At 38.5% G+C, this 72,089-nt stretch overlaps 2 protein-coding genes across 3 annotated transcripts; both read right to left on the reverse strand.

Moving 5' to 3' along the window:
• Positions 1–14,074: 14,074 nt before the first annotated feature.
• Positions 14,075–34,776, reverse strand: IFRD1 (interferon related developmental regulator 1). 2 transcript variants are annotated; one of them, XM_020984646.2, is made up of 13 exons: positions 34,686–34,776; positions 30,821–30,938; positions 28,329–28,433; positions 28,083–28,167; positions 27,205–27,329; positions 25,437–25,594; positions 23,465–23,515; positions 22,986–23,164; positions 22,749–22,857; positions 18,940–19,074; positions 16,487–16,615; positions 15,768–15,863; positions 14,075–14,930 (listed from the first exon to the last, which is right to left on the reverse strand). In XM_020984646.2, exons 2-13 carry the CDS (start codon positions 30,867–30,869, stop codon positions 14,841–14,843), a joined length of 1,311 nt encoding a protein of 436 aa, XP_020840305.1. In that variant the 5' UTR covers positions 30,870–30,938; positions 34,686–34,776; the 3' UTR covers positions 14,075–14,840. The 2 variants fall into 2 exon arrangements, with proteins under 2 accessions (XP_020840305.1, XP_020840304.1); XM_020984645.2 differs by lacking the exon at positions 30,821–30,938 and having other exon boundaries at positions 34,686–34,767.
• A 26-nt stretch (positions 34,777–34,802) lies between these two features.
• Positions 34,803–35,520, reverse strand: LOC144457111 (uncharacterized). Its single transcript, XM_078154249.1, has one exon. The coding sequence runs from the start codon at positions 34,959–34,961 to the stop codon at positions 34,803–34,805; it is 159 nt and encodes a 52-aa protein (XP_078010375.1). The 5' UTR covers positions 34,962–35,520.
• Between the last annotated feature and the right edge of the window lie 36,569 nt (positions 35,521–72,089).

Here is a 72,089-nt window from a genome sequence, read left to right on the forward strand (position 1 = left end):
CCAGTTAGCTTTACTATGCTACTATACTTTAGGAGACTGAAAAATGGAAAAACACAGCATGGTTCTTAAAACTTTTTGAAATCTTTGTGGCCTTCACAATTTTTTAAAAACAGTGGCGGTTGTTTTGAGCAATGATGGTCATTGAACTGCAAGTCAAGATTTGTTGAGGGTAAAGGGGGGGGATGGTGATCATTGCATGGAGGCATAATGACCTCCCAGACCTTGGTGCCCTGGGGCAAAGCTCCACTCACTCCATATTAGTTACAATGCAGCTGGTTTCTGGCCGCAGATTATATAGAGTGTGGAGCTGAAATAATAAAATAATGTGAGGTTTTTTTAAATTTAGGATTTTTACCCTTTCTTCTTCACAAAAGATGGAAAGTGGGAGGTGCAAATAAGTCATAAATAGGCAGAGCTGTATGGGAACCATCAAACAGCTTCTGAGCAGATTGAATTTTCAGTGTGAACATCTATGCTTCAGAAATCAGCAAATTCTACAAATCAGGGTTGGATTTATTGTTTTGTTGAATAATATATTTATTTGTTGTTTCAGATAGTGATAAAGGAGATGTTAATAAAGCAGATTGAACTTAAAAGTGTGTCAGCATTGCTCTCCCCTTGTTAAACATTTACCAACACAACCTGAATACAAGGGTGACAACATGGATTAGGGGAGGGGGGAGGTTGTTCTCTACATTATTGTTTTGTTATATGAGACACAGGAAAAACAAAAGTAATAAATTTTCTACTTGTATACTGTTCATTTTGGGGTGTGACCCTTGTGACAAATGCATCACTCTAAAGTAGCATTTCAGGAAAGCAGCATCTCCTTCCACAAACTGAAAACAGAAAAAAGTTCATTTCACCTCCCCAAAATTTAAGCTTACTACCAATTGCAAAACACAGATCACCAACAATCTGAGAAGATGTGGGAGGAAAAGAAATCTTGGACTGATAATAGTGTAAAGATTTTTTAGCAACAAAACTGAGTTACTTCCTTCCCCCCCCCCCACATACACACAAAGACATAACACTCCTCCATCCCACCCCCTTCAACTACCTCTGCCCCAAGATCTTTGCCTAATAGAGATATTACTGGGCCATTTCTATGTAAATGTTATTGAAGTCCAAGAAATTTTTCTGGTCTTTTTCCACATTCTCCCATGGAGAATGAAATACTTTTAAGTAAGAATCATATTCGAAATTTGGGGAGAAACTTTATAGATCATCTAATTCACCTTCTTACAGATAAGGAAACTGAGGCCTCATAAGGGTAAGTAGTGTGCCTGTCCAAAGTCACACAGATAGTAAGAGTTTCACATATTTTTAGGGTGGCCTCTTAGAAATAATATATGGGAGTTTGAATTCACTAGTATCGAATCTTCAGATTATCCATAATACTGAGAATCAATATGGGAATGCTTTTCTAAGTTATACTTGTTTAAATTCCAGAAGGTGCTTGTTAAATTCCAAACTCATGGCTCTTACTTATTAACCCTCACTGGCTTTTGTTACATTCTGGGATCAGTGATTTGATCTGCTTGTCCCTTAGCTTCCTCCACTGGAAAATGATGCAATTATTACTTAATTCTCACATCGATGCTTAATTAATGTTTGCAAAGTACTACATCAGTACCTGGAAGAGTCATAGCTATAGAAACAGAAAAGCAACAATTCAGTTGACAGAAGTAAACATGCTGGGATTTCCACCCGCTCAACATTATGTGTCCCTGGGGAGTTACTTATTGGACCCAAGAGAATTCAGAAGGCAGCCCAGAGCAGACAAATAAACTCTGAGCATTGTTCTCTTGGGAGGAAATGGCATGCTGATATTGGAAGCCATGGAAATGAAAGATTGTGATACAATTTTTTAAAGAAATTGTAAAATACAAATCTGGAAGTCAAGAAATAACTGGGAGAGAGCCAAGCTGGGTGGGTTTTTCAGGAGTGTGGTCCAGGCCATTGGTACATTATTGGATAACTGAAAAGATTCTGGATTTGAAGTCAGAGGACATAAGTTCAAATCCTGACTCTGTTATTTAAAACGTATATAATCTTGAGCAATACTCTTCATTTCTCTTGGCTTCTGTTTCTGGGCCACCATTTCTACATCATGCTGCTTGCTTTTCAGCCATCTTTCTCATCTCTCTTTCTGCCCCTAACCCTCACCTTAGACACCAGCCTCTAACAGGTAAACGGTTGCCTTATCTTGCTTGGAATAATAACAACGATTATGATATCAGCTACCATATACATCGCACTTTATATACGCTATTTCATTATTCCTTTGAGGTAAATGCTATTATTATCTCCATTTTGAAGATGAGGAAACTGAGGCTGAGAGGTTAAATGACTTGCCAAGTAGGTAGTAGATATCTGAGGCTGGATTGAACTCAGGTCTTATTGATTCCAAATCTAGCATTCTAGCTATCCGCCACCAAGTTGTGGAAGCAGGTCTTTATGCCCTTTATCCACAATCATTCATAAACCAGCCCTACCCATCTCCCATTTCAGTTCTCCTTTATATATTGTCCTCCCCAATTAGACTATGAGCTCCTTCAGGGCAGGAACTATCTTGCTTACTTGTCTTCCAAGCATTTAGTAGACCAGTGCCTAGAACATAGAAATTCCTTGATAAATGTTCTATTTATTTTCGCATCTAAAATGAAGGCATTGGAATAGATGACTTCCGAAGTCCCTTCCAGTTTTAAATCTATGTTTCTGCCCATCCACAGCTTTGAGCAGCCTACAAAATCACAACTTGCAGCTGCTGGTCACATAGCTGTGGCTATTTCTAGCCTTTCCTTATGAAACTATCTGGGACCAGCTGGGTTTATTGGGAGACTCAGTTTTAAAAGCCTTTCTTCATCACCATAACGACCCTCCCGTCATGCCACATTTGCTAAGCCAGATGTTAGTGACACCCTTCAAAAGCAACTTTTTACCAAGATCCCTTCAAATCCCCTGAGCTCAAGTACCTGTAAGTAATTCCATTTTTCTCTCCAGTTATCTCAATGCTATCCATTAATTTTTCTCCTTGTCACTATTTGAAAGCACTCTGATTACCATTATAAGAATGTGACAAATAAAAATGACTTTCTATAAACATTGTTTTACTGTCTATTTTTCTCACAGATCCTTAGCCACAGAAACAACAAGTACACATTTGTATTTCTGTCCACCAAATAGAATTTGTTTCCCAAAAGAGTTTAATTCAAGGGTGATAAAAATCTTTATTGAATGAATCATTGTAATTTTTTTTAATCCCATTTAGGGGTTATTGTCTCTTCTTAATCAGAATCTGATCTAAAAAAATCTGAGCTGAAAGAGTTAAATAATATCTATCAAAAGTTATGTCCATCTAGAATGAACAGTTGAAACTCCTTCCCTTCCCCCACCCCAGAAAGCCAACTCAGCCCTCAGAAGTGTGATGGCATGCAAATGACTTACACTGATTCCAAAGTTGCTGCTCAAAGGGGCCAGTTCCAAATGGAAATCACTCAGGAAGCCACTACAGGAAAAACAACTGAAAAATAAAAAACTTTCTACAAGTTCTACACTTTTCTTTTTCCCCCTTCTTCAGAGCATGTGAGTTCCTATAGGTCCTGTAAAACGCAGCACGAAACCGTCATCTATATTTAGTGTTCAATTAGACCCAGTAGTGTGGGTTCCAAATATTGATAATTTTTTTTCATTACTATTTTTTTTAAACAAGTGATACTCTCTTTCCATTTCTAGAGAAGAAAAGGCCAGGGATTTTTGTGAATCTATCCTAGCCTCAAAATAATGCCCTGATGAAATTGCTAAGAACTATTTATTCAGATCCACTTTTAAGTTTGGAGTTTATTATACCTCTGTGTAAAGTGATACTGGGATTTTTCAGGCCTCTTTCTCATGTTGAACTGCATATAAATATCCTGGAGAAGGCTGGAAATATTCCACTGTGCAAGGAGGAGTCCAGCTCAAGTAGCAGGGACAAAAGAAATGAAGCTGTAGATTATACTGTAGCTGCTACAGTAGCCAAAGTAGGGGTTCCTTTTTTTCAGGGCCTGTATTTCAATAAATCTTTCTGTTTCTCCTATTCAATATGAAATAGGGAAGGAAATAAATTCTAGAGTTTACCATACATATGTAAATAAGAAACAAAATGGATTAATTTTTCAAAAGAAAATGTCTTATTCAGCATAATATGTTCAGCCTCCAGTTCAATCAATCAGTAAACACTTATTAAGCACCTAGTATGTACCAGGCACTGTGTATAAGTCCTGGAGATACAAAAAGAGGTAGAAGGCAGTCCCTGCTCTCAAGGAGCTTATAATCTAATAAGAGAGTTTGTGTCTTTGAATTTGATTGAAAACAGGACTGAGACTTCTAATTCACATAGATAAATTGTTATAAATAGAACTAAAGCCTTGTGGACACATTTAGTGAGAATTATTTTCATATCTAGTAAGGATTATTTGCTTCTCTAACGATACACCAAAAATTTTGTCACCATTGATTGGAAATCAATTCAAGAACTTGTAGAGTTTGATTAGCTCATCGTTCACTGGGTCACTGACACTGAATTTTCTTCTGGCTCAATGTGAAAAGAGTACCATGTACAAACTTCCTTCATTTGGGTTTGGTCATTAAGAAATTTTCTTTCAATTGTCTTTTAAATTTTCCAGACACACAATAACATTTCCCTTTCCCACCTCTCTCCTGCCTTCCTCACCTTCCTCTCTCCAATCCACAATTCTACCTCCCCCACCTAACAGTACTCCTTTTGGAATATTTCAATAGGATAATATAGTTATTAACCAAATATTTCCTGCACTCTTGACAAAATTGTCATATCCCCAGAGTATGAAAACATTTATTCCAGGTATGGAATCCTTGGCTTATGGTTTCCTGGGACCACATTTATAGTTGACATTGGGAAAGCCAGTGGCAAGGGAGAAAGCCTAGAGAAGAGGTGTAGATACCCTATTGCAACTACTCAGAAGAAATTAATTAGTTGTTTTAATTATTGGAAACATATCCTAATAAAATTATTAACAAAAAAATAGTTTTGTTTTATAAAGTTTTACTTTTCAGAACATTGGTACAGGGACTTTTAAGGATATTTTGCCTGGGCCTTTCCTCAAAATGTAGTTTCTGAGAGTAGCTCACCAATGGGAGAAGGGGGTCACAGGGCAGAGGGAACTTCCAAGGTGGGAAGACCGATGAGGCAACATATTGGCAAAGTCAACTACTTTTGCAGAGTCAGTCTGAAGGACCCCAATTTAAAACTCTGCTTAGATTTTGAGGCTCCCAAAGTCTCTCATGGCTAAAGTTAATGTTTATGAGTTTTCTCATGTGTGTCCTCATAAGGATTGGGTGTTGCTTGTGTTTATTATGCCTCCCGTGGTGCAAAGAACTGATTCCCAAGCTGACTCCCAAATTACTAGCAGTAGAGATTAGGATGATGCATTTGAGGAGAGAGAAGCAATATGGGTCCAGTTGGGTGGTACAGCATCATGAATGGCATCAAAGGGGGGATTGTGTAAAGTCAGCTACTCGTGCCGTCAGTCCGAGGGACGCCATTTTAAAACCCTGTTTAGACTTTTGAGTATCTACACAGCCAGCCTGTAGTAAATGGTGGCCCACTGAGCATGACCGCTAATGCCTTCTCCCTACAATTCTATAATGAGGGAAGAGCTGAGACAGCGCTAATTCCATCTCATAATTACATGTACCAATCAAAACACTTTTGTCCTGATATGGAAGCTGTTTACTTCTGTCAGCCCACAGTTTGAATCTGGGCCTGTTGCACTCCAAAAGCTTACTGCCTTGGTATGCTAATAAACTCCTTTGTCTTATTTCCTGAGCTTGCCTTATTGACCAGGGCGAAGCCTGAAAAAAAGATTTCCTTTAACAACATGATATATATATGTATATACCATATTTCACTGCATGATTATCACACCCTGTTTTGTCAGTCCATAAATTGGTTTATAACCTTTCATCACATAATCATCACATGGTATAATTCTGTTGGTCACATTGTTTAAAAGGTAAACAGAGCAGCAAATGTTCACCAGTGGCATATGAATAAGCATTTGTTTCTTGAGCATTGAAAGCCTGGAACCTAGAATTCTCAGTGCATGGGCGTTGTCAGTATAGTTCCAAAAGTCAACTTGTGTGATTTATTTAGAGCGCTGCAGTACAAATGGTATTGTCACTCAATCCAATGAAGAACCGTAGGCGCAAGGGAAGCAGGCAGGCAGACAAGCAAGCTGCTATGAGTAAGCCGTGTGATATGGTAAGACTTGCATCTTCTCAATTTTAACATACATTCGTGAATATTCCATGCATCCTAATCTTGCATCAAAGACAGTTTAGTAAGAAATGATTTTTAAGTAATACCAGCACAATTTTTTAAAGCTTCACATAATTGTCTCACCCACTTTTTGCAAAAAATTTGGCATAAAATCTGCAACAATTATATAGTGAAATATAGTATTATATATACACATATGTATGTTATGTATTGGCAATAACATTTTTTAATGACGTCCTATATTTTGATTTTGTTCCAATGTGGCTTGCAGAAAGAACACAAAGTATTTTATTATTTTATTTTATAGATTTATTGAAAAGAAAGTAAACAAAAGAATAATCCTGATTTGGTTTTTAATTTTTAAAAATAGGTTATTTTTCTTACTTGCAAATAAGGGGAGAAAAAAGTGTCTTCTTTCATCGATGGACATAAGTGAATTAGTCAGAGCCTGGGTGGACCTTAATTACAATTTACTGAACATTAATTCAATGTTATATGTTAAAAAAAATTACTTTCCTCAAGTAGGTTCCATGAATTATTTATGATTTCTCATAGATTAAGGCTCCCTATCATTATTGGCATTATCGTTTACATTTCCATTAGAAAATAAAGATAACATTTGAAGACAGTGGATTTTGTGTGTCATAAAGTACAAAATGTGACTCTGAATACACTAACCTTTAGGAAGGTAGTATTAAACTGTATGCAAATCTAAGAGTTACAGCTGTTAATTTCCTTTAAGCTTAACTATGTAACAGACATCAATTTAAAGGAATATAGGGAAAAGTAAGTTTCCTTAAATGACTATTTTGGAAAAAGTTATACTTTTCAGGTAGCAAGCAATTTCATTTTTTAACAATTACTTAACTGATCCATTATTTTGGCATAGTATAGAGAGTAATTGATGGCAACAAAGAATTGATGATGGCCTTTCTCCTTTATTACAGTCATCCCTTCACTGGGTCTGTCTGCCCTAATGCCAAATAACAACAAGCAATCCCTGGAATGCTGTCCTGTTCTCTACCTAGCAAGCAGGATCTGAGAAGCTACCATTAGACCACCAGGTGCTTTAGTAGTCTTTATACACTTGTACCTGAGCTAGCTCTCCCCCAGACCTCCTTTATCCTTCAGCCTGTAAGAGGACTTTGTTGTACTGTTTGAATCTACCCTGCATGGCTGGGAAGCTGCACCAACTCTACCTGTTGCCAAGAGACCCTTAAGCAAGGACTTTAGTTGTGATGACCAGAAACCCTGTCAGATCCAAAGATTGATGCATGGAGTTTTCACACAGTTGTACATCTCAAGTAACCTATAAGTCTTATCTGAAAACTGTCCCCAAACTGATCAACCAGTTATTGTGTTCATATTCCTTTGATTGAATAGACCCTTGGGAAGAGGAGGACATCTCTTTTTCTGATTTCAGGGAATTGTACCTGTTTGCTCTCACCCTCCCAACTTGGAAAGTCCCTAACCTTTCCTCCAGTTGGAAATCAGATTACCTTTAATTTCGTAACCTGGTTAATTGTTTTCCTTTAATTAATTGCTCTTATTTGACTAATTGTTTTTAAATCTATAAAAATCTATCTCTCTTCGTATTTGGAGTCCAGTGTTTAAGCTGACAGGCCTGGAACTGATTGGCATGCATCACTTAATAAATCAATATACTCAGAAGCTCAAACTTTTGTTTCCTCAGTCATTTCATCTTTTACCCACCACAAACCCACTGGTCTTCTCATGGCCACTCTAACAGAGCTTTTAAATCAGAAATCTGATACAACATATGACAACTGTCCACCTAAATACCCTATAGAAATTTATCTAAACTAAATCAATCAAACAACAAACAGTAAGTTTGTTGTACCAGGCCCCATGCTGAGCACCGGGGATACAAAGAAATGCTTTTTGAGGTTCCTGCCCTCAGGGAGCTCACATTTTAGTAGAGGAGACAACATGCAAACAACTAGGCACATAGAATACACACACACACACACACACACACACACACACACACACAGAGATGGATGCAGTGTCAATGGAAGGTAATCTCAGAAGAAAGGTACTAGAGGTGTGGGGAGAGCAGGGAGAGAGACATTAGCAGAAAATAGCAATTGAGCTGAGTCTTGAAGAAATCTAGGGAAGTCAAGAGGCAGAGGTGAGAAGAGAGAGCATTATAGGTATGAGAAATAACCAGTGAAAAGGCATGAAATTGGAAGGAGAAATGTTGTGTGCAAGAAACAGCAAAATTACTGTTATTGGGTCACAGAGTACATGGAGGTGACTAAAGTGTAAGAAGCCTAGAAAGGGAGGAAGGGTTCAGATTGTGGAGGGCTTTATTTTTTTTTTTTTACATTTTACTTTACATTTAATTAAATTTATTATAAAATTTACATTCTGATTTATTTATTTTAAATTTAAATTTATTATTTATTTTAACATTCTTTTCTTTTTAAATTTTGAATTTCAAATTTTCTCCTTCCCTCCCACCCCTTTCCCCACCCAGAAGGCAAGCAATATGACATCAATTATACATGTGAAATCATGCAAAATATATTTCCGTATTAGCCATGTTTCAAAAAAAAGCAAGAAAAATAAAACGAGAAGTGTATACATCAGTTTGCACTCAGAGTTCATCAGTTCTGTCTCTGGAGGTGGATAGCATTTTTTCCTCATAAGTCCTTTGTAGTTGTCTTAGATCATTGCATCGATAAGAGCAGCCAAATCATTACAACATTGTTCTTACTGTGCAGAATGATCTCCCAATTCTCACTTCATATAAGTCTTTCTATGTATTTTTTTTTCATGAAACCACTTTCCTTGTTATTTCTCATAGCACAACAGTACTCTATCACAATTACATGCCATGGGGCAGCTAGGTGGCACAGTGGATAAAGCTCTGGTCTTGGAGTCACGAGGACCTGAGTTCAAATCTGGCCTCAGACACATGACACTTACTAGCTGTGTGACTCTGGACAAGTCACTTAACCCCAATTGCCTCACCAAAAAACAAAAAAAACACAATTACATGCCATGACTTGTTCAGCCATTACCTAATTGATGAGCACGCCCTAGATTTCTAATTTTTTGCCACCACAAAAAGAAGCTGCTATAAATATTTTTGTACCTATAGATCCCTTTTCTTTTTCTTTGATCTCTTTGGGATACAGACCTAGGAGTGGTATTGCTGAGTCAAAGCTGTCCACAGTTTTATAGCCCTTTAGCATGGTTCAAAATTGTTTTCCAGAATGGTGGGATCAGTTCACTACTCCACTAGCAATTCAGTAGTGTACCTATTTTTCCCTCATCCCCTCCAGCATTCGTCATTTCCGATATGTGTGAGATGGTACCTCAGAGTTGTTTTAATTTGTATTTCTTTAATCAATAGTCATATAGAGCATTTTTTTCATATGACCATAGACATCTTTGATTTTTTCTTCTGAAAACTGTTTATATCTTTTGACCATTTATCAATTGGGGAATAGCTTTTATTTTCATAAATTTTATTTAGTTCTATATTTGGTACATATTTGAGAAATGAGAGCTTTGTCAGAGAAACTTGCTATAAAATTTTTTGCTATTACTTCCTTGGCTATGGTACCTTTTAGCAAAATATAGTTTCCTTGATTATCTCTTTTAATTAGGTCTATTTTTGCATTTGCTTCGAGATCATGTTTGCTACCTCCTGGCTTTTTTACTCCAGTTGAAGCATATTAGATTCTGCTCCAGCCCTTTAATTCTTTGGGTGTCTTTCTGTTTCAAGTGCGTCCCTTCCAAACAACATTTTGTTAGATTCTGGTTTCTAATCCATTCTGCTATCAGCTTCCATTTTATGGGTCAGCTGATCCCATTCACATTCACAGTTATGATTACTGTGTATTTCCCTCCTTTCTGTTTTTCTTCTTCCTCTTTTTTTATCCTGTCTCTCCTCAAAAGTCTATTTTGCTCCTAACCACTGCCTCTCTTAGTCCACCCTCTCTTACATTATACTCTGTCTTTCTCTTATCCCCTTCCCCTCCTGTTACATGGAAGTCACTTAATAATTGCTTCTTGACCTGATTTTTCTAATATCTGTTATTTCATCAGCCTGGCTCCTTCCACCGATTCGGACTACATAGCTCACAATAATCTTCATATAAGTTGTTGTGACCCAAAGAGGTCATTACCTGGTGACTAGGACTCTAGTGAACAACTCCTCCAAAGGGTCAGGGGTGGGGAACCTGTGCCCTTGAAACCACATGTAGCATTCTAGGTCCTTGGGTTCGGTCTTTTGACCAAGTCCAAGTTTTACAGAACAGATCCTTTTATTAAGGGGATTTGTTCTGTGAAGCTTGGATCCAGTCAAATGGCAGCACTTGAGGACGTAGAGGGCCACATGTGGCCTTGAAGCCAAAGGTTCCCCACCCCTGGACCGGGAAGGCCCTTTTAGGGGCTTGTGTTTTACACAGCTTTCCAAAACATAGGGTCACCTTCAACACCAAGAGTTATTGGAAAAGGATGTGTTAGGAGAATGAGCACTATGCTACAAGTTAAATGATTAAGCAGAAAAATTCTCGGCAAATGCAATGAAGAATTATACTTATTTAAATGAAAGGCTACTTCATAGGATGTTGGTCAGGAGGAACCCAAGGCAAAATAATCCAAAGCCCCTTTACCACTTTTCTTGAAGATATCTGGTGATGGGAAACCTGCTTCCTAAATCATTCCAACTCTCATATGAAGTTTTTCTTATATCAAATCCAAATTTGTCTCTGCAAATTACACCTCTAGTTCTTGGATCTGGGGCCAAATAGAACAGATCTAATTCTTCCACATGGCAGCCCATCAGGTATTATGTTCCCCTAAGGATTCTCTTCTCTAAGCTAGACATTCCCAGTTCCTTTAACCAGTGTTCTTGACATGATCTTGAGATCTTTCACCAGTCTTGCTACCTTCCTCTGTATTTTCAAGTCAATAAGTATTTATTAAGCACCTACTTTGTGCCAGCCACTTTGCTAAGTGCATGTGTTAAAACTGTATCTTGTTGTAGTCCCCCTGACCACCTCTACCCACTTCTAGTCAACGTAGTAAGTGTATAATTAGCCTGAATAAAGGAGCAATAGCATTAAGAATACAAAGTGAATCTGGAAATCATATACAAACCATCCCAAAGATCAAAGGAGCATAATTTAAAAATAGTATCATATATTAACCAAAATTCACATCCTGGTAATGTGATGAATCAGTGGAAGCCAATTAGGTTTGCTGTTATGGCCTTCTGATCCTGAGATATGCAAATTCCAGACCTCCACAGTTCCAAAGCAAAAGAACATGGAAAAGGTGCTCATAATTTTGAGATGTAACTGAAGTTTTACTGATAACATTTGAAACAATTTGGATATTTGGAATGAACTTTACCCCAAGGTGACACAGATAGGAGTTGGTCCATTTGCCCCTCCCCCCAAAAGAAACAACCGTATTAAAAATGAGACCTTGAATTCCTGCCCCGATCACCCTTTCCTCTCCACCAGGTCCATGCTGCCTAGTGCTCCCCACTCCAATCCATGGTCCCATGAGTGATACTCTATCCCTCTGCCTCCCCTACTTTTCCTCAGTGCCTGCTTTCCTTCACCATCACATTTCCTGTCCTTATGCTGCAGTCCGCCCCTGTACCATCTGTCTCTGCCTATATAGGCTTTTTGCTTCCATACCCTCTGTTTAGTGTGATTGCCTCCCTGGTTCCGCTGCTCATCATGGTCTTCCCAGGGAGTACCCAAAGAACCCTGGGCATGCCTGCCTCTATTTCATAATTTATCATTTCAATGGAATACAAAAAAAGACAAAAGTAGTTTCTGCCCTCAAGGAATTCACAATGTAATGGTTTTCCCAGGCATTTTCTTAACTAAACAGGGTTTCCTGAGAATGAACACAATATTGAGGATGTAGTCTGGAGGCACTTACAGCAGGCCTGGATGCTATGCAGGGCAAGATGGCTTTTTTTTTAAGTAGTCTAACAGAGTAAATAGAACATCAGCCTTGGGAGTCATAAGCACCTGAGTTTAAATTCCATTTGATAGTAATATAACCACAAGCAAGTCACTTACTTCACTTCTAAAAGCTTGTTTCATTTGCAAAATGGGGCAAAACATGCTTGTAGTACTTGCCTCAGTTTGGAGAATCAAATGAGATATTTTGCAAATAAATCATTGGCTCTCTCTCCCAAAACACACTCATACTCATATTTAGGGAGTATTCAGCCAGTATTCCAGGAAGGTCCATGAAGCTTAGGATGGTCATTTCAACATATGCATGATGGAGAGCATCTTTTTCAACTCCCACCCCTTTCAGAGCATACAGATATCCTCTGACTGATTTCTTTGTTGGCCATCACACAAGGGTATTTGTATTGTGTGGTTGGTGATAAAGCCTTAATTGCCTGCTAGTATGGCTATATTAAAGGAGTGTTACCACTCCCTTATCTGGGTAGCAAGTACTTCTAGTGGAGGAAGGGAAACTGCCCTATCTCCCACCTGGCCAGCACAAGTTTACAAGTGCAGTTTCTTTTTTATTTATCCTTCAAAGATTTTAGGTAAGCAAGTATTAGGAAGTGCCTAGATAATCTGTCACTTTGGAAGGGTCTATAAAAAAGGTCTTATCAGCAAGTAGAGCTAGTAGCAACATCAGCTAAACATGATTGAACTAGTTTGACTGAACCCAGTAGATTAACCTGTCAGCCTTCAAGAAGCATAGCTAGCAGAGCAAAGGAGTAATTTGTACACTGACAATCCCTTGCCCCAAAGTGAGCTTGGCAGGTCTAGGAAAGGACTCCTAGGACCAGCCTACTCTCCAAGGGCCATGTGTATGCAAAGAGTAGAGGGAACCTTCTTGTTTGGAGGGGGGATTCCCATGTAACTACTGCTATTGCTCTAATCTTCTTAGTAAATAACCCAAAGTAAAAGTTAATCAGTTGGTTGACTGATGGGGCACACAAAATGGGAGCTTATCAACAAACTAGAAACTTCAACCCCTCAGATTTACACTTAGGTTCCAAGGGAAGGAACCTCTCTCTGGGGATTCAGCTTGCCAATATGAATGTTGGTTAGGCAACTGGTCCAAGGGAATGTTACACAACATCGCACATATGAAGCTTGCACAAATCCTTTTTCTTTTTTTTGGATTAACTGATGTGTACCAGATCTTCCCTCATTTTTAATTTGTAAATTGAACTTCATCCCTATTAATACTGAAATCTAAATTATTAGATGGGCCTCAATGCTCTTTCATCGACTTGTCATCTCTGCCTTTATCCAAACCATTAATAAAAATATTAATATAGCAGTGAACCTTGCCAAATTCATTTCCATAATTACTAATCTAACATCTTACCCCCGTAAAAGGAAATAAAGTTAATCTGGCAAAACCTACTGTTTAAGGAAGCCATTCTGACTATCTGATCATCACAATCTCTACATAGTCAGTATTCTGCCAACAATACATTCTAGATTTTTAATGAGTTTCAAACTTTCAAACAATGTTTTCTGGAAAATTTCAAAGGGACTAAGACATTAGAAAGTTGCTTTTAATTTTTTTTGTCTACTTGTAAAGGAAAAAATATTTCAAGGAGGTATTTAATCCATGTTATTAGTCAGTCATTAGCTTTTTGTACCAATCACATGGCACATGCATTTGCAGATTTTGGCATCAGTACAAGGATTAAACTGTTTGTTCTTCCAAAGTCAATTACAGGTATTTACCTCAATTAATAAAAAACTTCTCATTGTTGAAAAAAGAAAACACTTAATGAGAAAAGATCTTTATTTTAAAGCAATGAACACATGGTCTTACACAGGAGATAAAATCAGTGTTATTGCTTTTAAAGATGTTTAATAAGTGATATGGCATATAACATTTCATTAATACCAAGAGCAACGTCTAATGCCTTTGTGTAGCTGAAAGTCTGCACATATTGTGCAACAGAATTCCTTGTTAAGTCCAGTCTGCCAACTGAACAATTACAATTATCAAGTTCCATTTAAAGGGCAAATATAGCAGCTTTTTAAGTAACTAAGAAACTTTCAGAATTAGGTCACTATTTTTCTACCTTACAGCAGAAATTTATAAACCTGAAGGGGTAGAGATTTGGATTGGTAATAGTCAATTAACATTTCTGGAAACCAAAGAGTCTAAGATATGTGTGTGTGTAACTTTGTACAATTTATAACATGCCATTTTCATTCAAGGAATTATCTGAGATGAACCATAAGAATTTTTGCCCTGCTTCATAAATGGATTCTGATCAAATATTACAAAAACTTTATTAAAAGTTTACTAATTCTATATACAAAGAAGCTTCAATAATTACCCTCATTTGCAATACTGCATTAATAAATGTTATACAGTATTAATAAATGTTTTAAGGAATTCAGGCCCCATTACAAAATTTATCCAAGTTATACGTTCACTCTGTCCCCCCACCCCCATGATAAAAATTGTTAAATACTTTGGAAATTATAGAAAAGATCTTGAATTAAGAAATGAGTAGTTGTCTTCAAATAACAGAAATCTAGAAGAATTCTCCAACATCTGCTCTCTTGTCACGGCATTTACTTCTAGCTTTTGTTCGAGCTTTAAATGCTGCAGAGTTATATAAATGCTAAAAAAAAACCAAACAAAAGAATAACAATGAGTCAAGTAAAACTTGTACATCCTTACATGGTTAAACTTTTAAATTTTTTGGCCTGACACTGAAAAGAACAGTGTGTTACAAGAGCTGAGTTTACAAACTTGTTGCCTGAAACTGTATGAATTTTCTCATGAAAACGTTACATATGGTTAGATTCAAAAGCTAGAACACAAAGGCTTAATGAGCCTATAATGCACAATTTCTAATTTGTAATTCTACAAACACGTCTCTGGCCTCTGCTCCAACCTTTCTCACTTTCCCCTTCATGCCTGACAACCCATGTACTGAATGAGAATCTAGACATGAAGTAGTGGTATAAGGTAAGAACCTAAGAGATTAGGATGAATCCCAGACAGTAGAAGCATATACAGTTGTCAAGGGGAAGACAAAAGAGAGGAGAGAAATTTCCAACACAGGGAACTAAGACAGAAAAATGAACTCCTTGTGGTGGAGTCATTCCTAGGTGGCCATCTGTGGGGGGTTTTTGGGGGTGGAGAGGATCATTCATAATATATACTTATATGTATAAGAAATACTTGTGCATATGTGCATGTGGCACCCACAAACAAGCCAGGCAGACTATGCAAAGGATTTAGTCCATCAAACCATAATTCAGGAATATGAAAACAAATCCCAACCCAACTGAAATAAAGCTACGGTCACAGCAACAGCATCATTATCACAGTAACATTAATTATTAAGTCCAAATCACTGGAAGACATGGTTAAAACCTATCTACTTTATAGTGCAAATGTTATTTTATTTCAATTTTTCTTTAATGCACTGAATAAGGCTTTAAAAACCTACCCTTTCAAAACGCGAAATTTTCATTGTTTTAAGAGCTGCAGCATCAAGCATCACTGGTGGTCCAAGCTCAAATACATTCCGAAGAAATTCATTTGACTAACAAAAATAAATCAATGAGAATTTAAGGTCTGTCAGTAAAGATTACATAGCAACCTTAAAGAATAATAGCATAAATACAAATTTCAGCCAGTTGTTTTCCATTTCTGGACTTACGGTAAATTGTTCCTATATGTTTTACACTTAAAGAAAGGCAATGTGAATAGAGTGCTAGCCTTGAAGTCAAGAAAACCAGGGTTCCAGTTCTGCCTTTTATATATACTGGCTATGGTGACCCTGGGCAAGATACTTAATCTTAATGATTCCAGGCAATAGTCTAAGACTATAGAGTTGCAAAGAAGGTAATGTCCTGCAGTGGTAATGGGAATTTCTTCACCCAGTAAAGTTTGCCATACCTATAAAATCATTGATACTGTCCCTAACTTTAGGTCTTACATTTATATCCCAGAAACTAATTTTTTGACCTTATATTTCTATCTAAGGAAATGTACAGTGTATTTTTTACAAGTTTTATCAGAAAAATCTATTTAGTTTTCAAATATTATATAAAAAGCATTCATTCACATTCCAAATACAAAAGTTAAACTTATTCAAAATTTGGAACTTTGCAAAATTGCTCAAAATTTTAAAAACAAAAAATGCAGATGATGGTAGCAACTCACCTGTAGATGATACTGCATCCCTGTTCCCAGAATCTCCTTAAAAGCATCATAAGTTTGTTTTTTGACCCAGCAATCAATATACATACGTTCAGGTCCAAATTTAACAGTTTCTGTTGGAAAATCACGCTCCTATTAAAAAAAAAAAGGCAAATTTAAGGCATTTGCTCAGGTAACTGAATTTTTAAACACAGAGATGCTGAAATAAACGCAGTGCTAAGCAGTTTTGCAAAAGGTTACTTGGCTTCCTTTCCATGATACTTGAAACATGAATAATTTTTTAAAAGATCATAGTTTGAAAGGACCTTGGCGATCACCTTAGTTTTAAATTCTTTCATTTTACACATGTGAGAGTTTAATCAGGCCCAGATAAGTCGTTGAGTGACATGTACTAAGTGAAAAAGCCAGAACTTGAAAGCCACTTTGTGGTACGGAGCAAACTTTCCCATTGAACTTGGAAGTCAGAGAAGCCTAGCACGAAATCCAGCTTTGTCCCTTAATACCTCTGTGTATGACCTTGAGAAAGTCACAATCCCTCTGGGCATCAGTTTTGCTACTCTGTAAAATGGGGTGATTGAACTAGAGAGGTGATATCTAATGTCTCAGCACTCAATCTAAAATCCTATGACTCCAAAATTGTTGCTCTTTTTGAGACATTATGTCAAGTTCACTGGAAGCAGCTAGCTCTCTTCCTATTATTAACCTGTATGACATTTCCAAACTTTTACAGGCAGAGGAAGGACAGCCTGGGAATATTTACTATTGTACTATTTCCTCCCATTCTAAATACTTAAGTAAAGTTGTAAGAATCATAGAATTCTACTAGCTGTGTGACCCTGGGCAAGTCACTTAACCCCAAATGCCTAAAAAACAAACAAACAAAAAAAGAATCACAGAATTTTAGAACTCTAAGGTCCTTGAAAGATGAACTAGTCCATTTTTGCTAAGTTATAATATTCTATAGTCATACAAAAACTGTATTATCACAGTGTTATTTTAAGATCAAAACAATGAAAAATTACAATAAAACCCAAAATGGGCATGGGAGGAACAATCAATTAACAAGTATTTATTAAGCACCTATATGCCAGGCTTAAAAGACATATAAGGATGCAAAGCAATTGGTTATTTCAGCCCAAGGACCTCAAATGAATAATATAAAAGGAATTTTTAAAAAAGCTATGTGGTGGAGAATTGGAAATTAAGGGGATGCCCTTCAATTGGGGGATGGCTGAACAAATTGTGGTATGTGATTATGATGGAATACTATTGTGCTATAAGAAATGATGAGCAGGATGCTCTTATAAAAACCTGGAAAGACTTACATGAGCTGGTGCAAAGTGAAACACTATGTACAAAGTAACAGCAATATTGTTAAGATGATCAGCTATGAGTGACTTAGCTATCCTCAACAATACAATGATCCAAGACAACTCTGAAGGACTTATGATGAAAAATGCTATCCATCCCCTGACAGAGAACTGATGGTGTTTGAATACAAACTGAAGCACACTTTTTTTTCTTTATCTATTTTTCTTGAGGGTTTTTTTTGGTCTCTGTTTTCTTTCACAACATGACTATTATGGAAATGTTTTGCATGACTACACATGTATAACCTATATCTAATTGCTTGCCTTCTCAATGGTGGAGGGGAGAAGGGAGGGAGAGAATTTGGAACTCAAAGTTTTAGAAACGAATGTTAAAAACTGTTCTTATATGGGGCAGCTACATGACACAGTGGATACAGCACCGGCCCTGGACTCAGGAGGACCTGAGTTCAAATCCGGCCTCAGACACATAACACTTACTAGCTGTATGACCCTAGAGTCACTTAACCCCAGCCAAAAAAAAAATTGTTCTTATAAGTAACTGGGGAAAAATAAAATGCTAAGTAAATTTTTTTAAAAAGTTGTATGGTGCAGACTATAGTAACAAAGATGATTCTACAAAAGTCATGTACTTCTAATATGAAAGCTAATCTAATATCTAATCTAATCTAATATCTAATATATAGCTCAAAACCTACAGCAGTCAGTACAACTAGGCTAGGCAAACAGTTTAATCTAAGGACAGAGAATGAGGTTGAAAGAAGCTATAAATTTTAATCCCAGCTCTGCCATTAATTAGTTATATAACTGATTTAGGCAAGCCACTACCTCTAAGTGCCTTAATTTCCTCATCTGTAAAAGTGGGATCATATTGGTTTTATCTGCCTTAGTGCCTTTTGTTGAAAAAAAAAATCAAATGAGAAACTATGCAAAACTGCTTTGAAAAATGAAAAGTGGTAATCTTTAATCTAGTGTGGCTCTAAAGCACTTTAAGAAATCTCATTCTTTACTACAATACATTACACTGTACTCTACAGAGTATAAAATAATCATATGGCTTTTCTGGTTAACAGTGTCTATAAAAATAGCTCCAGATTCACATAATCTAGCCAAAGAATTTAAGATTACCTCCACGGCTCTTAGAACATCTCTGAAGACTGACCGCTGCTTCCTTTTATCAACTTTGGCTCTGTGTTTATTCCCATCTGTAGCCAAAGCTCTGAGCTTCTGAGTCAGTGATTCCATGTCTTCATGATAAAAATCCTAGTAAAGAAAACAAAACTGGTTTTTCCTGGTCATATTTCTAACCTTTTCTGGAGATCACACTGTAAAGAGTTTTTCAGTTTGGCAAAACAAGCACCAACTTCCTCCTCAGTATCCAGCTATTCCTACACTTTAGGTAAGACTTGAGTAAGCAAGCTGACACGTAAACACCAAATGCAGGAGAACGTTTATTTGCCAAACACTTTCACAAACGGAGAAAGCAGTTACCTTTCCCCTGCTACATTTATTTGTATAGATCAGTTCAACCTGTCTCTGTATTCCAAGTCTGTCCAAAGCACTGGGCAGGAAAAAAGAACACACAACATGTCTTTGCCCAGTAGGACGTTAACAGTTAGAGAAAGGAGACAGATATACCCAAAACAAACCAGTCCCACAAGGCAATCTTGAATTCCAAATGGGTGATACAGACTGGGAGTCATCTACAATCAGATAACTGAATCCATAGGAACTGATAAAATAACCAAGGAAAAACATGTAGGGAGGATAGAACCTTGGGGAATATGAGGATCTAGCAGAGGAGAAGGCTAAAAAGGAGTAGTGGCAGAAGGTCAAACAGAAGGCTGAGATAGAAGCCCCTGGATTTAGCAATTATAAGATTACAATCACAGGTGAGTAACAGTGTTGAAGTCAAATTAAAAGGAAATGAAAATTAACACAGACAATCCCTTCTAGAAGTTTGGCTGTCAAAGGAAGAAGAGATATACCTGACAGAATGGAAGGGTCAATGCAAGGGTTTTTAAATTTTTTTTTAAGGAAGGAGGAGACATAGTTATGTTTTTAAGAGGACAGAAAAGGAGCTAGTGGATAAAAAAGAGTAACTGATTAAGGGTAACAAGTTCCCAAAGGAAATGAGACAGAAGTGGATGGAGAAAACAAGGGGAGTCACTGTGATGCAAGGAGAATAACCTACCTCTTAATCAGAGATTGGAGGAAAGGAAGAGATAATGAGTAATGATTAAGAATAGTTCTGAGGTGAAGAGTAAGGAGAGAGTAGTTTGTATTGCAACACAGAGCCTCTATTTTAATTGTCAAAGAGAAGATAAAGACCTGCTAAGGCCAAGGACTGAGGAGAAAGTCTGAGGAGAGAGGATGTCTGGATAACCACTATGGAGAGTGTAATAAGTTAAGAAATACCCAAAGGACTGCCACGCAGCAGTGAGGGCTGAGATGAAACTGGGGAACAAATCTGTAGCGTATTTAGTAAGCACAAGCTGCGCACCTTTCCCCTTCAAGTATTCAGCTGACCAAGATATTTCGAAAACTAACACTTCCATCTTACTAACTAAACTTAAAACCAAAAATTTAGGAACAATTTGGAACTATGCCCAAAGAGCTATAAAACTGTGCACATACCCTTGACTCAGCAATACTACTACTAGGTCTATATCCCAAAAAGATCAAAGAAAAAAGAAAAGGACCTACATGTACAAAAATACTTATAACAGCTCTTTTTGAGGTGTGTAAGAATTGGAAATTGAAGGAATGCCCATCAATTTGGGAATGATTAAACAAGTTATATAATTGTGGTATATAATTGTGATGGAATACTATCACACTATAAGAAATAATGAACAGGGGGGCAAGTGAGGAGGTGGTGCAGTGGATAGAGCACCAGCCCTGTAGTCAGGAGGACCTGAGTTCAAATCCAGCCTCAGACACTTAACTTACTAGCTGTGTGACCTTGGGCAAGTCACTTAACCCCATTGCCTAGCCAAAAAAACCCATCATGAGCAGAGTGGTTTCAGAAAAACCTGGGAAGACTTATATGAACTGATGCAAAAGTAAGCAAACAGATCCAGGAAACCACTGCACATAGTAACAGCAATATTGTAATGATGATCAACTGTGAAAGACTTAGCTACTCTGATCAATACAATGATCCAAGACAATTCCAAAGGACTTAAGATGAAGAATGCTATCCACCTTCAGGGAGAGAACTGAAGAACTCTAAGTGCAAACTGAAACATATTTTTTTCCACTTTATTTTCTTTCTTTTTTCTCAACATGGCGAATAGGAAAATGTTTTACATGACTTCACATATCTAATGGGTATTATATTGCTTACCTTCTCAGTGAGAGGGGGAGGGGATGGAAAAGACAGAATTTGGACCTCAAAATTTAAAAAAAAATTTTTTTTAATTCTTCTTTATGCAAAAACAAAACCAAAATAAAACCCTCTCAAAATAAGATGCCAAGATACGTTCTAATTTCAGAAGTTCTTAATTATAAAAGATTATAAAAGAAAAAAAACTTAGGACTTGAGTAAATAAATAAATTGGAATGTGTTTATGCCAACTAAAAAAAAAATCACAAGAACAATAGGGAAGTGCTTTCTTTGAGAAAGATGGTAGTAAGACTGGTAGCAATTCTGAATAACTTAGAAGTAGTGGGTAAATACTGGAAACAAGAAAAGTTTAGGCTTCAAAATTCATGTTTTCTGACTACTTATGACTAAGTATACCTATCTACAAAGCTCACTGTCAATTCTACTTAAAATTGCTCACCACTGTCATTTCCAGAAAATCTGCCTTTTGAAGACAGGGATGAATCCAGACATGGGGATGTATTACACTAGTCTTCTACTAGTTATCCACTAACCTGAGGAAAACCTTATTCTACTCTTCTACTTGGTCTCTTCTCAATATTTCAGAAGGATCCTCCAATAATATATAAGGTAAGGAGCCCCTGTTATCAATCTTCAGATATTATAGTACATAAGAGCTACAGAGTTTAAAAATAAAACACCCTCAATTTCTAGGCATGACTTGGAGAAATGTACATGCCAATGCTTCATTCTACTAGATGCTAGATTTATTCTACTAGATGCTAGATTTTATGTCCAAGTAAAAATTAATCTGATTCCTTACCAAAAGAATTAACAGCACTGGTCTTATTAACCATGAGTCTATATTATGCCAGGGCTAATTTCTTATCATTTGTGGAAGACAGCATAGTGTAGATGAAAAACACTGGACTTGGCATCAGGAAGATTTTGAATCCTGCTCAGAAACTGGCAGGTAGATGGCAGTGGATAAGAGTGCTAGGCCTGCAGTTAGGAAGACTCACCCTCCTGAGTTCAAATCTGACCTCAGACACTTACTAGCTATGTTACCCTGGGGAAATCACTTAACTGTTTACCTCATGTTTCCTCATCTATAAAATGAGCTGGAGAAGAAATGGCAAACCACTCCAGTATCTTTGTCAAGAAAGCCCCAAAACGGGTTCACAGAGAGTTGGACACAATTGAACAACAGTTTCTGATCTGAGAAAAAGAAAAATCACTTAATCTCTGTTTACTCAGCTACAAGGGAAGCAGTTACCCCATCTACCTCTTAGAATAATTTGGTGAATCAAAAGAGATGCATGTGGAAAATCATTTTGTAAACCACAAAATACTACATAAGTTGTATGTAACATTATTACCCCTTTGATTGATATTTTTAGGCACTCATTCCATTTGAATGAGCTTGCAATTCTTGTACCTACCTATAACTACCTAAAACTATCGGTTTTTTCCCCCTTGAGATATACCAATTCTTCAAATAAATAATAGCATACTACTCTAAATCCAAAAGGTTGGTAAAAGAACAAAAAACCAAGTGCAACTATGCCATAAATACAAATGTAATTCACTAAGAACATGACATACTTACATTATCAGTTTCTCTTGCAAGTTCAAAAAGAAGAGCCAAAGTTTCACCAGCAGCAATTCTCATGTTTACATCATCACAAGAGAGCAGGCTCGGAAGTTTGTGTAAATGCCTACAAAACAGTTAGTTGTTATTACACTATTTATAAGAAATTTTTAAAAATAAATTTACACCTAAATGTACTATCAGGAAACAAATATTGCCTTCTGGAAATCAAACAGACAAAAATTAAATACGTACATCTCAATCTTTTTCTTCACTTCACTGATTGGGCAGATAGTCAATAACAATGTCCACACTAAAAGAGAGCTGATATGAAGCACTGTATTAGGGGTGCTGCAGATGCCATTAGTGTCTTTCTCTTTGTGATATGACTTGGTGAAGATATTTTCCAAACATTCCATAGTTGAATATAACTCCTAATTCACAAGAACATAAATTAAGATGACCAATTTAAACTTTATTATACTAGACCAGGGGTGGGGAACCTGCAGCCTCAAGGCCACATGTGACCCTCTAGATCCTTGGATGCAGCCTTTTGACTGAGTCTAAGTTTTACAGAACAAATCTTTTTGTTAAGGGGATTTGTTCTGTGAAGTTTGGATTCAGTCAAAGTGCCACACTTGAGGACCTAGAGGGCCACATGTGGCATTGAAGCCGAAGATTCCCCAGCCCTGTGCTAGACACGTAATAAAACGTATTTTAAGTTTTATACTTACAGTAATGTCATCTGTGGCAATAAAACAGCAAACTCCAAAGCAAGTTGCACACTAAACATAGAAGACAAAGGAGGTAATTTAATGCTTACTATTTTATTTCTATTTAACTGAAGGCTTTCTAATTAAATTGTAATTTAAGTTCATGAGAAAATTGTTTAAATGCTATCTATTTCTAAGTCCCCAAGAGCAGCACTGCAGAAAAGCACTGGAGCAGGAGTTAACATATTTGGGGACTAGTTCTGGCTCTGCCAGAATTTGATTGTGGACTTGGGTAAATCATTCCATGATCCTACTATTCTTTAAACAATTTCATAAGACTAACTCATATAAATGATATAATTGCAATATAAACTGAAGCCATCAATTCACTCCCCATAATCAATAAACACCATTATTTCCATTACCTCTTCTCCCTAATCATATCAAATGAAATCTCACACAATTCATTAAAAAACATGTCACGAAATGCTGATAAGCAAAAGGAAAAGGTTAAAAAGAAACTGCTCTTTTTCAGCACCTGGGTGCTCTATTTTTTCTTTATATTAATTTGTATAATTAGTCAATTGGATTCTCATGCTACACCAAGTTTAGAAATCTCTCTTCTATAGAAACAAAGAAAAATGGCATTTTTTCTACTAAGATCACTAAAATCAACCTACTTTTATCTTCTGTGAATGAAACAATTTTTTAGATGCTCAAGAACAGATTTTTGTTTTAAAAATTATATCAAAGTAAATTGCTGATCCCAGGGAAGTTTGTTCTTTGCTCTTTTGTCCTTCTTGATCCTCAGAACCCGACTTTTCATGGGTCAGATTGAGATTCCTTTTGACTGATAACATATCCTAGACTAATTACATATTATCGACCTCTTTGCAATTACTGCCACCACATGACAAGAAATTCTTTTTCTATGCAGTACCTGATTATACACAATTTAAAACAGTGAGTTTGAAAATAACCCCCTAATCCTAATTAGTTACCAAATCAGAGAATCATAAGATTTAAAACTGAAACAGATCTGAAAGGCCATCCAGTCCAACAGATGTGGAAACTCAGCTGGGATAAGTTAGGTGACCACTAGGATCACACATCTAGTAAGCATCTGAACCAGAATTGGAACTAGAGTCTTCATCTGTAATCCTTATTCCATAAAAATTTGTGTTTTAGCACTTACGATTTTTTTAAATCAGAAGAAGCACTTCGAAAGCGACATCTCTGAATCTCACCTACTCCAAGTAAGCCCTCAAATCCAATCTAATATGCATTATGAACTCTATGCAAGGTACTCTCCTAGAGTCTGGGGATAAAAGGACCAAAGCTAAGAGTGTACCCCCTCCGGGAGCACACATTCTAGCTGAGGAATAAAACAGATTAGCATATATGTGACTATCTGAAGAGGAAGAGAGTGCTTAACCAAAGTGCTTCCATTGGCAAAGACCAAGAGCAGATTGAGCTAGACAAATCAATGAATAGAGAATTATGGCACAGATTAAATCCTAGCTCTGCAAGGTACTCCTGATACTCAGCCCCATTAGGAAAAACAAAAACCCACCATTTATTCCTGCTACATACCTATGTGGGTAGTCAGATGTTTTATTTTTTCAACTGCTTGCATACCTGATTCTAAACTATTCCAAGCAGATGGAAGACAGGATTATTTTAAGAGATTTCCAACAACCTTCCTTGGTAATGTATTCTATTATTTAATAGCATGACATAGCTTAACTTTCAGAAATCTGCTAAATATGATTCAAGAAAAAAAAATCTCAAAAAATTAAGAGGCAAGAGATATAATTTGAATAACATTAAACATTGTTCCCTAAAACTAAAGAAAAAATCAATAGGGACTACTACTACTAAGAAGAAACAGAGATGGTTATCAAAGAAGACGTATATTAAAATACATGTGCTGCTTATGCCTGGATTCCCCTGAGGAATACTTAAACTGGGAACACTGACTCATAGTACTTACAGCCTGTCTAGCCTGGATACTAGCTGTTCCATCACAAATTATTTTCTTTAGAATAGGTCCAAGGGTCTTTAAAACCTCTTCACTTTCAATTCCAGGCCCCAGCTGTACACAAAGAATACATGCCAGTCCTGCAGCTGCACATTGTTCATCACTTTTTCCTGGAGAAAAAAAACAAAAGTAAAATATAACTGACTATGCAACGGCCACAAGTAAATTAACCATGATTTAGAAGAGACGATTACCATTTTTCTAAAAATGATAACACCAGTCTTATTTGACTTTATAATGCCTATTTCCCAAACTCCTGTGTCATATGGATAACTAGAGCAAGTTATCTTTGTAGCCTCTGTGTAGTCTATAAATGCTTAAAATTTAATAAAATGTGAAAAATAAGAGCTTAGGACAGCTAGGTGGCACAGTGGATAGAGTGCAGAGCCTGGAGTCAGGAAGATTCAACTTCCTGAGCTCAAATCTGGCCTTAGACACTTACTAGATGTGTGACTCCGGGCAAGTCACTTAAACCCTGTTTGCTTCAGTTTCCTCACCTGTAAAATGAGCTGGAGAAGAAAATGGCAAATCATTCCAGTATCTTTGCCAAGAAACCCTAAATAGGGTCACAAAGATTCAAACATGACTGAAACAACTGAACAACAAAAAAAGAGCTTAATAACCGCTTGCTGATTGATTTTTTCCAAAGCATTTCAGATTATTTCTATTACTGCTTAACCTAAACTACATCTTTAAACAGGGCTTTGGTCTCCCTGCAAAATACGTATTTACTTGTATATTTCTTTTCTTCCTTAGGGTTAGTACCATCCCTCTCCCCACCTCATCCTTAAAGTATGCCTGAAGAGTCCTCTATAACCAGTCACTGCTCCTACCTAATGGAGATATGTCTGGACACCAAAGGGAAGAAGGAAGCGGGGAAAGCAGGGAGGGCTTGCCTTTAGAATAAAAGGGGAAATTCCTGGGCTTACAGTCTGCATAGAGCTCTTTATAAAATTTTCCTTGATAGCCAGTAATTTTTATTTGTACAATTCTGTATGACAAAAATTTATTTTTATATGAGTGGTAACTAAAATCAATATTTTAGAATTACAGAGACTGAAGATTTCTAGACATTCAAGTAAAATTAAAGCAAATTAATACTTGATTGATTATATGTACACACACACTTTTTTTTTTTGCTTTTTGGTGAGGCAACCAAGGTTAAATGACTTGCCCAGGGTCACACGCTAGTAAGTGTCAAGTGCCTGAGGGCAAATTTGAACTCAGGTCCTCCTGACTCCAAGGCCAGCGCTCTATCCACTGTGTCACCTAGCTGTCTCTGGATTTAACTTACATGTTAAATATAAGTAATGGGTTCTAAAACATCTTATCTAACGTTCTGTAATTCACACCCCCATAATATATGCAATATAGTCATAAGTATTAGGTTAGTTATGATCAATGCTTTAAAAAAATGAAGTGGGAAGATTCAGGAATATCTTCTACCAAAGGCTTGTCCACAGTAACCCAGTTGGGTACTAAACAGTTGAGAAATGGTACTGAGTCCTCCTGAATAGGCTCATTAAGGCATACTGTATCTACCTCAAATTGCCTCGGTATAAAGATTATCAGAAACTTTCAGAAAAAAACCTTATCAACAACCAATGACAGTCATCCCAAAGTAAGGCTATTCACAATTATTATGGCCATCACAATGCTACTTTAAGGAAGGTGCAAAACATAACTGTCTATGACCACCAGCAATCTTTAAAAGCATTACCTTTTTTTAAGCAGCGTTCAATGCTGTCTGTTAATGTTATTCTTCTTTCCAGAATAAATTCATAAAGAATTTTAGAAGCCATTGCATTTTTAATGCCTTCAAGAGCAGCCTGCCTTGTCTTTGCACTGTAGAAAATAAAACATTTGGACACAATAAACCTAAAGATACTTTTAGACTGACATTTGTTAGCTCATTTTTTATATCTCTAGGACTCTACACATTTCAAGTATTTTCTAATAAAGCATAAAAATACTTTACTCACAAAAACTATATGGTTCTTATGAAACTACTGAATAGATTTGTTTCTCCCTTTTCCTCTTTTACCAGGCAGGAGGCCAAAGGAGGACAAAATTTTTTTTTGTACTTTCTAGTTAAAAATTAATTTTCATCATGCCAAAAACATATCAATAATTTTTTAAAAATCCAAACATCTACAAGTTGCATGTGAACACAGTGTTAACATTTTAATCCATTTATCTATATTCCAGTGATTAATTTCATAGCCTGGGTTCAGAATCCAAAAGAGATAATACATTAAATGAACTCTAAGGTCTTTTCTAGCTATAAAATCATAAGAGAAATATCTTCCACACTTTTGCAATCTCATTAGGCCCTAAACTGCTGGTACTTTTAGGAAGTATACCTTAAAGCAAAAGTTATCTTAAAAGGAGAAATTTATCACTGTACTCTGCTACTTCACATAAAGACTATTTCTTGTCATAACACTTGCTCCCTTTTCTTAATAAGAAAACAAAAAGTTTAAATTCAATAGCTTAGACCTTAAGAAAAAATGTATTGTAACAACAGAGAACTACCTACATAAAAGGTAAAGTAATTAGATGTCCCACATAAATTTTTCCCCCCAAAATACTGCTTACCTCTTGTCAAATGTTAGGTCAATTAATCCCTTCAGTTTGTATTCCAAATCTTCCTGAGTTCCTTCCTCATCAAGGACTTCTGGCCCTAATGAAATATAAGACAAGAAATATTAGCTTTAATTAAAAAGAGGAAGGAATAGGGCAATTGCCTGTCTCAGTTTCTAAAAAGATTTTCCATAATGATACTTTAAAACACCCTTTTATGTGAAGCAACATCTACTCTTACAGTTGCAAAAGAAAGCTTACCATCCTCAGTAAAGCTAGCAGGATCACTGAAACCACTGCAATGGCTCATAGTCTCAATTGATGCATCTTCATCACTAAATGGCTGCACATTTCGATGTTGGCCACCTGAGAAGGAAGGAGAAAAAGTTAGACAATGTGATAATATACTCACCTGATTTTCATGAGGATTTTAAAATGCAGGAGTGACCCGTTTTAACATTTTGATTTCTTCTTCTTACACATGAACATGACCTATATCATCATTACTTATCTATGTAATGTTTCTTCCTAATAAGACTATACACCCATGACCTATGAGGACCTCTAATTCCTAGCACAGTTTTGCACATAGTAATTCCTTAATAATAATAATCTTATCAAGGGAACCATAGTACATTGAAAAGAGCCAGACTTGGAGCCAGGGGACATAATCAGTCTACCAATCAAAACACATTTATTAAATGCTTACTATATGCCAGGTACTGAGCTAAGTGCACTGGATCTAAGTTTGGATTCCAAACCTTTCATTTCATTAATATCTATATGGCCTTAAGCAAATCACTTTCTGGACTTGTTTCCTAACCTACAAAATGAGGGAGTTGGACTCAAAGATCTCCAATTCCTTCCAGTTTTAAGTTCTATAATTTTAACAACAAAAGTCCAACTTCATAAAATTGAGGGGTGGAGGGATTACGGACGGGTCACTCATAATAGAAATGGATTTGTTACTTTACTATTACAAACTCTCCATTCTTAGACCAATCAGTGTTGAACAATACTGACTAAAGACAGGATGGTTACATTTATATACTTGGTATTTAAAGAAAAGGAGTTCTAAAATACCAAATCAATATTTTCACATTAAAGCCTCCTTTCAGAACCACAATGCTTCAATTACCCTAACCAAATGATATCATCATTTGCATAGCAATTTAACTCATGTTATTAATATCACTTTAGGCTTAATGTGCGATTTCATTGGCTTAGGCAACCCCAAGTACAATTCAGATTCTGCACTCACTGTGCAACTTACAGTCTCAGTTGCTAAAAACGCAGGGAACTGAGAGGGACTAAGTGACAATGCCCAGGGTCAAAGTTAGTATTTGCCCGAGGGACTTCAACTCGAGTTGTCCTGACTTCAAAGTCACCACCTCTCACCAACATGCAATGCTGCCTCTCCTTTTCAGTATTAAACAATATTAAATCAACTACAGTTGACAGTGGTGGTAATGGGGATCACCCAAAATATTGGACAATGAGTTAGAAAACCTACTCTACTGTAATTTTAGTTAATGTGTATGTATGTATGTGTGTGTGTGTGTGTGTATCTTAACAGAGTATTGTGTGACTATGCCCAGTATTCTCATGTCCAAGAAAGAATGTATGTCATAGGAACCTTAAATTCTTGTTTACTATGTTGCTTACTGCCTTAGCAGTACTTAGGAAAACAAACTTGTATGATGTCTCCATGAATATAAATAACTATTTCTTAATTTTTAAGCTTTTTGTTTTCTTATTAAGAAGAAAAGAGAGCAAGTGCTATGGCTAGAGATAGTCTTTATGTGAAGTAGCACAGTACACTGATAAATTTCTCCTTGTAAGATAACTTTTACTTTAAGGTACACTTCCTAAAAGTTCCAGCAGTTTAGGGCCTAATGAGATTGCAAAAGTGTGGAAGACATTTCTCTTATAATTTTATAGCTAGAAAAGACCCTAGAGTTCATTTAATCTATTACTTCATTTTCCAGATGAAAAACTTAAAGCCCAGGAGTGAAGTGATTTGCTCATGATCACAAGGGCAGAAGCCGAGACTAGAAATCAGGTCTCATGATTCCTTGTTCAGTATTTTTCCCTCTGTACAACAGATTTCATTCTTTTAAATATTATTAACGAGATGCAGTATGGTAGATGGGACTCAAGAGAAGACCTGGGTTCAAGTTCCACTTCAGATAAATATGTTATGTTACCCTGAACAAGCTATTGCTATGTTTACATAATTGAGGTCTCAGGTGTCATTTAAATAGACGTCTCCAACTATTTTCACTAGACTATGATTGGTAATTATCAGTAAGCATAAGTGTTTGGCTTTGTGACCGTTTTCTAGTTCTATACTTAACTATCTATAATTATTTTCTACGATGTAATCTTTATAGATGATCAGCCTTTAAGTGCTACACTGTTATCCACAAAATACTAAAAGATCTTGAATGTAAAGAAATGGAAACAAAGTAGATGCCCATTGCTTGGGAAATGGATGAACATAACAACTGGCCTAACACATTATGAATATGATGGAACTTACTCAGCTATAACAAAGAATATGATGAATACAATTAAAGCATGGAAAAAAAATTTCTCGAGCTGAAACAAAGTGAAATAAGCAGAGCCGAGAGAAAAATATACATAATAACTACAAGAATGTAAGTGGAAAGAACCCACAAAACAATCAAAAATAAATACTGCAAAATTACAAACAAGAAGCTTGGCTACTAAGAAGAGATATGAGAAGATACCTCCCTCATTTCTTTGCAGAGATGGGTCCACAGGGGTGTAATATTGCATGTGTTGTCACAATTTTTTCCCTGTTCTTCCTCTTTTTTATTTTAATTCTTTGTTACATGGGATGGCTCTCTGAAAGGGGGGAGGGGCAACATGAGAAAAATTTAGGCAGGTACAAAAACAAAAAGTATTAGTTAAAATTTATCTTTAAAAAGCATATTTACGTGATCTACATTACTGAGTCCACAGAGATGAAATCTTAAAGATCTAACCTACAAACTTTCTTCCCATTTGCTGTTTCCTTCTACATGGGTCATTTTGATTCTGAATTGGTACCTTCCAGAACCAAAGAATTTCATTACATGAATTTTATCACTTTCACTGTAGGAAAACAGTGATACAAGTCAACACAAATCTCTAAGGCAAACTTTGAAAAGGTTCCTTTCATTTCAGAATTTCTCCATCTGTGCTACTCTTTAAGTTAATACACTTGTAGAAGAAAGAGCACTAAATTTGGAAGCTACACCTGCGTTTCAAACCTAGACATCTGCTAGACACACAACACCATGGGCAAATACAATAGTTTTCTTCCACATCACAGGGGTAGGGGCATGGAGCCCCACAATTTGGAAAATCCGTGTAAAATTTTTGGCCCTCCCTTCACACAGGAGAAGAAGTCTGAATTTTTTGTTTTTCTTTTATGGGGTGTTTAAGTAGCTTATTATAAAATATGGGTTAGATATTTGGTCATAGGTTCTGAGTCATCTACTGGCCTTTGCATGTCGCCTCCAGCTTCTACCCCAAGTTTCCATTTAATTTCTTACATTGACTCAACATACATGGAAACCGTGAGGATAACTAGTCTAACCACTCTGAGATTCATCCACAAAATGAAGTTAATATCTACAGTCTGTAATTCAAAGGATTATTATGAGATGCTGCTATATTTAAAGTACTTTGTAAAATGTTAAAGCACCCATATAAATACAAGTTTATTATCTATAACACCTTTCAGTTATTATGGAAAAAATAGAATTAAAATTATATCTGTCCCCATCTTTCTCCATGGATATGTCCTAAAGGATCCTACCCAAACGTATGTTTAGCATGCATTCACTAGATAGTACTAGATTAGAAAGCGTAGAACTGACAAGGTTAGTTCTCAGTTGTCAAACTCAAATTTAAGGAGTCTGACCAAGATCAGATTCACAGTACAGAATCATGGGATTTTAAAGCTGGAAGGGACTTTAGAAACAACAAACACTTAAATAGTGCTTTAAGATTTGCAAAATGTCTTACAAGTATTTAGCATTTTACCCTCATAACACTGAGAGGCAGATTATTATCCTTATTTTACAAATGAAGAAACTGAGGCAGAAGAGGTTAATGACTTGCCCAGTGTCACACTGGTAGTATCAAACACTAGATCTGAAATTAGGACTTCTTGACTCTAGGATGGCACTCTGTAAACTTGTGTCACCTAGCTGCCTCTCATAATGCCCATATTATTATATATAGAAGATGCAAGGGAGTTAATAATATGTTTCTAATACGAGAAAGGCATTAGTATCAGCATTACTCATGCTACCACTATCACATCAGTTTTTAAGGCACTGCTTCCATAATTTCTATGTCAACAATATGACAAGGTACATTAGAACACAGAACATGAAAGGAACAAAGCTGAAAGAAACCTTAGGAAAGTTGTATAAGTTTGTCCTCATTTTGTATATAGTTAAGGTAAACAATATAGTCCAGAGAGATTAAAGCAAATTATTCAAAGCCCTGTGGCTACAGAATCAAGACTAACTGCCAGAAACAGAAACCAGCCAAGTTTATGTATATATCATTTGTGCACCCAAATTTGATGAATACATACCTCAGGAATGATGCAAACTCCATTCTTCACTGAACACACATCTAACAAAAAATGCACAAGGCATTCTACATTGGAAACACCACCTACTTGGGATAGCAGCTGAAATAATTTTCTTTAGAGGGGGAAGTGAGCATCTAGGGCAGGAGTGGAGAATCTTTGGCCTCCTTTTATTAAGGGGATTTGTTTTGTGAAATTTGGATTCAGTCAAAGGGCCGAACTTGAGGACCTAGAGGGCTACATGTGACCTCAAGGCTGCAGGTACCTCACCCTTGATCTAGGTCATAATGTGGAATGGGGAACTTCCTCAATTAATACAAATCATCTGCAAGATGCTGCCCTGCGTGCTAAGGTTTTGTCCAATCACATAGTTATTCTATACATCAAAAGGTAGTATTTTATCCAAGGCTGGTCTCCTCTATCTACTACTCCAAGATGACTATTCTAAATCAAAGAATCACATATTTTAGAGAAAGTCAAAGTGGAGGGCAGAGAAAAATAGAAAAATATTGTTTTCAAAAGCATTTTGTATAGACCATAGCAATTATTCAATAGGCTTTCTGATAAAGAGTACAAACTTTAAGCAGAGAGCAATAATTCTATCAGTACTTTTCCCAGGGTACTAACTCAGAATCATCCTCTAAGCTAAAATTTGACTTATTCCATATGAAATAAGATAAATCAGTCTGAATTTCAATCATCAGTGGGGTTAATCAAAACTTTCCAAAAAACTTGCAATTACTTACATGCCTACACTGACTGATGATAGTCCCTCTAGATATCAGAAACTTAAACTCAATCACTGAATAATACCTTTGTAGGCTAATGCTGTGTTTTGGTTTTAAACTGTTTAGTTCTGTACAGAATATGAGCTTAGCTAGGATGAGAACAATGACAACGTCAGTAACTCAACCACAAGTAGAGAAATAATGAATAAAGCATTCCTGTTTGGTCAACAGGAATAAAAGAATATTTATACATTAGTTTCCAAATAAGGAAACAAGAGTTTCTGCTTTTTCGTTAATCTTTTACTGGTTTGATTTTCTCATCGCCCCTTCCTTATCCTTTTTACTTGTTTTCAGAGTACCTGGTGGATGAATGTAAAGAGATGAGTGTTCCTTCAAGTCATAACTTCAAGTGAATTCGGTCTAGAACTGCAAGTATCCACCAGGGAAAGGAACAAGAGTACTGAGATCAGAGATAAGGGGGTAGGGAGTGGGGGGCGGTAATCTGAGCCTGGGGAGGGAGAAGAGGCTTGTCCAGAGATGGCTGTTAATGTGAAGGCTGATGGGGCGAGGGAAACTTAGCCCCCTGTTTCTGTGTCTAGCAGGAAGTCCTGCTCCAAGGCCACTCTGGAGGTTGGTTGTTTGGGGGCTGGAGTGGAGGTCACGGGCACTAGGTCTAGCAGACTTAGATCCCCCTCTGTCACCCCACAGCTTCAGGCCCCGCTCCGGCTGACGCACGAGCCGGCGGGTCCTACGCACGAGGGGGGGGGGCAGAGGGAAGGGCCAGAAGTTACCGGGAATTCCGACTCTGGGAAGGAAGGTGCCAGGCCGGCGGGCGGGTGACATTCCCCGGAGACTCCATTTTGGAAAGGGGGTTAGAGGGGAGAGGGAGGGAGCGTCCGGGAGCGAGGTCCAGCAACAGCAGATAAAACTGTCCGAGACCCCTCTGCGTCCTGTCACCTCGATCCCGGGAAAACTCCCTTCCTCCCAGTCGCCAGCTTCCTTCTCAGGTTCAGGGACCTAGCGCACCCCTTCCCCCCCACACCCCGCCCCTTGTCCCTTACAGCCCCACGGCCTCCGCCATTGTGCGCGAGGGGACAGCGCTGCACGATCTCAAAGGCATGTCGGGAGTGGTAGTTCTCCGGTCCTCCACGGGGTAACCCCGAAACCGGAGGCCACAGAGGAGGAGCACTACAACTCCCACAATGCCCGAGCCCGGGGGCGACGCGTGGACTAGGCCGACAGCGACGAGGATGCCGGTGGTGGGACGGCCCTCACCTGCTGCCGCCGCCGCTGCTGCTCCTGCGCCGCCGCCGCGGTGGGGAGTGTTCCGCTTCTTATTCTTCGGCATCGTGGGACGCCCGGTGCCGCCTGGAGGTGGAAGCACAGCGAGGATCAGCCGATGGAGCTGCACTTTTTACTCGTGCGTCTGTGCGGCGGGTGGCTAAGCGATAAATCTTCGGCTAACAACAAAGGCGAGAAACGGCGAGGGGAAGAGTGGGCGATGGCGGCAGCAGAAATCCCCGTGAAGAGCTGTGAGCGAAATCGATACATGTTTCTCTCTAGCGCGGGAGCTAAGGCGGGGCGGTCAGGGGCCACAACGCCTTATGTACTGGGACCGTTGTCGTCACCATCTGTGGGCGGGGCCTCCTCACTTACCAATCCGGACGGACCAATCGACCCCTACTCCTCACCACCCCGCATCCGTTCCGGTCTGTCAGAGGCGTAATTTCCCAATCCCATCCTGCAACACGCCCCGTGGAACCTAAAGGTCTGGCGGTCGTTGCTGCGCTGCATGCTGGGGGATGTTGTTTCTGGGAGCGTGACAGCCGTAGGAGTACTCTCCTGTCCCGTTCAAACCAGCTTCTTTCCTTGTCTCGCCGGCTGCACCCACGTGACTTCGTCTTCGTCCCCGCCCCTTCTGAGTCTCTGCCCAGTGAGTGACGTCTGGGCAGTCACGGGGCGTGAGCAATAGGACAGATTCGTGTTGGACTGCGCCCCTGGGGACCCTTCCCTCTTTTATTAACCCTCACGTCTGGCCCCTGGAAAGAGAGTCATGCCACAGTTCCTCTCCCTGATTTCACCCCTATTTTCTCTGCTTTTTTTTTTTTGTACCCTTTTTGACGGATACATTGGGTGCGTTGGGTCCAAGTTCATTGTTTTGTTTGTTCCCAAAGGAAATTTTCTTTTTTAATTTACTCAGCTGTGGGATGATAGTATTTCTCATAGCACCCGGGGAAATTTTTCTAAGAATCAGTATGCTGTTATCAGTTTACTTTCCTGCCTTGCCAATTACAGGGTTGATTTGGGGGTACAGCTGACTTCTGAGAATTTAACAGCTGGTAAGGCAAATAGCAGTTATAAATAGCAGCCCTCAACAATGTTTCTTACATGTGACCCACTCGTGGCTCCATCACAACATTTGTCATTCAGGGACTGTGTCAGACCCATCTCCACTAAAAGACTCCGGTGCTTTGTCTTGGGGTGGAAGGTGACCCAGGCTTCTCACAGGCAATATCAGCCCAAACTGGCTAAGCTAGAAGGAAAGGTTTCAGAGGTATGGCTTTTGATAGAGGATTACTGCCGTTGGAGGCCAACCTCTTTAATTTTGAAAGAGCTTATCAGTGGAGAAAAAGAGTATCCATGCCAATGAAATCACAGACCCTCAAAGATCTAGTAGCTATAATCATGATTCTTTAAAGGTATCTACTGTTAGAATTTGGGGGGTCTTTTTTTGGTGAGGCAATTGGGGTCAAGTGACTTGCCCAGAGTCACTTGCTATTAAGTGTTATGTATCTAGAGGCTGCATTTGAACTCAGGGCCTCCAGATTCTAAGGCTGGAGCTCTATCCATTGTGCCACCTAGCTGCCACTACTGTTAGGATTTTGAAATCCAAGCATCTAGCTCAACATCTTTGGGCTGGCATCTTATCACTTATTTTAAATGGGGTGATTTCATTGATGTATTCAATCTGTCCCCTACATACAACCTTAAAACACATTCATTTGACCCTGCTATCTTTCTGTTTCTTTCCACTTACCAAATCCCTAGAAAATCCCATCTACATTTGTGATTTACACTTCCTCACTTCTCACTTATTTCTCAGTCTTTTTTAGTGGGCTTAACATCCCACTATGCAAGTGAAACTGCTCTATCCAAGGTCACCATTTATTTTCTTACTGCTAAATCTGGTGGTCTTTTCTTAGTCTTCATTCTTCTTGAACTTTCTGCAGATCAACACTATTGACCATTCTACTCCCTACTTTCTCTCAGATATTCTATTCCCTAGACTTTTGTGAAACTGTTCTCTACTGGCCCTTTTCCTACTTGCCTAAGCCATTCCTTCTCAGTCTTTTTTTCCTGGATTACTGTCTCTCTGTATTCAAACATCGTAAGAATGTATCCTGGATTCTTTTCTCCCTCTACACTCATTCTTTTGCTGATCATCTCATTAGTTCTCAAGCATCCAAGTATCGTCTCTATGCAAATGAGTCTCAAATTCATATATCTAGCTTTCATCTCTCTCCTGGTTGTCAGTCCTGCTTTACCAAATGCTTACAGAATGTTGCCATCTTGCCGTCCCATTGGCATCTCAAATTCAACAAGTCCAAAACAGAACTCATCTTCACCTACAAAACCATCTTTTTTCTTGTGTAAAAGTTTTATTTTATTCTGAACTTAAGAAATAAAACAAGCATTTCTGTAACATAGTAAATAGGAGGAAAAAGAAGATTGTACATGAAACTGCAAATCTTTTTATGTACAACTTGCTGTTCCTTTTAAATATATAATAAAGTCATCATGTAACTTTCTTTTTTCTTTTTTTCTCCCCTCTCCTTGCTAAGATGGCTACCATTAGATACAAATATGCATGTAGGTATGATATATATGTATAAGTACACACATATGTAAAACCATTTTATACATATTTCTATTTGTCAGTTCTTTCTCTGGATGCAGACAGTGTCTTCCTTCATATGTCTTTTGTAGTTAATTTGGGTATTTATAGTAGTCAAAATGACTTAGTTATACCATCCCTCTTCTTAACTTTCATGTTTCTGTTGAGGGTGCCGCACTCTCAGTCACTTAGGTTTGCAACCTCAGAGACATCCTCAACTCTTTCCTTTCCTTCGCCTCAGTTATTTGCAAACTTTAGCCTGTTCTACCTCTATAATATTTCTCACATCATCCCCCTTCTCTTCACTCACATGGCATCAACCTTAGTTCAGAAGGTAAGCTCTTTAGGGCAAGGACTGTTTCATTTTTTCCATTTTATTCCCAGTGCTTAGTGTACTATTTAGCATATAATAGGTCCTGAAGAAATTTGTTGCATTTAATTTAGTTTGTTCTCTGCAGCTTAAAGAGAGACACCTGGTATCACTATGTATGTGAGGATAGATTAATTTCAATATAACCAATTTGCAATATAACTGTGGGATCATATATATATATATATATATATATATATATAGATATATATATACATATAGATATATATATATATACATACATACATACACATACATACATTTCATTGAAATTCTTAAGTTGGAAGGAACCTCCGAAATTATATAGTCCAGGAGTTTTTAACCTGGAACCCATGAACTCCCAGACAGTCCGTGGATAGATTTTAGGAGACCACTGGCATTGGATGGGAAAAAATTACATTTTTAATTTCACTAACATGTAACTTAAGTTTGGCATTTCATTTAAAAAGATTATTCTAGGTAGAGGATTATAGGTTTCACTAGACTGTCACATTGATCCATGATACAAAAAATGGATCTAATTCGTGTTATTAACTACTATCTAATTCCTCACAATAACCATTCCAAACTATTTCCTCTTTCCTCTCACCCTTACCTTCAACACTTAAAGCAGATGACTTAATTTCCTACTTTATGGAGAAAGTTGTGGCCATTTGATATCAACTTACTCACTTCTCTCCTCTTCCTCAGTTTTTCTCAGCATAGTCATTCTTTCCCCTTCTGGAAGAGAGATAAGGGATACAGTAGCTGCAGCACTAGATCTGGAAAAAGGAAGACCTGAATTCAAATACTTCATCAGATACTCTCTAGCTATCTGACCAAGGGCAAACCACTTAACCTTTGTCTGCCTCAGATTTCTCATCGGTAAAATGGAGATGATAATAGTACCTAGCTCACAAAGTTGTTGTGAGGATAAATTAGATAATATTTGTAAAATGCTTAGCACAGTGACTGGTATGTAATAGGCACTTAGAATGCTCCCTTCCCTTCCCTTTTTTTCCTTTAGTCCTAGAGGAAGAGGAATCTCTATTCCTTACTTAGGTTAGCCCCTCTTCCTGCTTCCTTGATTCTCTACCTTCCTTCCTCCTTCAGGGTTTTGCATCAGGAGTCATAGCTTTTTGTAAGCATTTTCAGTCTTTCTGTTAAAATGGCTACTTTCTTTATATTTGCCTACAAACATGCTTAGGTTTCTTCCATCTTTAAAAAAAGAGAAAGAAAGTCTCTTCCTTAACCTTTTTGTCTCATCTAGCTCCATCCTATCTTTCCTGCTAAACATTTGTAAAATTTGTTAATACCATTGCTTCTGCTTGCTCACTATCCATTCTCTTCTCAACAAATCCCTTGCATTATTGTTTCTGTTCCCTAGCTGTTACTCCTGGTGCTTCACTTTCTCTAGCCCACTAAGCCTGCCTGGGTTTTGTTCTTTCTAGACCAGCTCATGACTTAGCTTTCTTGTCTACCAGACTTGTCCTCCCTTTTTTTAAACTGACCTATGTCAATCATATTAGGTCTTCAGTTGTGCTATTTGTAATCCATTCTGATCTCTGCCTGCCTAGCTAAAAATTTTGCTTAAATCTCAGTCCCCATGACACTGCTCCATGTCTTCAACTCTCTTGACTTTACTACCACATCAAACCTCCAGTGACCCAGCCACCTGCCCTGCCACCTAACATAGAGTTTTTGTCGTTTGTTGATGTTCCAATAAGAAACAATATTTTATCATATTAAATATAATAAATCAAAACTTTACCATGTTAATATCTGATAAATCATAACAAAGACAAACATGAGTTAAAATCCCATATTTAGTAAAAATCAAAAGTAGGCACATAATTATGTAATAGGACCTCCATTATGCAATTGCAAAAAGCATAAAGATGAATTCAGAAAATTGATTGATTGGTAAGTTTTAAATTTCATTTTTATTAGGCTGTAATTAGCTATAACTCTATTTTATCTGGAATTTTGCTAATGGAGTTCAGACAAAGGGCTATGACCCTTTAAGATCCTCCAAAGACTGAGAACAACCAGTGAATATATCAGGGTTAATTCTTAGCAACATTGTGAAACTTGTTTTTCCCCCAACTCTTCTGTAGGTACCTTTTTATTTCCCTTCAGATTCTAGTGGCACACTTTTCACCTTTCTGGCACCTGTATCCTTATTTCAACACATTTTAATTAGCACTTATTAAGTGCCCATTGTGTGCTATTTTGAATTACATTACTTATGCTACTATACATATGTGAAATAAGCATGTGCCGTCCCATTCTTATTGAAAATATAAGTAGCTTTAGGCATAGGTACATTTGATATCAATTTCTAAAACAAAAATATTTAAGTCAAGACTAAAGAAAGGAAAATACAAAGAGGATTTCAATGTTGGGCTACAGTAATACACTCAATGTCCCTTATTTTAATAGTCCATTCAAAAGTACTCTGCTACTTGGTGTAGTAGCAAAAAAGGAGTGGGGGGGGAGGGTGAAGAGAGAGACAGACAGACAAAATCAAAATAGTTACTACCCTTCAAGAATTCATATCCTAACAGGGGAAACAACATGTACGCATATAAATACAAAGTAATGTTAGTGGGTGGGAAAGCAGTGACTCTGTTGAGATCAGGAAAGGCTCTTTTGCCTGAGATAGCAGTTGAGCTACGCTTCCAAGGTTGTTAGACATTTGAAGAGGCAGAGATGAAGAGGGAGAACATTCCAGACATGGAAGACAGCTTATCCAAAGACACCAAGGCAGGAAATGGAATGCCCTAGATGACAAACAGCAAGCAGTCCAGTTTGGCTGGAATGTAGTGGGTGTGTGTGTGAGGGGGCGTAATATGAAATCATACCAGAAAAATAAGCTTGAGCCAAAGATCACGAAAGGCTTTAAAGTCCAAACAAGGAGTTTTTATTTTATCCTAAAGGAAATATAAGGAATTAGTAAAGCTTCTCGATCAAGGGAGTGCATGGCCAACTCTATACTTTAGGAATGTCAATTTGGCATCTGTATGGAGAATGAATTGGAGGGAGGGGAGAGATTAGAGGCAAAGAGAACATTAAGGAACCTATTCCAATAATTCCATAGCAAGAGGTTATGAAGATCTGGAGTAGGATTCTGTCCAGATGAGAACAGGAGAGATGCATGAGATGTTGTTGAGGTTAACAATGAGATCTGACAACTAATTGGATATTGTGAAGGCATTGGAAAGGGGAGGAGAGAGAGAGTGAAAAGTCAAGAATAAATAACTCTCCAGTTACGTTGTGAACTTGAATAACTAGAAGTTTAGCAGTGCCCACAACAGCAAAAGGAAAGTTAGGAGAGGTGAGTTTGCTGTTTTCATCCTTTACCGGGAAAAATGTCTTCAAGAAAAGAACTGATAAATTCATTCATTTTGTTGTTGTTCAGTCATGTCCAACTCTTTGTGTTCCCATTAGGGGTTTTCTTGGCAAAGATACAGGAGTGGTTTGCCATTTCCTTCTCCAACTAATTTTATAGATGAGGAAACTGACTTACCTAGGATCACTCAACTGTGTGGGGTTAGATTTTAATTCAATATTTCCTGACTCTAGGCCTAGTGCTATGTTTCCTACATAGGCAAAGCACTGTGCCTGGCACTTAATAAAAGAGAAAAAATTCAAATAAAACACAGTCCCTGGTGGTTATGTAGCTTATAGTCCAGTAGAGAACATGGCATATATAATATGTAAAAGTAATACATAAATACATCACAGGTGCAAGAAAAGTGCTATTTGACGACCAAGTGAAAAACTTGTCACCAAAAAAGTAAATCAGAGAAAGGTTCCTGGGGGAAGTTAGACTTTAAAGATTGAGTAGCAATTCAATACAATGAGGGAGGGAAGGCATTCCATACCTAGGAGATATCAAGAGTAAAGACAGGCATTGGAAAGTACAGGTTGTATATAGGGAGAAGAAGCAGTTTAGTTTAGCTAGAATCTTGAAAGGAGTAGTATTAAATTATGGAGGGCTTTGAATGCCAGACAAATGATTCTGAACTTCATTCAAAAGTCAGTAGGGAGTCATTAAAGAGTACTGAGCAGAGAAATGATATGACACAATCTTTTTGTAAAGATTTGGTTGGGAAAAAAAAACCTGGTGGTCAGTAGTATGAAAGTTAGTTTGGAGAGGGAAAAGAATGGAGACAGGAAGAAATGCTTTTAAGTTATTGCAGTGATAATAAATCATGATCTAGGGGACCGAGGATGAAACATACAACCTACCTCCTGCCAGATGAGGTATAGACTCAATGCAGAATGAGGCATACATTTTTGGATGTGGCAAATGTAAGAATTGGTTTTGGTGAGCTATGCATAATTGTTGTGAGGGTTTTCTTTTTTCTTTTTTGAGGTCTGGGGTGCTGGAAAGGAGAAAGAATTAATGCTTGTAAAATAAACAAGCAAATAAATAATTTTCTAATAGTCCCCTAGGCTTGGTAATCAGGGCTTGAATTAGGTTGGTCGTAGTTCAAATAAAGCATAGGGAAGACAGAATGAGAGATTCTGTTGAAGTAGAATTCAGATAATTTGGCAACTGATTGAATATAAAGTGTGAGAAGAAAAAGTCAAAGGAAGAAGCAAGGTTTGAATGTGCCACTTTGGGCAAATAATGCCACTGCTAGAAATAGTGAAATTAGGTTTTGGAAGAAAGACAATAAATTTGGCTTTGTATTATTGTGTTCAATGCTGATGGGACATCCAGATGGAAAGAGTTAGCAATGCAGGTCAGGAGCTGGCAAGAGAGCTGTGTGTTGCCTGTATAGATTTGGAAGTTATCTTTATAAATGTGAGAGTTGAAGCTATGGGAAAGGATTGCCAAGGGAGAGAGAAATGAAGAGGAATGAGGATAGACCCTTTAGAAAACACACACATTACATGATAGGAAAGAGAAATAGGAACATTGGAACAGAGAAGTAGTAGTTAGAAATCTAAGTAGAGAAACAGGAGACTATAGTATTCTGTTAGCCAGAACAGAAATGAAAGCTAGTAGGGGGTGGTCAATAGTATGAATGCTGCAGAAAGTTCTGGGAGGATGAGGGGTGATGGAAAGCCATTGGCTTTCCCATTTTAATTTTTCTTTGTGAATAAATTTTTTCAGAAACAATGTTGATGAGAGTAGGTGGCAATTTTTCTTCAAAACAAGGGTTGAACTAATGCCTTGGGATGCCATGAAAGGTTATACCAGTGCAACAGAAGCTCTGCTTCATTCCAGATATGAAAGGAATGAAGTATGTCCAACCCATCTGATCAGAGGCTTCACTTTGTTTACTGAGCCCATAGAAGCTTTTTGTTTGTATCTTTATAGCTTGAACCTTTCTGTATGTGGAGGTATCTTTTACCCTTACATTTTTTATTATTCCAGGTTCAGTTTCCAATGGCTCATTTCCCCCAACCTAAGCATGATAAATAGAATGAGTTTTAGAGGAATGTCAGATAAACACCCCGCATAGTTAAGGAATACTCAAATATTGTGACCAAATGTAGGAGTTTCCTGATACCTCACTTTCTACCATTTTTCCATTCTTACTCTAGCCCCCCCCCCCGTTTTTTGGTTACAACATCATGTTGCATAGCACTTTGGAACAGATTACTTGTAGGAGTACCCTGCTGAGTGCTGTGTTTAACATAAGGGCTATATAGTTCATTATTCTAGACCTAACATTGAAATCCCATTTGTATTTTCCCTTCTTTACTTTTGACCTATTTTTTTTATTAGAAATTGATATCATATATACCTATGCCTAAAGCTACTTAGATTTCAACAAGGGTGGTGTGGTACATGTTTATTTCATAAATGTATAGTAATGTAAATAATATATTCAATTCAAAATCTTCAAAGAAGATTTTGTTATAAAATCAAAGCCAAATCAAATCAACAAGTGTTTAGTGAATATCTGAGTACAAGTCAAAGAAAACTGCCAGCCCATCAAACATAATAAAAATCTCCAGAATTATTGTGCATACTAATCATTCTTACCACCACTCCTAGCCATTACTGTCCTATATCATTCAACAAAATGTACTTGCTTTATAAGTCTCAATTTGTACTTGTTGCAGTCAACTTTTATTTGCTGTTAAGATGTATCTGCCTCACTTAAGCTGAGAGAAATTAGGCACCCGATAGTATAGTGTAGGCCAGTGATTTCAAACTCAAATAGATACAGATCTCTGCTGGTCTCACATTGACTTAGAAAACCACAAATTAACAATATATATTGCAATGCATTTTTATTTATTTTGCTAAACATTTCCCAATTGCATCTTAATCTGGTTCTGACAACATTCAGTAGTTTTATAGACCCCAATTTTGATACCTCTTCTGTAGGAGTCAGTAGTGTACGTCTGGAACTGGGAAGAGAAGTCAGGGCAATAGACACAGATTTGGAAGTCATTTCTGTTATACCATAGCACATAGTCATCTCTATTTAGAATAGCATTATTGTATGAACTCTCAGAAAGTTATCATAGCAAAGCTTCAGTGTATTGAAAGGAGTGTGCTCCTTTCCAAAAGAACGTTGGCTTTGATCTCAGAGTACTTCAACTGTTTACTACATATATGACTTAGGGCAAGTCACTTAATCTCCTTGTGCTTCAATTTCCTGGATTGTAAGATAAGACACTGGGGCACCTTCTAACTCCTGATCTATGACAGCATTGAGAGGCAAGTGGTTGTGGCTAGAACACTAAACATGGAATAAGAAGATCAAAGTGTGAGTGCTAACTCTTTTACTTACTGCCCCACTTCTGTGTGGCAATGAGTAAGTCACTCAACCATCTGAGGAAACCCTTAGTTGCCTCATCTGTAAAGTAAGGATGATAATTCTTACACAATGTATCTCATGGGGTTGTTGTGAAAAAATAAAGTGAGCTATCATTATAATTCACATTTATGTGATTAAAGTTCGCATTTTTGACTCCAAAGTAATATAGCTTCCAAAAATAGACTCAGTGTCTTTTGTATGTCCTCTATAGAACTTAAAACATTCTGAATTTAATAAATGATAATCAAGATTAACTTGTTAATAATTTAATCATTAGTCTTTTACATTCCTCTAAAATGTATCACTGAGGAATTGTATTGGCCCCATTTTGCATAGAGACAAACTGGGGAGAAAAGGGTATGGTGAACTACTCAAGGTTATACGATAACTAAACTGAGATAATTCCAACACCCACTCAACTGATCTATTATGGGACACTACCCTAAATGATTTATAAGTAGCATCTGCACTCTGGGAATTTTGTAGGAAACAGATCATTAGTATAATATTTGTCAGTATAATTCATTTTCTATCATATGTTTTATGTGTTTTACTCAGGCAGCTAAGTGGCACAGTGAATACAGTCCTGGACTTGGAGTCAAGAAGACCTGAGTTCAATTCTAACCTCAGAAACTTCTTAGCTGTGTCACCCTTCACAAGCTTTGTCTGCCTCAGTTTCGTCATCTATAAAATGGGGATAATAATTGCACTTAATCTCCCAGGGTTGTTATGAGAATAAAATGAGATGTTTGTAGAGTGTTTTGCAAAGCTTAAAGTGCTATATAAATGCTAGCTATGATTATTATTGGACCAATCCTGTATGATAAAAGCAAGTAAAACCATTTCATGGCAATCCTCATAGAATAAAATAAAATTGTAGAGTTTTTTATAACCAAGGGATCTGGGTGAATCATCTACTCTAATCCTTCAATTTTATTGAATGGAAAACTTAGACCCAGAGAGGTTAAGAAACCTTTCCAAAGTCACACAACTAACTAATGGCAGCGTCAGAACTAAAATTCATATCTCTTGACTCCTAGTCTAGTACTCTTTTCACAACACTATGTTGCCTCTAGCTTTAAGATTTATAACTACCCCCCCTCAATATGGCTTGAGGCAGAAAAAATGGAATTACTTCCCCATCTCTATTCCCACACTCATTTAAAATTGGATCTCATGTATTGCTACTTTTGTTTGTAGATTCAGAAATTCCTCAAAAAAGTTCATAGTTGTCATAGTGACCATAAAATTATGAACCACCACTCCAGTGTTCATCTCCATGGAAATTGAAACTCCCCCAGACAATAAGCCTTTAATAAAGCATAGTGATCCAGTGAGGTGTTTACCTTCTACCTAAATGATATGTGTTTATAGAATGTCTGAGCTGAATGATGCTATTGGCATTACAGTTCCATAAATAATCTTTAGTTCTACAGAGGTCATGAAAACTGGACTACTAATTGTCAAGTTAGATTTTTCCCCCTCTGCCCAGTGTCATTTCCAGAAAACATTATTTTACTTGCTATAAAGCTATACAGGAAGATGGAGTTGAGTCTAGCATATATGCAGCCAAAGTATATACCTATATTTATTTTTTGGACCATACCTCTGATTTCATTAGCATGAAGAACTTCTAATATGGAAATTCCTTCTACCAATTATCACCTGCTCTGAAAATTAGTGTCTTAGAGAATTGCCTTTGATCACTGAGTGTTTAAGTGACTTGCCCAGAATCACACAGCCAGTATGTATTAGGGGTTAGACTTGAACCCAGGTCTTTTTAATTCCAAGGCCATCTCACTACTCTACCAAACTGCCTCTCAACCTATTTTCCACCCAAAACTAAGGCAAAGAACATATGACAATTGCTAGGAAAAATAAATTCAAATTTTCTAGCAATATGTACATACATTATTCATATAATTCAATTAAAATTGCTCTCTCCAAAATTACTAACAAAATCTAATGGCCTTTTCTTCCTTCTTGACCTCTCTGTAGCCTTTGACCCTGTTGATTACTCTCTGTTCTGTGATATTCTCTTCTCTCTAGGTGTTCCTGACACCGATATCTCCTGATGCTCCTCCTGCCTAGCTACTCCTTTTCAGTCTCTTTTGCTGGATCCACATCCAGGACACACCTACTAATTGTGGGTGTCCCACAGAGCTCTGTCTTAGGCCTCTTTCCTTCTCCCTATACATTATTCCACTTGGTGATCTCATCAGCTCCCATGATTCAATTTTCATCTCCATGCTGATAATTCTCAGGTCTACTTATCCAACCCTAACCTCTCTCTAGTCTTCAAATGCCTATTGGACATCTCAGACTGGAGGTCTTTTAGATATCTTATTCTCAACATATCAAAAACTGAACTCATTATCTTTCCCCTTAAACCTCCCCCTCTTCCTAAACACTCCCTTCTTCCTTTCTATGACTCTAGAGGATACAGCCATCCTCTCAGTCATCCAGGCTCACAACCAGGTGTTATCCTCTACCTCTCACTCTTTCTTACCTTCTATATACAATCTGTTGTTAAGGTATGTTAATTTAACCTTCATAATATCTCATATATGCTTTATTTTCTACTAGGACACTGCCAGCACCCTAGTACAGTCAGTATCTCCTCATTCCTATACTATTGTAATAGTCTGCTGGCTGGTTGCCCTCTACAAATCTTTCCAACTCTAGTCCTTCCCATGTGCCAAAGTGATTTTCTTAAAGTGTAGGTCTAACCATGCCTCTCTTTTACCCCCAATAAATTCCAGTCACTCCCTATCACCTCCAGTTTAAGTCTCTTAAACATTCAGTGATCAAAGCCATATAAAAACCTGTGTGGGGCATTCAAAGCCCTTTATAACCTGCCCCCCCCTTGCAGTCTTTTTATACCCCACACCCTACCATGTGTTCTGCAACTCAGTGACTCTGGCCTCCTTGCTGTTCCTCACACAAGACATTCCATCTTCCAACTATATATACTTCCAACTTTTATAAGAACTCCTTTTCTCCTCTCCCCTCCTTTCCTCTCTCTTCTTCTCTTCTCTTCTCTTCTCTTCTCTTCTCTTCTCTTCTCTTCTCTTCTCTTCTCTTCTCTTCTCTTCTCTTCTCTTCTCTTCTCTTCTCTTTTCTCTCTCTCTGTCTCTCTCTCTGTCTCTCTCTCTCTCTGTCTCTCTCTCTCTCTCTCTCTCTCTCTCTCTCTCTCTCTCTCTCTCTCCCTCTCTGTCTCTCTCTCTTTCTCTCTCTGTCTCTCTCTCTCATAGTGAATAGAGATTTAGTCTTGGAGTTGGAAAGAAATAGATTCAAGTCTCACAACTGATACACATTGTTGAAAACCTGGCCAAGTGACTTAATCTTTCAGTGCCCCAGGCAATTTTCTAAGATTACAAATTACACAGAAGGTGGGAATTTGCATTGGTAGAGGAAGTTCCTCAGGAGGAAGAGCTCCCTACATTGATAAAAATCGGTAGCCTTGTTTTGGTTTTTTTCTTAAAGTCTGAAACACAAAATATTCATCTGGAATTTCAGAACAGAAGGAGAAATGCAGTGTTAGGGGAGCAAGAGGGTAAAGGCTCAGGCAAGGGACACAGAAGGGTGCTGATAGAGTCAGTTAAAAGGAGATCTATTGGACTGAGTTGTACTAGGATACAGTAGATTACATACAGGTCCTGGACAAAGTGCCACCCCTAACTTCAAGTGCCAGCTTCATGCTGCTACACTATACCATAGTATAATACTAGAGGTATTTAGAGAGCCAGCCTCAAAGCCAAGATTTAGGTTCAAGTACCACCTATAACATACTGGCTTTGTGACCTGAGATAAATCACGTTAAAAGGAAAATTCTTTGTTTAGACTTTTGCCAATTAACAAGGCAAAATTCAGGACAAAGAGAATTAAAAGGAATTTATTAAAAATACATCAAGGTGGCAACACATTGAGGGGCTGATCACCAAAGATTAGCAAGAGTTTGAAGATGGAGCTAGCTCTTATTGATAACTTTCATTAACGAGATAAAGACAATTCAGACAGGTCCATGTCTGTAAAAAGGGATAGGCCATTGCAACTCAGTAACTCGCCATTTGCCAGTAGTGAGGGCTGGCAGGTACTGCTACTTGATGTATAGCAATTAATACAAAAGCTGTAGATTGGGTGAAGTTTCCTCCTCCAACAGAGCCTCCCCCAACACTGATTTACTAGCTGGACTGGAAACAATAGGTCAGTGAATCAGCATAACTTTCAATGGTCATTTAACCTCTCAGTGCTCTAGGCAACTCTAGAAAACCACAACTTGCAAAGAAGGTGCCACCCTGCATTGGTAGAGGGAATTCCAGGAATTCCCTGGAGTTCCCTATATCAGTGAAATCACAAGTTCAGTCCCCATCCCAATTTTAGGGGAATGACTTCAGAGACAGCAATAGAGTCAACAATTCAAACACCTCAATATTCTTTAAGCGATGTTAAAACCAAGTTTTTTATTCATCTCTAAAATAATAATTTCCTAAATGGGCTAAAGCCTCATTCTAGAAACTACAGTAGTTGGTAACCATACAGGTCCACCTGCTAAAAGCTGAGTAATTTTGGTGCTCAAACTAACCATCATGGTCTTACTTCAGGTAGGAAATCAGAGAGCCATACTGAGGGCAGATTATCTTCCCTTAATGCCACCCATTGTATGACCTTTTGAACCCAGAAGAGACAAATTGGACAGAGTGCAGCACAGCTATATTAATAAATTGATCAGTCAATCAAATGTATTAAGTGCCTACTAAGTCCCAGGTACTGTGCTAACCACTGGAAGCACAGACGAAAGTGAAAGGCCCTGTGCTGCAGGTTCTTGTTTTCTAATAAGTTTGGGGAGGGAAGGCACTAAGAGCTGAGGGAAGGGGAAATTATGCCACACTACCTCCTCCTATCCGAAATTCCTAGACTTTGTTTCCTTTCTTTGCCTTCTTTATGAATGTCTACCAAAAGTCAACAGGACTACCAATTTCTCTGATTAATCCTTTCATTTCTTCTGCACCTGTTGGCCTCCCACTGTTATCAGTCCATGCAGGCAGGGTAGGCAGAGACCAGTCCATTCAGAGAAGAGAAACCATAGTATGTGGGAGTCTTCAAGGTGACATTGGCCTCCACAGAGCACTTGGTGGTTTATGCTAGGCTATAGCAGAGCTTCTGGGGACATAAGGAGAGCTGGAGAGGGACTATCTAGGGAAGGGAGAAGAGTAAAGATGAGAATTACCTATCAGGTAAGGCTACCAGGGCTAACTTTGGCAGTATGGATGTCTTTTACTAGGTTGTTTTGTTTTGTTTTTGGCTTTTTTTGTGAGGCAATTGGGGTTGAGTGACTTGCCCAGAGTCACACGGCTAGCAAGTATTATGTGTCTGAGGCTGAATTTGAACTCAGGTCCTCCTGACTCCAGGGCTGGTGCTCTATCCACTGCACCAGCTAGCTGCCCCTTACTTTTTACTATTTCTAACAAAGCATCCAACCTTTATTTTGTTTATTTGTTAAGTTTTTTGTGATGATAATTCTCTTTTTTTTAAATGCAAAATTTAACCAACTTGTAAAGATAACACTGCATGTTCAGTTTTGAAAAAGATGCTAGGCCTATCCATGTTCCGAAGGTAGAAACATGTTGTGCCACACTTATTTACTGAGATCAGTAAGATAATGAATTGCCATTTGGGCCCTGTTTTGATATGGGAATCTGCTGAAGTGCATGGGACAGTGTTGGAGAGAAACTTATAAAGTTAAGTAGATTTTTCATAAATGTAATAACAGCTGCTTGGAAAACTGAATTCCAGAAATAATTTGCCAGTCACTGACAAAATAAAGCAATAAAGAAAGCTATTCTTTCAGAGAAGAAAGAAAAACTTGTAGTAAAATTGTATACCTTGAATGATAGTTACACATGTAACAGTTACTCTGATTCTGTAAGAGAGACTAGTGTTTCAAATACTGGAATGAACCTTCTAGCATTCAGAATTATTCTAATTAAATAAGCAAAAAAGTGAATTTTAAAGTGTAATCAGATATTTAATGAAACCCAAGATCATAATTAGTGATAAGGTTGATGTTTATGTCATATGTTTTTGGTAGATACAGATGTTTCAAACCAATAGTTATCATTTGAATTTGACGAATCTGATGCTTACTGGATTAGAATTTTAAGGCAGAAATCCATAATTGGCATAAAAAAAGTAAGAAAATTGGGTAGGATACAAGAAGTGGCAATGGTGTTATTGGCAATAGGCCTAACTAATCAGCAGGTATTTCTTAAAGAATTGAGATGTCTATAAGCTATTTTCAAAGTCCAGCATAATTGAATTATTTCAGGAATACTTGAAAAAGGAGACACTTGTTTTCTGGATGCATAAAAATGGGCCTGGAAACAAGAAGGCTTATATCCAAGGTCAAAGCTGTTTTTTACCAATTCCACTACACTTCCAGATGTGCTCTTTTTAATCAACCAGTCCACCTTATTGGGTGCCTACAATGTATCCATTCTTATACTGGGCACTCTGGAGGGGATACAAAGAAGTATGACCCTTAAGAATTTTACAATCTAGTGGATGAGATTATAATCTAGAGAATCACATAAAAAGATTGCCACTACAAGACTATTTTAAAATAAATGCTGAATGAGTAGTAGAGTGTAGTGTCAGTGGAGGAGGGGTGATATCATTAAGACTTCACGGAAGAGGTGGAACTTACAAGATGGCAGTGATTAGTTAGGAAGTGAAAAAGAGTAAAGTCATTTTGGTGGAAGAAATGGCATGAGCAAAGGCATGGAGGCAGGAAAGCCAGTCATTTTTTTGCAAAGGTAAGTGAATTAGTCTGATTGGAGTGAAGGGTTCCTATAAAAGAGAGCTGTTGAAAGAGAGTGGGCAGATAGAAAGTACTTACTCTTGAGAATTGAAGGTGGGCCTTTAGGGCATCCCTATTTTAGGAATTTCTGATAACACCCTGGATGGGATGAGATGGGATGGGAAGAAGGGGCCCTCATCAGTATCTATCCTTGAAAACTCTAGGTGATGCAACTATTTCTACCTAGTGGTTGAGAGTAAATTGGAAGACAGTTGTAGTGTTCATCAATTATTGGGATGTAGAAATAAAAGTGGTGGGGTGATTTTTCAGTGATTCTGCTAAAAGAATCAGAACTGCTGGCTTTCCTATAATTCTGGAGAATCAATCAATATTTTTAAAAGTACTTATTATGTGCAAGGCACTGAGCTAAGCACTGATGATACAAAGAAAAATTAAAAATAGTCTCTGGACAAAAGCTAAGTCTCAAAGGCAAGAGTATGATTCTTTTTTTACAAGGTAGACTGTATATGCTAAGAGGCAGCTAGAGGTCAATAGAACTTCAATAGGACGGAATCCCAGACCTTGGCACCTTTTTTGCTAAAGTTGTAGGCTCTGCCAAGAAGTTGCAATCACTTCCAAATCCTAATTCCTTCCAGACTTCCTTTGATAATAACTCAATTCCCAAGGGGATTTATGAGTGCCCAGGAAAAATGACAAAGGTCATTTTCAAAGGACTTGTATAGCTGAATGGACCACGTTTATACTCACAGGACATTAGAAATTGCTTTGGTAACTTTTGTGGAAGACACAATGCTTGTTAATTTCTCTTTAGTTTTAACAAAACTTCCTATGGCCATGGACTTTGCAAACAGAGCATAGTATCAGCCCCTAGCTTGTCCACTGAAGAGATTTCCCAAGTTTGGGATGATGTATTGAGCTGAGAATTATAGACAGAGCCTCAGTTAGGAATGGATGGTGGTGCAGAGGGCATAGTACTAACCCCAGGTACAATCCTGCCAAGAGAGGGTTGATCATCTTCCAAACAATCCCTATACACCCAATTGTCCCTGATTCTCCTCCTAAACTCCCAGAAATAGATGGAGTAGGTAAAAAGTAGAGAAAGGCCCACCCTTGAAAAGAGCATCATAATGATGGGACCAGGTATAGGACTACTGTGATCCACAGAGACAGAAGGAAACACATCCCTCCCACTCCCTCCCTCCCCACAAACACTGACACCTTGGAGTATAGTTTTAGTGACATCTGCAGGCATATAATACTGCATTAAGTAATCTGAGGATAGTCTCTTGTATATTGTTGTTGTCGAGTCATTTAAGTTGTGTCCAACTCTGTGTGAACCCATTGAGGTTTTCTTGGAAAAGATACTGGAGCAGTTTGCCATTTGCTTCTCTAGCTCATTTTACAGATGAGGAAACTGAGGCAAACAGGGTTAAATGACTTGCTGAGGGTCACACAGCTACTAAGTGTCTGAAGCTGAATTTGAACTCAGGAAGATGAGTCTTCTCTACTTCAGGCTTGGCAGCCTATCCACCGTACCACCTAGTTGCCCTAACTCTTGTATATAGTAGATACTTAATTAAATTGAACAAACATTTATTAAACACTGTGTAAAGAGTACTGAGCTAGGTTCCTGGGAGTTAGAAAGGAGGTTCAAAATTAAAGTTACAGTTTCTACACTCAGGAAAGTTGTTATAATATAGTTGAGGGATAAATGACTCTTATACAAGTAACTATTAAATATAAAATAATAAATACATGATGAAGGAAGGAAGGGTTAAATGATAGGGGTATTTCTAATACAAGGGCTATACTTGCAAAGATAGGATATTAGATTTAGAGCGACCTTGGAAACCAAATTAAGGAATTCGGACTTTATTTTGTAGGCAGTGGGAAGCAGTTAAAGACCTTTGAGCCAAGAGATACCTAGATGAAAGGGATGTTTTTAAAAGATTAATCTGATGACGTCAGACTATGCCCAGCTTTCTCCACCTCTATCTCAAGCTCTATGATGAATGGTCACTTCCTTATAAGGTTCTTACCATTTCTGCTTCAGCAAATGGATCCTCCCTTTTGGTTATGTATTAAATACACTTTGGCTTACTCTCCCACATTCAGGCTGCTATGTCTACCTGTCAGGGTTTTAGAGCATCCCATTAGCTCAAGTCTCTACCAGCTGTGTTCCCCTCACTATTAGGTGCCAGTAACTAGCACCCTAGTTGCATTTAAGCACTTAAGCTTAAATAGTTTCCCCACACACAAAATAATACTTATTTCAAAGATATAACAAGAATAAATGCAAAGACATTTTCCCCAGTATCTGGGGATGGGGGGAGGAGCATACTATCCCTTCAACACTTTGATGTGTAGGAGGAGCAGGCTCATCCTAGCTTACATAGCATTGGTTCCACAAAATTTATGTCCAGATGTAGCATAATTGCCAGATTAGTCTTCATCTCTACTTCTACTGGTGTGGATCCAGAAAGTCACTCTCTACTCCTTGAGGCATTGATGCTAAACTGACTTCAAAACTCAGCCTGGAAACCTGGAATAACAAAGTATTTTCTAGACTCTTGAACTCTGGAATGCCAAGCACCCTCAGGCTCTTTCTAATCCCACAAAGCCATAGACGTTTCACTTCCCCTTTATGAGAATAGAAAAGAACAGAGGCCAAGGACTGAAATCAATTTTTAGGCCACACGACTTCAAAATGGAGAATACCCCAAGGCCTTTCCTCTTACAACATAGTCTCTAACAGGATACCATGGGTGAAGGGGTCACAGCACCTGGAGCAGAGCAGTCTAAAGGATTAAAGAGCCAGTGGCCCTGGCTAAGAGCTTTTAAATGCTCCGGCAGCTTAACAGCCTCAGCATCTTCTTCACCATGTGATTAGCAAGCTAAAACTAGTTACACAACGCACTCTCCACAGGTTTTCCCAAGCCATTTCTACCACATGTCATCCTGACTGTCCCAGAAGCAACCTCCCAGTCTCATCATGTGGAGAGATGCTACTTGAGGCATTCTATACATGCACCAGAAAACCTTAGTCAGACTATCTTTTCTAGAGTAGTAGTTCCTCTTGTAATTTTCTTTTAAAAAATGAACAAATAGGGACAGCTAGGTGGCGCAGTAGATAGATAGAACACCGGCCCTGGAGTCAGGAGGACCTGATTTCAAATCCGGCCCCGACAAATAACACTTGCTAGCTGTGTGACCCTAGGCAAGTTACTTAACCCCAATTGCCTCACCTAAAAAATAAAAAACAATTAAAAAAATAAATGTAGTGTTTTCTTTAGGGAAGCCCATCATAAAGCAGTTAAACCTTCCTCAGACAGACCAAGCACCTGAGTCCCAGTGACTAAGACCCTGATACAGAGAACCAGTATGGCCAACAAATAGGTTGCCACAAAAGTGAGCTATGAAAACTGGACTGACTGAAGTATTCCTATGTTTGACCACTGATTAAGTGGCCTATTTACTGAGAAGTTCCTATGTACCCACTTAGGCAATTAATGTAAATCTCTCCTTATCATAACCACTTTAGCAAACATCAACTAATCCAGATAAGCCAGGTTAACAAACTTTGCTAATCACAATGTTCTTATGGTTGGTAATGGGGAAGGAGTGTGCAGCCCAGATCACCTGCTGATTGACTGCCTCAAGGGTCCCCCTTCCTGTAAATCTGCCCAGAAGCAATAATTAGATATATAAGGGCAAAGACCTAGAGATGTGGGCTCTTGATCAGGGTCCACACACACCATTTGTGATAGATGCCCATGGGGCAGCAGGGTTAGGGGGCTGCACACTCGCATGCCTGCGACTAATAAACTACCTGCCTCAGGATCTTTTGAATGCTTCTGTTTTCTCTTGTTGCCTCACCCACAATCTCCTCACAAGAGCAAAAAGGTTTAGCCAAGAGAGCTGCCAATAAGAATCAAAGGAATCGTATCCTCTTCTCAAGGAAGTCACTTCAAGGAGAAATGTGTTGTTATTTGTCTTTATGCCACTACCTACTAAGAGGCATGTAAGGATAAAGTGAAAGTTGGGTGAAAGGACCAGAGGAATGTCTGTTCTATTCAGGTTATCAGAGAGAAGAAAGTGCTCTTCAAGGCTTTGGTCTTCCTCCCTTCTCATTGGGTAGGGCAGGGGGCACAAAATTTGGAACTGAAAATAAAATTCAAATTAAAAAAGAAAGAAAAGAAAAGAAAGGAAGGAAATAAAGGTCTGTACACTGATCAAAGGAGGACCTTTGAGGCAGTCAGTCAGCAGGTGGTCTGGATTGTACACCCCTCCCCACAATATCATCCACAAGAACATTGTGATTAGTAGTTTGTTAACCTGACTGTCTGGATTAGATGATATTGGCTAAACCGGTTATGATCAAGAGAGCTTTACTTTAATTGCCTAAATGTAGTTGACCAAATCAATATTGGGTATATAGGAACTTCCCAGTAAATAGTTGGGTCAATCAGTGATCAAACATGGGGTACTTCTGTCAGTGAGGGCCCAGCAGTAGTTCAGTCCTCATAGCTCACTATTGTGGCAACCTATTTATTGGCCACACTTGTTCTTTGTATTAGGCATTCAGTCATTAGGGCTCAATTGTTTGGCCCTTCTGAGGAAAGTCTAATTGCTTTGTGTTGAGTTTCCCTATAGGAGGACAGTCCTGTCACCCTCACTGCAAATGAAAAGTAGACTCTAAAGGTTAAATGGTTCTACTGAGTCCTTTAGTGATTATTAATTTTCCTCCATTGTATAAAGTGACATCCCCAAGAGAGATGTCTACATCTAGCTACAGAACTAATGTGATCTAGTGCAAGGCAAACCAAGATCTGATAAGCAGGAAGGGATTATCTCATTCAATTGAATTACTCATTTGGTTCCTCCTTTTCTACTTCTCTCCAGATGATTCCTTGCTCTTTCTTGGCTCCTTTACTCTTTGTATTTGGGACCAGAGATCTAGATCTGGGAGTCATCTGAATGGAAGTGATAAGTCACAAAAATGGATAATATCTCCAAAGAAAAGAGTATTTATAGAAAATAACAAGGTTAAGAAACCAACCTTGGGGTATGTCCATAAAGTATTTAGGAGATATGATAAAATCTGGATACCAGATTACCACCTCCCACATAAGGAAAAGTGGACAGATGGAGATAGCTAGAATGACTGATATCTAGAACTGGATTAACTGAGGAAGAAAGGAGAAAAAAAGTCTATCTAAGGATACAAATTCAATCAGTCATTCTGTCAGTCAATTAGCACTTAAGTACCTACTACAAGTCAGGCACTGTGCTACTGTGATACAAAGAAAGGAAAACACTGAGAGTAGAAGCCAAACAGAGGAGACCATTTCAAGAAGGGTAGGGAGGTCAGCATATTCAAATATTCCAGCAAGACAAAAAAAGGAATAATAACTGATATATATGCATTTGCGTACACACACTCATATACACATACATCTTTAATTTTTGCAAAGTACTTTACATAAATTATCTCATTTGATTCTCACATCAACCCTGGGAGGTGCTACTGATAAAATTATCCTTGTTTTACAAATAAGATCCTCTTGAAGTCTGAGCTCCAGTGTTACTTCCATCAAGAGCCCTTTCCTGATTTTCTCCCTCATTGGAGACACCTTCACCCTGTGTTTTCAGGACTGAGGAGAGGAAATAAAGAAAGACTCAAAGAGGGCAAGTAACCAAACTATTATATCTTGGAGACAGGATTTGAACCCATATCTTTCCTGTCTTCAAATTTAATGTTCTATCTACTATACCATGCTACTCCTCCCAAAAAAGGAATTTGGAGAATAGGGTGGTTACTAAAATAATTTCAGTAGAGTGGTGAGAACAGAAATTAGATTATAAAAGCTTAGAGAACAAATAATAAGACATGATGGGATGGTGGAAGGTCATTAAGCTGAGAATTTCTATTGAAACAAAGAACTGAAATATGATATTAATTAAAGGCAGTATCAAGGTCAAGTGAAGATTTTGTCAGGTATCACATTTATAGGCGTGGAGGAAGGAACAAATGGAAAGGAAGAGACTGAAGATTCTAGGAAGGAGAGGTTTTAGAAGAGGAAGGAAGGAATGGAGTCAATGGGATAAGTGGAAGTTTTAGCCTTGGATAAAAGGGATATTTCCTCTTCTGAAATGGAAGAGAATGGAAAAAAAATAGGCACAACTGGAGAGATTTTGAGGCTAGGAGAACTCATTACTGTCCAGAGACCTGCCTTCACCCCTCAGGAAAATTTCTGTTCCATGTTCCATCCTCCTAGAGTTCTCTTCTCTGTTTTCTTTCTCTGCTTTCCAAGATGATACTGAAAATTTGCCAAAGTAGTCTGTAGTAATGTACCAAGTGGTATTTATGGGTATTTCTCCCCCTCAAGAGGTCCAAATCAGGTAGGAGAGTCTGACAGTTTCACAGCAGGCTACTAGTGGACTGACTATAAACTACTTGAGAGGCAAACATTATTTCATTCCTTTGGTATATATCCAGCCTAGTGCCTTGCATATCATAGGCATGTAGTAATCATTTGGTAAACTGAAGTGAAGGTGAATGAAAGGACTTGGTTAATGGATCACTAGAAATCATACACATAGTAGAGTATTACTACAAACTGACAACTGTGTAGAGATTTTAGGAGGATATATAATACACCAGCTATGCCTTTATATGAGCATAGGCCCTACACCTATCTAAATCTATCTTTCTACTATTCACATAGACTTCTCCACCCTCTATTCCCCATAAACTTCTCTTCTTCCTCTCCTGTCCTCTCCTGTCCTCTCCTGTCCTGTCCTGTCCTGTCCTGTCCTGTCCTGTCCTCTCCTGTCCTCTCCTCTCCTCTCCTCTCCTCTCCTCTCCTCTCCTCTCCTCTCCTCTCCTCTCCTCTCCTCTCCTTCCGCTTCCCATCACTTTCCCTTCCTTTCCCTTCCCTCCCCATCACTTTCCCTTCCCATCATTTTCCTTCTCATCCCTTCTTTTCTCATACAAGATGAAGAAAGTACATACCCATAGAACTTGAGAACATTACCTGGTTGGTGAACAGCTCAGGCTTGGTAGGATGTCTCTAAAGTAAAAATCCATTCAACATTGAGAGAAATTATACAATATATTATACAATCACATATCTGGAGCTCAGTTTCCTTGTTATGGACCCAGGGGAAACCAGTGGCTAGAGACACTAGAGTAAGAATTTTCAAAGTAGGTGGGGCATGGGAAGGGACAGCAGCTTTGCTAGGGCTACTTGTGGTCTGGCCTTGATAATGGAATGGACCAATAATAGGAACTGCTGAGTCATTCTTCCTACACAGAATGCTGAGAAAACACCCTTCCAAATACAATCTTCCTGCTGTAGTATTACATGAATTCTTGTTTTTTATGATGCCCTGATAGGTGCACCTTTGACTCTCATCTCCTGGCTCCTGCCCTGTTTATACCTATATTCCTCTTTGCCTAATGTATATTTACATTCTGATTCCTGGCTACTGAGTCTGTTGGGTTTTTTATTCTCATCATTTCTGCATTAATCTCCTCTAACTTGGTTCTTGAACAATAGCCAAAAGACCAGGCACTTTCCCTGCCACTGTGGCAGCAAGTTAGTCAAACTTTTCTTGATAAGATCTCTATGAATCAAGACTCTATGAATCAGTACAACTATTCCCTCAACTAGAAGAAATAATAGCTTCCTTGAAGGAAAAATTATTGATCTCCTAAAGGCACTGTGGGGAGGTGGGGGTGGAGATAGGAATAGAGAGGATGAAACATACAGTGTAGTAAAAGGGAGGAAAACAAAGTCCAGGAATTAATTTCTTAATCATTTCTATTTGACCTAAAGATGTTTCCAAAGTTATAACCACTCCATAAATGTGGCGTATTTCATGCTATAACACCTCCTTTGAAAGTCTGTCCCTAATAAATATCTGTTTTTGTAATATATGGAGATCAGGAGATCTGGGGCTTTAAGGGTCTTTAGAAATTATTTCATTCGAAGTCTTTATTTTGAAAGTGTCAACTGAGACCCTGAAAGATTAAAGTCATAATGGTAGTAATTAGGAGACCTGAAATTCAAACTCTTAGTATGGTACTACTCTACTGAGTTTCTCTGGCTTTAAATCCAATGCTCTTGCCAATACAGTGCTGGGCCTTAATAATCACATAACTGTTTGAGGAAAGAGTCTGATTTAATTCTGACATTATCACCTTATACATAAATTTGGCAAACATGTTAAATTTTTTTTCTTTAAAAATATCAATTGCTGTTTAATTTGTATTAGCCAGAAACTGGGAATATGTCTAACAAAGGATGACAAAGCATTATGATATGCTTGTGTGTTCAAATAATACTTATAAATATACATTTACATAAAGTGAAGCATTAAATATGGCAATATATGAAGGGTTACTATATAAAGAATTCAGGAGAATGATGGATAAAAAAAGGTAGTGTTTGAAGGACTGAGAAAAAGTGGCCACATTAATCCACTGATGCAGGAGCTGTAAATTAGTTTAACTATTATAGAAAGCAATTTAGATTTATACCACACAAAAGTTACAAGATTCACCACACCTTTTGGCCCAGCCTCCAACTAGGTTTAAACTAAAAAAAGTTATTGATGGGAAAAAAAAAGATGTATTGGTATGAAAATATTCATAGCAGCTCTCTTTGTAATAGCAGAATAGTTGGAAACTTGCTGTGTTTGTTTATGGTTGTCAGGTGTGTTCAAAGTTTATCAATTAGAAAAACCACAAATATGCTTTAATTTCATTGGGTGTGTAGCCTCAAAGCAAGTTGAACATGATATAGTCCTAGCATCAAATGTGCTCATCATATGAAAGGTCCAGATTATTTGTGGAGAAGTCCTATTTCTTTTGAACTCCTTCCGCAACTCCCCCAATTCCAGGAAAATGTCTCCACTTATCCCAGGAGGCTGACACCAATTCAATTTAACAAACATTCATTAAGTGTATACTGTGAAGTACTGGGGATAGAAAAAGAAAACAATCCTTGCCCTCAATGAACTTAGATTCTATTAGAGAGATACAAGATGTGCTTGGAGAAGCAAAAACAAGGCAGTTTGAAGAGATAGACAGCACCAACAGCTGACCAGTACTTGGGGCTTCTAAGGTCCCTTCCAGCTCTAGCTCTATGGTTCTATGACCATACATATTTCTCACTGCCCAGGCAAAAAGAATGTTCTGTTACATTTTCTCCTGGCTGGTTTCTCAGTTATTGAGGGGATCACTCAGCCTAAGAGTTCTGCTCCTGTTCAGGCTAGGTTTTACCAGCTGTTTCATGCAGAGGTCACAGCTCTTGCAATGAGGTAGCAGATCTAGAGCCAGCCTCCCACCCTTCTGAGGTTTACAACTTCTTCGGTATAGACACGCAAGAACTTCCTTAGACTAGAATCTTGGTGTCATTCTCCCATTCTCCTTTTGGGCTCTGCTTCTGTCCTAGGTTAGAAGAGAGCCCAAAATGCTCATCCTATTTTCAAATAAAGTGTCAAAAACTCAGAATCTCCTCTCAAGCTAAGCAATGATATGCCAGTAAGAGTTCCTGCTCAGGTTGGAGATAAAGGTGATGGGTGGGATCCTGTTCAGCTTCTTACAATTTAACTTTTATTAAAAATCCCCCAGGGGTAAAGAGAAAAATCTTATTTGAGCAGTGTATTCAGTTCCTCCCACCCCAAGCTCTATATATCCCTTATTACCTACACCCTCATTTGGGAGTTGAGAATGGTTAGCATGCACATAATCTGAAGGATGGAATGAATTAGGATGCCTCCTCCTACTCACTCTCCTCCAGTCTGCAGCCCTGACAACAGTCTTCCCTGTTGATTAAAGGTGACCAGGGTGGAGGCTGATGGCTGGCATAAAGTAAGCCAAAATTACAGGCCCCACCACTTCCTCTGTCCTCACAGAACTCATCCTGAACTTGAGATTGCACCATCCTGGCCAATGGTAATTTCCTTTTACGGTGGTGCAATTAGTCTCCCAACAGCACACACCCTATCTCTGCTGCCTTTCTCACCCAGGCAAGAACAATGATGAGTTGCCAAGTATAGAAACATCAAAGGAACAGTCTCAAGATGTCATTGTGCTTTAATCATCCTCCATTCAACACCCAATAATGCATCTGAATTTGCCATGTGTGCTAAGGTTTGGGTCTGGGATATCTGTCACAATCTTATACATTGCAATCTAATTTCTTACTCTTGGGTACACAGAATCAACTTCACAGGCATAAGATTGGGGAAAGAATGGTTGGATGGAAGTTGTTCTGAAAAAAATTGGGGATTTTAGGGCAGAAGTCTCAGACACATAGTCTGGCTTCATGAAACCTATAGTATTATTAAGTGTGGCCTAAACCAGATTAAAATGTGCTTCCCATCTGATTTTAATATATTTATACATACCCATATATGTATATTATATGTATTTACATATAGATATATACACATACATGTGTACATGTGTGTATAATAACATGAGGTTTTTTAAGTCAATATGTAGCCTACAGGCTACATATTGTATATAGTTTGTACACAACATAGTTATGCATAGTCTAGTGTTCCCTTTTTATATTTGAGTTTGACACCACTGTTTTAGGGGACTGTAGGCTCAACGTGAAGCAGCAGTGTGATGTGGCAACCAAAAAAGGGAATAGGATCTTGAGCTGCATTACTAGAAGCATACTATCCAGGAAGAAAGAAGGGGATAATCCTGCTCTACTCTGCTGTGGTCAGACCTCATCTGGAAGATTGTGTTTGGATCTAGGTATGATGGTTTAAGGATAAACTGAAAAATATCCAGAGGAGGGTGACCAGGATGGTAAAAGACCTTGAGTCCATGCCATATGAAGTTTGGTTGAAGGAAATGGGCATATTCAGCCTGGGAAAGAAAAGATTCAGGGGAGATATGATAGCTATGTTCAAGCATTTCAAGAACTGTCCTTTGGAGGAGGAATTAGCCTTACTTTGTTGGGAGCCAGAGGACAGGAACAGGAACAATGGGTGGAAGCTGCATAGAGATAAATTTAGGCTTGATGTCAGGAATAACTTCCTAACAATTAGAAGTGTCGAAAAATAGAAGAGGTTGTTTTAAGAGGCGGTAGGTTCTTCCTCCTTAGAGGAGGTATCCAGTCATCCAGTGACTCCCTGACCACTTGTTGAGTATATTCCACTGGGAATTGCTTTCATGTATGGATTGTACACAGATGGCCATTGATATTTCTTCCAAATTCTGATCATTTCTGGCCCTGCTTCTGACAGCCACACTACTTCTCATGAGCGCTGACAAGATAGCCAGCCAAATTTACTTTAATTTCTTTTGGGGATGGTGTTATTGTTACTTTACTTTGACCCAATTACAAAAGTTGGCCTGGTCTTTGGAAGTGTTTGGATCAAGGTTAAAAGATTTCTCCTATGTAGGAGAGAGAGAGGATCACAAAAATTATAGAATTAAAAGGGACCTCAGAGTCCATCTAGTTCAACCTGCACCTGAAAAAAAATTCTTTCGTCAAACAGGTCATCCAACCTTTGCTCAAAGACTTCCGATGAACTGGAACTCAATACTTTCCTTTATGACTTTTGGATAATTTTAATGGATACAAAGTTTTTGCCCTAACTTCAAGCCTAAATTTGTCCCATTGTAACTTCCTCTCATTGTTAATTGTTTTGCCCTCTGGGTCTAAATAGATTATATCTAATTTCTCCACATGAAAGCCTTTCAAGTACTTAAAAATATCTGTTATGTTCCCCCCTGACTCTTCCCTTCTCCAGGTTAAATATCTCAATTTCCTTCAACTGATCCTCCCAGGACACGGACTCAGGACTCTTTACTATGCTGGTTGCCATCTTCTGGTCATGGATTGATACTCTTTCAGCTTATCAGTGTCTTTAGTGGTGCCCAGAACCTAACACAATACTACAGATGAGATTTGACCAGAGCAGAGTACAGTAGCACTATCATCTCTTTATTTCTAGAAGTGACCGTTTCTTAATGCAACTGAAGATGGTTAACATTCTTGTCTTTTATTTCACAGGTCTTTCTACCTTGGCAGAACTACTAAATAGGAGTCTTAGACACAATCACATCTACTCTTCTAGTCAGGCTAGCCCTATTGAAAGAAACAACTCCATCCATGCTTAACTTCAATCAACAAACATTTTTTAAAGTGCCTACTCTGTTCCAGGCACTGTTCTTGTTTGTGAGGATAAGTAGAGAAAAACAAATGTCTTTGAATTCAACCTTTAGCAGAAGCCCAATCAAAGGTAGAGATCATTCTAAAAGGTCCATAAACAACCTGAGCAGGAAGCACACTGAAGAAGGGGGAATAAATCTTCACTTGTTTTGGCTACTTTTAATGCAGCAAGAGCTGGGAGAATGCCACTGTAGCCATGTGTTTCCAGCAGCAGATACCCTGGCTGTTGGCCAGCCCCTGCACAGCTGTCAGCAGAGATAGAACAGCATCTGTGGCTCCATAATCTATTAGCTCAGGTGGGATAAGAATAATGATAACAACTCACAATCATATAGCACTTTAAGGTTTGCAAAGTGCTTTCCTCACCAAAACCTTCTAAGCTAGGCAGAGCAAATATTGGTCATCTTTGACAGACAAAGGAACTGCATCTCTGAGGGGATAACTCACTTGTCTCTGGTCACGCAGTTATAAAGAATCTGAAATGTGAATGGTCAATCAAAATCTATTGATGAATTATGTGCCCAGCATTATGCTAGCTAGGTACAATAAGATTCCAAAAAAGTAAATATACGACATGATCCCTACTATGGAGCCCTGGTTTATACAATGAAATTTAAGAGCTTGTTGGGGAGACAAGAAACACTTGGTGAAAAAGAAGATAGAGTGTAAGCTCCTTGAGAGCAGGAGTCACTTTCATTTTTATTTTTTAATCCCTAATATATGTAGGCATTCTTTTTCCTTCTTTCTTTTAAATCAGACCTATGATTTCATTGGTATAGGGAGTTTCTGGGGAGGAACTGTCCCTACCAATGCAGATGGGCACAGACTTTACAATCTATAATCTTGGAGAGTTGCTTGGGGACATTGAGGTTAAAGGACTTTCTCCAGGGTCACAGACCAAGTTTGTATCACTAACAGGAATTAAACCCAGGTGTTCCTGACTCCAAGGTTAAAATGAAGGAGTCAGACTTCTTGTCTTACTGTGACCCACTCTCCAACCACTTCTTTGATCATCTCAACCTCACCAGAAACTTGGACTCCATCCCTGGTCCTTTTGTTCTACTTAGTGAAACTGCCTTATCCCGTAGGTAATTAGGCATCCACACCACTTCCTGAAGTCTCTCTTGCCATAGCCTCCTCCAGGCACCCTTCTCCTCTCCCTTGTTTCCCAGAACTCCTGTATGTTTTGTCTTCACCTATCAGAATATAAAACCCTTGGAGGCAGGACAGTCTTCTTTACTTGTATTTGTATACTTAGTCTGAAGCATAGTGCCTAGAACACAGTAAGTGCTCAATAAATGTCTTCTCCTCTCACTTCTAGGTGCTACAGTGGATAGAATGTTAGACCTGGAGTCAGGAAGACCTGAGTTCAAATTTGGCCTCAGACACTTACTAGCTGTGTGACCCTGGATAAGTCATTTAACTTCTGTTTGCCTCAGTTTCCTCATCTGTAAAATGAGGACTTACCTCTCAGGGTAATTGTGAGAATCAAAGGAAGTATTATTTGTAAAGTATTTAGCATAGTGCCTGACGTGTAGTAGGCACTATATAAATGTCAGTTGTAATTATCTATCTTTACCTGCTATACCATGTTGCCTCATTCTATATTCATATATGTATATAATCAACATTATATGCTAATAATTTTTTTGGGGGGAGGATAAGAATTGTGATTTTCTTGAGGTAGATAACTTCCAGTGATATACCAATACAGATCAGCATGTATTTGCTAACTCTAAGCACTTGTCTTAGGGATAAATGGAATTTGAAAATTCCCTGCAATCGAACTATAAGCCTGGTGCTGCTATACATATGTCTATGCCAAAAAAAATCAACTGTATATTTGACTGTGCTTTAAAATGACATAGAAAATAAAGACCTCCCCAACATATAAATTAAGAATTGTCCCTGGCCATTCCTGGCAATACAGCTGCCTCATGTTCAGGAATCAGGAAGATTTAGCTGTTGAGCCCAAGTATCTCATGGTGCCGCAGAAACCTCAGGTGAGCACGACTAAGTTTTAGATACTTCAAGATTTCATAGGCCTCAGAGCTCACCGAGCATGACAAATGTTTGTAGAACAAAACTGAACCATAGTGAAGTGTTTCAACAAGCTTGGAACCTGGCTATTATAGGTCTACAGAGGTTAAATGATTTGCTCAAGGTCATATAAGTAAACTTTGGGAATCTATCTGCATTGGGACAAGTAGGTGGTATAATGGATAGAGTGCTGGCTTTAGAGTCAGGAAGACTGAGGTTCAAATCCCATCTTAGATACTTATTAGTTATGTAACCCTGGGCAACTCCCTTAACATTACTTTCCTCAACCTGTAAAATGAGGGGATTGAACTTGATTACTTCTAAATTAACTTCTATAATCTCTGTAGTGGTAGGTTCAAGCATAAATCCTGTAATTCCAGGCTCAGTCAGGTGGTAGCACTAATGAGACCACAGTCAAGAATTTGAATCCCAAAGATACCAGTTAGTTTTGCTTTTGGCCATGACCATGGAATATACCCTTTAATTCTAGTAAACAAATGCAGAGGTAAATTCATGCCTTAAAAATCATAAACAAAGTTCTTAGGTACAAGAAGGTAGATGTTTTTCTTGGATTTCCAAGGACTTGCTTTGTTAATTAAAAAAAAAGAGTATTATGAGTAATTTTTCCTATTTTTTGCTGATAATCTTACTTAGCTAGGATAGAAGAACAATGTAGAAGAACCATATAGAGTAGTCAATGACAAGTCCCCCAAAGAAACCCCAATGCTTTCCAATTCAAATTACTTACTATTTCTCATATGAAACAAAAATATCTGATGATTTAGATTTGAACCTTTTATGATGAGAAATAAACCCTGCCTCAGAGTAGATATCTCTTCTTTTGAGATGCATGCTATTTATATCTACCATACTTGGACTTCTGGGAACCAAGATGGTGGGGTAAGCAGGAAACCACCTTAACTTTCCCATATTTACCTCCAAAAAACCATGAAATAAAAGCCCAAAATGAATCCTGGAACAACAGAACCAGCAAAAAGATGGGGTGAAACAATCTTCTATCTAGCCTAAGAAACTTGGAAGGTTGACAGGAAAGGTCTGTTTCACTTGGGTAAAAGGGAGATGCAGTCCAGGACAGGAAGCATCCTGGCAAGCCAGCAGCAAGCCCCACCTCAGCAAACCAGTAGGAAGTCCTGAACCTCAGTGCAGCAGAGCAGGCAAACACCAACACCAGGACTCCCATGCTCACCCCCCCCCCACGTGCCTCAGCATAGCCGGGCAAAGGGGCAGATGCCGCAACAGGACCCGCCAGTGCTTCAGCATAGCCCTGGGCAAATAGGCAAACATCAATGCTGGGATCCTCTATGGGCCTTAGCACATGGGCAGCCACTAGCACCAGGATCCCTCCCCCCCCTGCCCCCACATGCCTTGGCTTAGCACCAGGTAAGTTGTCAGACCACTACAGCCTCCAGCAGCACCAGCCAACCCCTCAACCCAGCCCCTCAGCACAGCACCAGACATGAGGGTCCCTCTTGGGCCTCAGGGTAGTACCAGTATAGCATCAGGTAAACAGCCAGGGCCTGCAGCCCCTGGCACAAGAAGCTTGGGACAGTGCCACTTCCACCACAGGAGCAGAGCTCAAATTTAAAAGTAAGGAAAAAGGCCAGAAAAGGTGGCAAAAAGCCAACAAAAAAAGAGTGACCATAGACAGCTATTATGGTGACTGGGAAGATAAAGACAGGAACTCAGAAAAGGACAACAATGTCAAAACACCTATGGGCAAAGCCCCCAAAGAAAAATAGAAAATAGCCTCAGGCCCAGAAAGAACTCATGGAAGACCTCAAAAGGAGTTGAAAAATCAAATAAGAGAGGTAAAAAAAATATTGGGAAATGAGTGATGCAAGAGAATTATGAAAAAAGCATCAACAGATGGGAAAAAAAAACAATTCCTTAAAAAAGTAGAATTGGCCAAATGGAAAAGGAGGTACAAAAGCCAACTGAAGAAAATAGTTCCTTAAAAATTAGAATTGGCAAGCAGAAGCTAATGACTCTATGAAGCATCAAAAATCAATCAAACAAAATTGAAAGAATGAAAAAATAGAAGAAAATGTAATTGGAAGAACAATTGACCTAGGAAATAGATCCAGGGATGATAATTTAAGAATCAGTGGATTACCTGAAAGCCATAATCAAAAGGAGGACCTGTATGTCATACTCCAAGAAATTATCAAAAAAAACCTGCCCTGATATCCTGGAACCAGAGAGCAAAATAGACCTTGAAAGAATCCAGCAATTATCTCTGGAAAGAGATCCCAAAATGAAAACTCCAAGGAATATTATAGCCAAACTTCAGAACTATCAGGTCAAGGAAAAAATACTGCAAGCTAGCCAGAAAGAAACACTTCAAATATTGGGGAGCCATATCTACCATACTTCTTGCTCGCTATGGCCATTTCCTGGTTTTTCCCCTTCCTCCATCACTCAGTAAACATTCTTTCTTTGAGGTTCATTCTATTCATATCTACCACCCAATCAAAATCCCATAGCTGTTGTCTACATGCTCCCAGCCCACTCACCTTCCTTCCTCAATGAGTTCCATACTTGGCTTACAGTTTTTCTCCCCTCTCTGCCTCTTGCCCTCATACCAGGGGACTTAAACATACCTATTGATTCTCCCTCAAATACTTTAATCACTCGGTTCCTCAATCTCCTCTTTCACCATGAACTACTCCTTCACCTCACCTCAGCTACATACAAGGATGGTCATATGTTTGATCTTGCCATCATCCTCACACTTACCACCTCCATGTTAAAGAATTCTGAAATCCCTTTATCTGAACACAATCAATTGGCTTTTACCACTCTCTGCCTTCCCTTAAAAAACTGTGATTTCTAATCCCTTGATCTCTCAATACTTTCCTTAGCCATCTCTCCCACGCTAGCCACTTTCTCCTCTTTTCCCTTTATTGATCCTTTGGTGAAACAATTCAACTTTACACTGTCCTCCTCTCTTGAATCCTCAGCCCCATTATATTGCTGATTATGCCCTGCTAAGCCTCAGCTCTGGATCTTTCTCATTATTCACTGCCTTCATTCCTATATACATTCTGCTTAATAAGGGTTCAAAAAAAATCACAAAACTATTCTGATTGGGTCCACTACAAATTTATATTGTTGTTGTTCAGTCATGTCCAACTATTTATGACCTTGTGGACCATAGCATGCCAGTACTGTCCATGGGCTTTTCTTGGCAAAGATACTGGAGTGGTTTACCATTTCCTTCTCCAGTGGATTAAGTCAAACAGAGGTTAAATGACTTGCTCAGTCACACAGCTAGTGTGCTTAAGCTTAAGCTTGGGGCTCCCGTGGCAAAGCCGGCGAGAACCCAGAGTCACCTCCAGAACACGGGAAGGCCACAAGCACTGGAGAAGATAAGTCAAAGCAAGCCAGCAGCTTTGGCGTGACTCAACAGCATTAGCAGTTCAGGAATTCAAGCTTTGTGGGACTCTTCCTCAGATGTTTAGGGTAGGTTGAGAGCATGGCAAACCAACTAACCACAGAAATACCCCGCTCTAGGGTCCACACTGTTAGCTCAGGAAAAGACCTTCCTGGAAACCAGACACTGTGAAGTGGTTTTATCAGCCTGAAGCTTGCCATCCTTCCTACTCTGGGCCATGACTTGCTCAGTCACACAGCCAGTAAGTGTATGAAGTTGGATTTGAACTCAGGTCTTCCTGACTCCAGGCCCAGTACTCTATCCAATGAGCCATCTAGTTTCCTCCAAATTTATATTACACAATCTCAACTAGGTCAACACTGCTGCCAGACAATCCTACTATACCTCCCTTATCAACTCACTTGATTCATTCTTCCAACCCTTTTCATTCCTCTCTCCCTCTCTCCTTCCCTCCCCCTACCTTCTCAGCTGAGACCTTTGCCTTATATTTTGCAGAAAAAAAATTGAAGCCATCTACAGTAAGTTCCTTCTTCCCTCCTTTTCCTCATCTCCTGTCACACAGATGCCTTCTGCCACTATCTTCTCTTTCACTCATTTCATATGACGAAGTGGCCTTACTCCTCAACAAGGTTAACTCCTCTACCTGTTGGAGTGATCCCATTCCATCCCATCTCCTCCAACAGATTGCCTCCTGTGTCATGCCTAATCTATCATTTATTTTCTTCTCTCCCTGTTTGCTGGCTTATTGTCTACTGCCATAAAAATATGCCCATGTCTCTCCTATTCTGAAAACACCCTGACTTGATCCTTCCATCCCCGATATCATTTTAACGTCTTGTACACTTTGTACCAAAACTCCTCAAAAAGGCTGTCTGATAGGTGCTACTAATTCTCTGCTCTCACTTCTTCTCTACCTCTTACAATATCTGTTTCTATCCTTATCATTCCACCAAAACTGCTCTCTCCAAAGTTATCAATGATCTCTTAGTTGCCAGATCCAATGACCTTTTCTCAGTTCTCGTTCTCCTTGACCTCTCTGCAGGTCAAGGTCACTGCTTTGACATTGCTGACCACTCTTTCCTCCTCGGTACCCTTTTCTCCCTAGGTTTTTGGGACATCATTCCCTCCTGTTTCTCCTCTTACCTATCCTTAGTCTCCTTTGCTGGATCTTCACCTGGATCATGCCTTCTAACTGTAGATGTCTTTCAGGGTTCTGTCCTGGGCTCCCTTCTCTTCTCCCTCTGTTTTACTTCTTGATCTTACTAGCTCCCATGGACATAATTACCATCTATACATTGATGATTTTCAAATCTACCCACCCTACTCCAATTTATCTATTAACCTCCAATGTTATATCTCCAGCTGCCTTTCAGATATCTCAAATTGGATGTCCAGTAGACACCTTAAACTCAACATGTCCCAAACAGGACTCATTATCTTTCCCCCTAAAGCTTCCCTCCCTCCTACTTTAGCTATCACTGTAGAGGGCAATACCATCCTCCCCATCCCTCAGGCTCACAATTTAGGAGTCATCTTTCATTCCTCTCTGGCCTGCATTTCTCATATCTGATCTGTTGCCAAGGCTTACCAGTTTCACTTTTGCATCTCTCAAGTACGCTCCTTTATCTCTTCTGACACTGTTACCAATCTAGCACAAGCCTTCACATCTGGAATATTGCAGTAACCCACTGGTGGGTCTGCCTGCTTCAACTTTCTTCCTACTCCATTGAATACTCCATTCAACCACTAAAGTGATTTTTCTGAAGCACAGGTTTGACCATGTCACTTCCCTATTCAGTAAACTCCAGTTGCCCCCTATTGCCTCCAGGATCAAATAGAAAATGCTGTTTGGCACTCAAAGTCCTTCATAACCTAGCCCCCTCCTACCTTTCTAGTCTTACATCTTACTCCCTACCACAGTTTGATCCAGTGACACTGGCTTCCTGGCTGTTTCTCTGCTCCAGAATTTTCTCTGACTCTCCTCAATTCCTGGAATGTTTTCCCTCCACATTTCCACCTGCTGGCTTTCTTTAAATCCCAAATAAAATCTCACCTTCTACAGGAAGCCTTTTCCAACTCATCTTAATTCTGATGCCTTTCCTTTGTTAATTACTTTCTATTTATCCTGTACATAGCTTTCTTTGTTTATATTTCTTTGCATATTGCCTCCTCCATTAGATTACAAGCTCCTTAGGGGCAGAGACTACCTTTTGTTTCTTTTTGTATCCCCAGCACTTAATAAATGTTTATTGATGGATTGATATAAATTCTTATAATTTATAGCAAGCACGTTCCCAAGTAGGTATCAGTTCATGCTGTGAAAATTAACCATCAAACACTGGCTTAGAACAGTGATAGCTTGAATTTTCACTTAAACATATTTGGATTGGTTTGAGAGACTTGGGTTTCGGTTGCTTGTTCTTACCACTTACCAGTCATATAACTTCTAGGAATAAGACTAACTGTTCTAGCATTGCTTTTTCTTCCTTGCTTCCTAGCTAATTCCTTCTTTATTTTATTTAAATTTAACCAAAGTCATATTTCTTATATTCTTCGTAGTTTCAATTTTTCTGGTTTCCTCTGAGATTCCTTAGGCTGTTCAATTTCCCTTTTGTTGGAAGGAAAGGCCCTGGGCTCAAAAGCACTGGTAGGTTTTTGTGTTGTCCATGACTTTCCCAGGAAGATGATTGGGAATTATTTTCTAAGAAGGATCTACTACTGTGCAGACACTCTGAACATTTCAGCACTAGGCCAATAGAGAGCACTACCATTCTGCGGCTCCCTTTTCTTTTCCTTTCCAGGGAGCAAAGAGCCAAGAGCTGGGAGATAGGCTTCTCAATTCTCACATACACAACACAGTTCGTTTCTTGTTTCTACCTACCCAAGAATTTGGAGCTGCTGTTTTAGACAAAGGCATTTTAATTGCATACTGATAAAACATCAGGACTGTTATGCATTCTCCAGGGTTAAGAGAGACATTTGACACTGTCAGTGAAAAACCATTTTGCCTCTAAGAAAAGGGTTCTTACAATCACCACAGTCATTAGGTTGTGTCTTTGCACTTATATAGCATTGTAAAGCTAAAGAGATGCTAGAAGTCTGCAGTCAGCAAATGTATGTGTGTGGTTGTGGTTGTTGGGTTGTTTTGATTTTGGTTTTTGCG

Source organism: Phascolarctos cinereus, unplaced genomic scaffold, assembly GCF_003287225.1.
Source record: "Phascolarctos cinereus isolate Bilbo 61053 unplaced genomic scaffold, phaCin_HiC Scaffold_1;HRSCAF=81, whole genome shotgun sequence".
In the NCBI taxonomy this organism is placed as follows: Eukaryota; Metazoa; Chordata; class Mammalia; order Diprotodontia; family Phascolarctidae; genus Phascolarctos; species Phascolarctos cinereus.

Excerpts from the sequence above, each read along its gene's own strand:
- IFRD1 (XM_020984645.2), bottom strand. The coding sequence starts at position 34,758 with ATGCCGAAGAATAAGAAGCGGAACACTCCCCACCGCGGCGGCGGCGCA. Across the intron at positions 25,595-27,204 it reads TGAACGCTGCTTAAAAAAAG|GAAAAAGTGATGAACAATGT; the intron begins GTAATGCTTTTA and ends TTTTTTCTCCAG. Across the intron at positions 19,075-22,748 it reads TTGCAAGAGAAACTGATAAT|GATTTTTATCATGAAGACAT; the intron begins GTAAGTATGTCA and ends TTTCTTTACTAG.
- LOC144457111 (XM_078154249.1), bottom strand. The coding sequence starts at position 34,961 with ATGTATCGATTTCGCTCACAGCTCTTCACGGGGATTTCTGCTGCCGCC.